Source organism: Zea mays, chromosome 8, assembly GCF_902167145.1.
Source record: "Zea mays cultivar B73 chromosome 8, Zm-B73-REFERENCE-NAM-5.0, whole genome shotgun sequence".
NCBI lineage: Eukaryota > Viridiplantae > Streptophyta > Magnoliopsida > Poales > Poaceae > Zea > Zea mays.
The window spans coordinates 175872870-175943887 of NC_050103.1; the positions used below are offsets into that span (position 1 = coordinate 175872870).

General features: G+C 48.3%; 3 protein-coding genes, 1 long non-coding RNA gene and 1 pseudogene across 5 annotated transcripts in view; 4 read left to right on the plus strand and 1 right to left on the minus strand.

The window, feature by feature from the left end:
* The first annotated feature begins 396 nt into the window (after nt 1-396).
* LOC100277577 (uncharacterized) lies at nt 397-930 on the plus strand. Its single transcript, XR_002264528.1, has one exon. It is a non-coding gene; the product is annotated as an uncharacterized lncRNA (long non-coding RNA).
* Nucleotides 931-8044: 7114 nt separating this feature from the next.
* LOC109942015 (nuclear transcription factor Y subunit B pseudogene) lies at nt 8045-9006 on the plus strand (annotated as a pseudogene). Its single transcript, NR_174174.1, has 3 exons — nt 8045-8499; nt 8643-8769; nt 8907-9006. The product of NR_174174.1 is annotated as a nuclear transcription factor Y subunit B pseudogene (transcript).
* Nucleotides 9007-9165: 159 nt separating this feature from the next.
* LOC100278921 (uncharacterized) lies at nt 9166-14853 on the plus strand. Its single transcript, NM_001399251.1, has 24 exons — nt 9166-9452; nt 9828-9863; nt 9993-10034; nt 10157-10207; nt 10319-10369; nt 10491-10541; nt 10663-10713; nt 10844-10885; nt 11007-11057; nt 11178-11228; nt 11350-11400; nt 11522-11572; nt 11694-11744; nt 11865-11915; nt 12037-12087; nt 12390-12440; nt 12562-12612; nt 12734-12784; nt 12906-12956; nt 13087-13128; nt 13250-13300; nt 13422-13472; nt 13594-13644; nt 14742-14853. Exons 2-24 carry the CDS (start codon nt 9849-9851, stop codon nt 14829-14831), a joined length of 1149 nt encoding a protein of 382 aa, NP_001386180.1. The 5' UTR covers nt 9166-9452; nt 9828-9848; the 3' UTR covers nt 14832-14853.
* Nucleotides 14854-14965: 112 nt separating this feature from the next.
* Nucleotides 14966-17606, plus strand: LOC118473184 (uncharacterized). Its single transcript, XM_035961940.1, has 3 exons — nt 14966-15442; nt 15566-15739; nt 15929-17606. Exons 1-3 carry the CDS (start codon nt 15017-15019, stop codon nt 16247-16249), a joined length of 921 nt encoding a protein of 306 aa, XP_035817833.1. The 5' UTR covers nt 14966-15016; the 3' UTR covers nt 16250-17606.
* A 52182-nt stretch (nt 17607-69788) lies between these two features.
* Nucleotides 69789-71018, minus strand: part of LOC103636525 (V-type proton ATPase subunit a1) — an 11749-nt gene continuing 10519 nt past the window's right edge. Inside the window, exons 16-18 of the mRNA XM_008658871.3 lie at nt 70751-70944; nt 70593-70652; nt 69789-70459 (exon numbers count right to left, since the gene is read on the minus strand). Coding sequence (XP_008657093.1) covers nt 70255-70459; nt 70593-70652; nt 70751-70944 — 459 coding nt within the window. The 3' untranslated portion in view covers nt 69789-70254. The remainder of the gene's footprint in view (nt 70460-70592; nt 70653-70750; nt 70945-71018) is intronic.

The window sequence follows — 71018 nt, forward strand, 5'->3', positions numbered from 1 at the left end:
CATGGATTTTTATGGAGGTGTAGCATATGTGCACATATAATTCTCAAAAATATTTGGACTAAAGGAGGGGCTAAATGATTACAACTATGATATGTGTGGAATGGTGTCTTACACGATATCCGACAAAAATATTCGTTACCGACGCTATCCGTGTTCGATTAGCTCCGTATTCGATCCACGACTATTCGTATTTGTATTCGAGAACATCCGTATTTGTATTCGTATTCGAAGCTATCCGTATTCGAATTCGACTAAAAATATGAAAACAAATATGATTTCATTGATATCCGTCCGTATTCGATCCGATTACACCCCTACTGCTCTCCCTTGCCTCGCCTTTTTGCGTCCCCTATTTATACCTGGTTGCGGGTGGGGTTTGGTGCCAGGTTGGTTTCCAGTAGCTTTTCTCACTAGTCTAGTCACGATCACGAGTCGGTCGTCAGTCAATGGCAACTGGTGGCTGGGAGGCTGCTCCGGTCGACAGACCTCGCCTCGTCAAGACGCCGTCGGGGAACCCGCTGCCCCGGCGGAGGGGCCAGGTCAAGGAGAGGATCGTCAGGGACATTGCGGAGGCCCTGGCCACGGCGGCGGCCCTCGCCTGCGGCGACAGGACGGGCGTGGGCAAGAGAGGCGAAGGAGGGAGGGCGGCCGCCGCGACCGCGTCGCCGTCACCCGGTGCCAAGAAGAAATGATTGGTCGACACGACTGACTGCAGAAAAGGCAAACATGTGCTAACTGTGCGCATGTATCGTGAGATGGATGGTACGTGTCCCGTGCGTGAATCCGTGAGTTTCAGGTTACTAGTAGTACTACTGAACTGATCAGGGGGTGTCGGAAGGATCATTTCTCCTATTCTCGTTACATAGAAACCAAACAAGATAACGAGATGTAAGTTGCTTCCAATATGTATATTGAGCTAGTGTTTTACTATCTTCTGATCCATCAAGTCTTGGCTCGAAGAACACTACTAGCCTTGTACAATTGAGGCTCACTGGCTCACTGCTGCTTATTGTGGACTCTTTCCTTTTTTTTTCTTAAGCTCTTGCCATTGCCATACAATGATCAATAGGATGTGGTCAGGGACGCAGCACTCGGTATGGCCAGATATGGCACTCGCCATACCTTACTCTGTCATGTCGGTGCAGTCCCTAATAACATTGCTTCTTTCTCCCTTCCGGCATCTCGGACTCCGAGTCGAGGACCGTGGCGATCGACGGCAACATATAGTGCAACTGGTAGGAAAATTGTGAGGGGCACAAGGGAAGACCAAAGGCCCAATGGGCAATAGCCGAAGGACTAAGTGGACAAGCAATACACATAAGTATAGCCGGACTTTAGGCTCTCTCTTACAATCTCCAATTTTTTACTGTTGAGAGAATCACCATCGTCCGCTTGCCCGCCATGGCGCCACGCGCCCATGCCATCCCTAGCACGTTGCTAGCGCCCCTAGCTGCCGCTACTGTCCTACTGTCGCACCCCTATACGCCAAAGCGGATTAGCAAAGGGCAGGTGAGTGGTGGCGGCATTGATGGTTGCCGCAGGCATGTTCATGAACTAGTTCTTGGGCTAGGAACGAGCTAGAAGACGAGGAAGAGATGACAGGAGCGGCTCCACCACCATACCTTGTTTTTTGTTTGTGCTCCACCACTAGGTGTGTTTATGTGATTGTCGAGCTATGATCGTCCTTCAAAGTATGATAATATCTTTTGCTCTCATCACTCCAGTCATTGTCATCGTGCTTCGCGCATCACTTAGGACAACGAAGAGCATGCCACATATAATATAGCTTGAACTTAGTTTCTTTGGGCTAAGCGGAAACTCTCTTAGGTCGCTTCAAGCAACATATCATCGTCTTCTCCACTAGGCGGAAAAATCTATTCCATTTCGAATACCATTTTTTCTTGATCGTTTTCGAATTGTTCAGGAGGCGATTAAAAACTGTATGAAAACGATTTAGCTAGTTTTCCGATCGTTTTCGTATTTTTCATTTTCGAGTCGTGATGATACCGCTTTTTACTGTTTATATAATATGATATACATTTAGCGTATAATTTATTCAAATTATAGACTTTTGTGCGTTCAAGTGGATGAATAAGAGAAAAAAAACAAAAGTTGCAATTACTCTAAATAATATGAATGATGAATAAAAGTTGTCTGTATATTTTAATATCTTAAAATTAGACAATACTAACTTTATTATGTATTTGTGGAAACTACAAAATATCTATTTTTTGACTAGAGTTTATCGTTTTTGAATAATCGACAATTCCGATCCCGTATTTTGACCGTTGGTTTTCGTTTTCGTTCCGGTCAAAAAAATTAAAAAAAACAATTTAACTATTTTTACAATCTTTTACGACCGTTTTCATCCCTAAATGAGATAGATAACCAGTCTCTGGCTCCAGATAAGAACGTGTATCGACTGCTTCAATCCCTGGAACATTGCAAACGTCGCAGAAAGCCATGAAGACACGAGAAGGCGATGCAATCAATTCGACGAAACCGACGGGGGATTTGGTCCGTCTCCCCCACCTATGCTTGCTCAGATCAGTTTTTCTGCGTTAGGTTTACTTTCTTGTTAATCTATTCGTTTTAATTGTTCGAACCTGTAATTTATAGAAATAAAAAATGTAAAAGCAGTAAAAGGTAGTATAGATTAAAGTGAAGCGAACGAACCAAAATGATAGTAGAAAGTAAAATTTAAAAGCGAAGCGAAGCAGTACGGATTAAAACATTGTAGAAGCTATAATTCTTTGTTCACACACGCGCGCGGGCGACCGGCGCACCGGTACCGCGCGGCACGCCGGTGGGACGCGGACGCTGGACGACGAACCGCGCACGGCGCATGGTAGAAAGTTTCTATATTATTAAAGCCGGTTCAAACCGGCGAAGACGGATCTATCCACGTCAGCTTAATTTCTTTACGTCGCTCGATCGTCAATCAACGGCTTCCATTCTCCCCGAGGCAGAGACAAGCAGGTTCCAGAACCCTCCTCGCGGCTCACGCCACACCTCAGTCCGTCGAGACCGCCCCTTGCGCTCCCGGCCGTTCCCAGACTTCGCCCTCCTCCGCCTCCAATGTCGGCACTGCGTCCCCTCCTCCCTTGCGCTTCTTCAACGCCACCCACCACTTCGTGGACCTTCCACCGCACCCTACTCCTCCATGACCAGTCCCGCCGCCTACTCCTGCCTCGCGCTTCTTCGACGCCAAGCACCAATAGAAGAAGTAACAGGTGCCCTTCCCTCCGTCACCCACGACGTCGACGCCGACGATGTCGGCGACCCCCCCAACGTCCTCATCGAGATACAGAGATCTATCGGCTGCTTGAGCATTCTAGACGCCACATGACGACACCGATTGGCGGTGGGAAAAAGAAGACGGAGGCCACTTCACCGTCGTCGCGAGGAGGAGACGTTGTTAAACTCGATGAACGCGACGACAGGTATGGCTCCCCTCCACCGCCTCCCTTCCCGCGTGCTGCCTTTGTCTTCGTCTCGCCTGCTCCCATTCCCACATGTATGAACGCCTCCCATCGTGCTTCCTCAGATTAGAATTTTTTGTGCGTTTGGGTTAATTCCTTGCCTTCTTCTTCGTGCGCGCACGCCGCCGAGCGGCATGCCGGTGGCGCGCAGCGCGCATGTGTGTTATGGACAGTGAACGGGGCGTGGGCGTGATGGAGCCATGCGACATGTGTTGCAACAGGAAGCACTGCGGGAGGCCGGGACAGGGGACGTGCGCCGGTGCGCGGGAGACAAACTTCACCTCTACAGGAGTGAGGAGTCAGGACCTCATAGTTGTGTGCGGGACTCTTTTCGAGCCGCTGTCGTACACCAGCTTGGGCGCCTCCATCGGATTCAGATCGTTGCTGGACTCACTTCCCTGACTTACAAGCTGCCATGGTAAGCAACGCCCGCGCATATGTGATCTGTCCTGGCCACGCTTACTTTGTTCCCCTCTCTAAGATGACATCTTTGGCACTTCAGAACGCGCAGAGCTTCAGAGGTTAGATCCCCTCTGTTGTCCAGCCTTTCCTGTCCTAGAATTACATCAACGACGAATTCAAGCCACCCAGATCAGGGAACTCTGAAGCAGGTCTGCAGGTGCGTCCTCACTCCCCTCTACGTTCCTGATTCTTGATGTCACTGTTACATCCTAACAGATTTTTATTGAGCTTGTTGTGGGATTGATTTGATTAGCTCCTTGAAGATGGTCATGGTGCCAATGTTGCGAGCCTCCAGACCATAGCCGGAGAAGTATTGTGCTAGGCAGGGCAGTGGGACGTGAGCAGGACTACAGGTCTGTGCTGGTGCTTCATTCTTCATTTCTTTAATCTTCTATGGTTCAGTGACTTAAATTATTTATTCGCATTAAAGATAAAGAATAAAAACCCTAGAACATTAAGGTAATTCTTTTTCCAACCATAACTCTTTTAGACTATGCGACATTAACTTGAATGCTCGTGCCTTTTGTGAATCCTGAATTACCACAACGCCCTATCATCTGTTATTTCATTAGTTCCCCACAAAGTTAGTTCTTATCCTATTTAATTTTTTTACTATTTATAATTTATACTCATGTATTCTTCTGAAGTATTGATGTGGTATGCGAATAATAAAATTCCAACTCCACAAAATATGTTTGGTAGTATGTGCTTACTATTATGACACTTTTCTTTTAAAAAATAAATTAAAGATGCATGTAAGATATTGAGTATGGATGTCCATTGTCATAGCACACTATATAACTTGAATGTGTATTGATCATAATCAGGTCATGCGCTGCTCAGTGCTACTAAACAGAGATATTGTACACCTCTTTTAGATCTTACAGAAACAGACTTACCAACTATCTTCTGTTCGACTGTAGATGGTCAAGTAAATCAAGTGAAATAGCTTCTTTATGAAAATGTAATAATTTAGTTTCCTCTTTGTCATCATCTTAATTTGTACTATTGCATTGCTTGAAGCTATAAATTCATCGATTGTCCCCGAAATTAAGTCACATTTCCAGATACAATGTTCCTATTAAACTGTGCATGTTTCTATAGCCAGCTTAATAGTCAAAAAATCATGATGCATTGTATTTATAGAATTAACTTTTTTTACATATTTCTATATATTAAAGATGGGAGCAATTCTGCTCTCAGATACATCCACGTCAACGCTTTTCACTTCAGACAAGTGATCCTAATCCAACGGTCAGAAACACGTATCACACAACCCACTGATATACGGATAACAGATGCCCTTCCGCTCCTACCGGCCACCAGAGCATTCTAGATAGTGCACGAAGGGGCTGTTGGAGAAAAAGAAAAAGCCACACCGTCGTCGCCGCTACGGGGAGACGGCGATGCCATCACTCTCCCTGTGCGGTCCCCCATCCATTGCATCCCTCCTGAGTGTTGCCTTTGCCTTCGTCCTTTTCAGCCTCCTACTATTCAGTTTGGGTTCTAGACGGATTAGCTAGCCAATATACAGTGCAAAGGAAAGGTGTGTTTGGATGGAAGGCCGCACATGCACGCATAGAAGAAGGGCATCCGTGCACCTTTGAGTCCCACTGCCTACCAACGAATTGACCGCAATCTCGATCAAGAGCTGAGCATAACGAGGAAGACAATGTAGATGCTTGCTTTCGTAGGGAATTCAGGCTTGATGGTTCAAGTTATAGAATATATATACGTAACTGGCAGCTACTACTAATTTGAATTCCTAGCTACATACATTATGTTTTTCATTTTATTCAATTCTCTCCCCTGCTTCTTTATTACTCCTATTTTCTAGATGACATACATCAAAAATGGGATGCTCTTTGTTGGCTTCCTGCTCCTGCATAACATACTAATTTCGCTATAGAATATATGTATGTACCTTAACTGCAGCAACTACTAATTTAGATTTCCTAGCTACATCATTTTTTATTTTTCTCTCCTTTTCCTCTTCTCTCCCCTGCTTCTTTAGTACTCTCATTTTTTCAAAGGATAAACATCCAAACTGGATGCTATTTGGTGGCTTCATGCTGCTGCAGAGTATACCAATTTTGGAAATCAAGAGTTTGACCAAGCAAGCGGAACTAGGTAAATAGCAATGCCTTTATCTGACAAGACAAAGTGCGATGGGTATAGATTTTTCTTGGTACCACTAGAAACAAGGCTCCTTACACTAAGCAACATGCTGCAAATATAAAGAATCCTACTGACAAACAAGAAACAATGGTTTCTTGCATGATAAACCACAACATTTTGCTGATCTGGGATACCCGGTGCAAAAAGGACAAGGACACCCAGAGAGGCAGAGAGGGTACTTATTATGCTGCCTCCTTATGTTGAACCAAAGTGTAACATGCAACCTGTGAATGATGATCCTGAAAAGCAAACTTGAAGTGGTTACAAAAAGCCTAACATCCTTGGACAAACTGATCACTTGGAGAACAAAAAATTTGCTTCGACATGTTTCTGGTGGGAGAACTGCAAAGCTGCTAGCACGTGTTGATGCTTATGTTGAGGTGCCTAGCAAGGCGAAGGTCACAAGGCAAACACCCAAAAGTCACAGAATATTGCATGTTCTTAAGTTATCAGTGTAAATTATATGAATCAGCCAGGAAACTAGCTCATGTATGTTCTATATTCTTCTACAGGTAATCATCCTTTAAAATGTCAGGAGGCTCCTTTTAGTTAGCGTACCTAAGATGTGCTCATATACTAATTACAAGGTACAAGTATATTAACTGAATCTACTGTTATGTCACTTCATAATTTCTCCAAGTGTATTCTTTAGTCAGAGATTGTATTCTACGATGTGTTCCTGAGTGTTCTATATTCAGATTTGTTGTGGGTATAGGATAGCAGAGTTTAATACAGGAGATCGTATTAGAAAACTGAAGGGTAACATGTACGTTCTAACTTGAACATAATAAAATTTGAGTACTATAAATATATGTACGTTTACTATATATGTAGCTAAGGAAACAATGTTCTTACAAGTTATAACACATTGATTAATTGTACATTATTTAAATATAACATATATTCCATTAATTCTTCATTCTTAAATTGTGCTTTATAAGCATTATAAATTGTGGACGAATGATATTTGTGTTTGTGCAAATACAAATGTTGAATATGTGACTTTGTGATTTAGATTTTTCTGTATTTATACTTAATTTCTTATGAAGTTATAAACAAGCGTGCATGGCGCGCTCAATATACTAGTAAAATTTAAAAAGACCTTGGAACTCGCTACGGCTATACATCGAGATTATTTTTTCTTTTCTTATGATCTTAAAGAATTTCTCCCTATTCCCTGGAGGGAGAATTCATAAAATAGCACTGGTCTGTGAGGTGATTCAGTAAACAACACTGCAAATCCGAGTATTCACGAAATAGCACTGCAGGCAGCGGGAGCAGTCAGGAAAACACATGCCTCATCCTTTATCATCTCTTCAAAAAAAATCATTCGTTTGCCAGGCCAAATACACTACCCGCTGATAATATTTTTCTAGGAAGTATTCTCGGAAGAAGGATTTTTTTTGTTAAAGGAAGACCAAGAGTATGTTGCAGGACCATCTACTGCCACTACCCAATCAAACGCCTCTTTGTTCTATCTGAGGAAGAAAGGGTTGCATCATCAGTTGGGAAAAATGATGCTGTAGAAACATCATCAGCAATTTGGTATAATTGTGTGTGAAGAAGGAACTAGTGTTAAACATAGTGTCATTTTATAAATTCCCTTGGCAAAACCCGTGCTATTTTGTGAATACCTATTTTTCAGTGCTGTTTTCTGAATCGTGCGTGAGATGAATGCTGTTTTCTGAATTTCCCCATTCCCTGGACCTTCTACTCTTCTAGTCTGGGTCCCCAGGATGAAAAAAATACAATAATCCATTCTTATCCACAGTTTGTAAACCCTGTTAAACCCTCCGGGTCCACTTTCAGAGAATAGAAGTCCACTGACTGGAGCTGGACGACGGGCCCAGGTCTCAGAGCCGGGGCCCACTCCCTCGTCCCTATTTACCGCGGACGAACCCAGCCGCCCGAACCGCCTCCTCTTCTCCAGCGTCCGATCCCCGTTTCCCACGAATCCCACTCTACTCCTCCATCTGCGGCCTCCTCCATGCACCTGCCCCCTTCTCTCTCCTCCTTGCTTCCCCGCGCGCACGTTTTTACAAGGTGCCTACGGCGCGTCAACACGCTGCGCGCCCGCCACCTTCCGATTCCCGGCCGCGCCTCCCTAAGCTCTGACGTGATCGATGCCGTGTGCTTCGTCTTGGTGGAATTAGGGTTTCGGCGGAGGCGACCGGTCGCCGACGATGGCGGACGACAGCGGCAGCCACGAGGGCGGCGGCGGCGACGACGACGTCCGGGAGCAGGACATGTTCTTGCCTATTACCAGCATCACCCGGATCATGAAGAAGGCCGTCCCGGCCAATGCCAAGATCACTAAGGACGCTAAGGAGATAATGCAGTACTGCGTCTCCGAGTTCATATTCTTTGTGACGAGCGAGTGAGTTGAAACCGGCCGGATGGTAGTGTACCCCTAGGTCGAGTTGGGTTCTTCGTCTTTAATTGTAAGGCTGTTCTTTGGGGTTTTTTTTACTGTATGACGGTTCTGATGTATGCCGCGACGGCGTGGAGCGGACCTTGCAGGGCGAGGGAGAAAAGCAAAAAGGAGGAGCGTAAGAGAATCAACGTGGACGATTTGCTCTGGTCAGTGGATACGGCAGGATTCGAGTACGTGGAGCTTCTCAGGATTTGCCTACAAAAGTACAGAGAGGTCATTTATGGCTCGCCCTGACTGTAGTTTAGAAGTGGATCTTCTGTCTTTATTTCAAATGTTTTGTACATCTCTCTCATGGCGTTTCTTTTTTGCACTTTGCATATCCTCTTCTGGTGACGGGCTGGTGATTGCAGACGGGGGTATGCGATTTTTATGCTTTTATTTATTTATCTGTTTATTATTTTGTCCGAACAACATGTATTTGACCTTGCTTTGTCTGAACTGTAGAAGTGCACGGTGTACACGACGTGATCAGGTTATTAACCTGTAACACCTTAGTGAGAAAACATTGAGCACTTGGCAGGTAGTACGCAATCAGTTTAGGAAACTGCAAACTGGTAGGCATTAACACCTGAGCAAGACTTCTAGTTCTAAGAAATGCATACATGATCTCGTTTGTTTTCTATAACAATTATTACCTATTATTTGTTTTTGTTGGACTGCGCTACCTACCAAGCAAGCTCCTGGGCAACTAATGTTGTTGCTGTGAACAAGTTAATAGTCTCATGTACTGTTTTTGTACATCCAAGATGCATGCGACTGAATACTGATCACATTTTTTTTTGGAAAATTCCTGTACGTAGGGTGATAGTAATAAGGTGTCTACAAAGGCTGGCGAGGGCTCTTTAAATAAGGATGCAGTTAGTACCCATGGTGGCACCAGTAACTCAAGCAACCAGGTTAGCACTTTTTTACATGTATTTGACCACTTATACTTGAAACTGACTGCTAGTGTAGCAGTGGCCCCAGGCTGCCTACTCGTGTTCAAATCCTAGTCTGGGTGAACGGTCGGGTGCCGAGCAGGTTCACCATTTTATTTTCACCTATTTTCCGTATCTCGCGAAAACAAAAACCGGAGAGGTTTTCACCAAAACCCGAGCAATTTGAATTTTCAAAATTTTCAAATTTGAAACACCGATTTTCGCCGTCACAGGTAATCACACTGTCATTTGTGAGTAAAAAAAATGTTAAGACAATTATTTCATCTCACCAAACATCGCACTAAATTTCACTTATTGCATTATTCACTGACGTGTTGCTTACAATTGGTTCAGCATGGAGTTTACAACCAAGAGATGGTACCACCACAGGTAATCTATCATGTTGTCATTTGTTAGTAAAACAATGCTACAATGAATATTTCATCTCACTTAACTGGCACGGATTTTCACTTATTGCATTATTTACTGACATATTGTTATTACTTACATATGGTTTAGCATGGAGTTAACAACAAAGAGATGGACGATATGTCGCCACAGGTAATCTATCATGTTGTCATTTGGCAATAAAACAATGTTACAACGAATATTTCATCTCACTTTAACATGGCACGGAATTTCACTTATTGCATTATTCACTGATATACTCTTGTTACTTACAGTTGGTTCACCATGGAGTTTACAACCTTGAGATGGACAATATGCTGTCACAGGTAATTAATCATGTTGTCGTTTGTCAGTAAACAATGCTATAACAAATATTTCATCCCACTAAACAGGGCACAGAATTTCACTTATCACTAACATACTCTTGTTACTTACAGTTGGATCAACATGAAGTTTACAATCAAGGGATGGATGATATGCCAGCACATGTAATCTAACATGTTGTCATTTGTTTGTAAAACAATGCTACAACGAATATTTCATCTCAGTTAACATGGCACGGAATTTCACTTATTGTGTTATTCACTCACATACTCTTATTACTTACAGTTGGTTCAACATGGAGTTTATAACCAAGGGATATGCGATATGACGCCACAGGTAGTCTATCACATTGTCATTTGTTAGTGAAATAGTGTTACAATTAATATTTCAGCTCACTAAACATGGCACAAAATTCCAATCATTGCATTATTCAATGACATACTCTTGTTTCTTACAGTTGGTTCAACATGGAGTTTACAACCAAGGGATGAGCGATATGCCACCAAAGGTAATCTATCATGATGTCATTTGTGTGTGAAACAATGCTACAATGAATATTTCATCTCACTAAACAAGGCAAGAAAGTTTACTTATTGCATTATTCACTGACATACTCTTGTTACATATATTTGGTTCAGCATGGAGTTTACAACCAAGCGATGAATGATATGCCGACACAGGTAATCTATCATACTATCATTTGTCAGTAAAACAATGCTACAATGAATATTTCATGTCACTAAACATGTCATGAAATTTTACTTATTGCATTATTCAGTAACATTCTCTTGTTACTTATAGTTAGTTCAACATGGAGTTTACAACCAAGAGATGGATGATATGCTGCCACAGGTAGTCTATCATGTTGTCATTTGTCAGTGAAATAATGCTACATCGAAATTACATCACACTAAACATGGTACAAAATCACACTTATTGAATTATTCACTAACATACTTTTGTTTCTTACAGTTGGTTCAACATGGAGTTTACAACCAAGGGATGAGTGATATGTCGCCACAGGTAATCTATCATGTTGTCATTCGTCTATGAAACAATGTTACAACAAATATTTCATCTCACTTAACATGGCGCAAAATTTCACTTCTTGCATTATTCACTCACATACTCTTGTTACTTACAGTTGGTTCAACATGGAGGTTACAACCAAGAGATGGATGATATGACGCCACAGGTGGTCTATCATGTTGTCGTTTGTTAGTGAAAGAATTCTACATCTAATACTACATCTCATTAAACATGGCACAAAATTCCACTTATTGCATTATTCACTGACACACTATTGTTTCCTATAGTTGGTTCCGCACGGAGTTTACAACCAAGGGATGAGCGATATGCTGCCACAGGTAATCTATCATATTTTCATTTGTCTATGAAACAATGGTACAACGAATATTTCATCTCACTTAACATGGCACGAAATTTCACTTATTGCATTATTGACTCACATACTCTTGTTACTTATAGTTGGTTCAACATGGAGTTCACAACCAAGAGATGGACGATATGCCGCCACAGGTAATATATCATGTTGTCATTTGTCAATAAAACAATGCTACAACGAATATTTCATCTCACTTAGCATGGAATTTTTTTCACTTGTTGCATTATTCGTTGACATACTCTTGTTACTTACAGTTGGTTCAACATGGAGTTTACAACCAAGAGATCAATGATATGCAGCCACAGGTAATCTATCATGTTGTCATTTGTCAATAAAACAATGCTACAACAAATATTTCATCTCACTAAACATGGCATGAAATTTCATTTATTGTATTATTCACTAACATACTTTTGTTACTTACAGTTGGTTCAACATGGACTTTACAATGGAGAAATGGATGATATGCCGCCACAGGTAGTCTATCATGTTGTCAATTGTCAGTGAAACAATGCTACATCAAACATTACATCTCACTAAACATGGCACAAAATTCCACTTATTGCGTTATTCAATGACATACCCCAGATACCCTTGTTTCTTATAGTTGGTTCAGCATGTAGTTTACAACCAAAGGATGAACGATATGGTGCCACATGTAATCTATCACGTTGTCATTTGTCTATGAAACAATGCTACAATGAATATTTCATATCACTTAACGTGGCATGAAATTTCACTTATTGCATTATTCATTGACATACTCTTGTTACTTACAGTTGGTTCAACATGGAGTTGACAACCAAGAGATGGACGATATGCCACCACATGTAATCTATCATGTTGTCATTTATCAGTAAAACAATGCTACAACGGATATTTCATCTCACTTAACATGACACAAAATTTAACTTGTTGCATTATTCACTAACATACTCTTGTTGCTTACAGTTGGTCCAACATGGAGTTTACAACCAAGAGGTGGACAATATGGTGCCACATGTAATCTATCATGTTGTCATTTGTTAATAAAACAATGCTACAATGAATATTTCATCTCACTAAACATGGCATGAAATTTCACTTGTTGCATTATTCACTAACATACTCTTGTTTCCTATAGTTGGTTCAGCATGGAGTTTACAACCAAGGGATGAGCGATATGCTGCCACAGGTAGTTTATCGTGTTGTCATTTGTAAGGGAAACAATGCTACAACAAATATTCCATGTCACTTAACATGGCACTGAATTTCACTTATTGCATTATTCACCGGCATACTCTTGTTACTTACAGTTGGTTCCACATGGAGTTTACAACCAAGAGATGGATAATATAACGCCACAGGTAGTCTATCATATTGTCTTTTGTCAGTAAAATAGTGCTACAATGAATATTTCATCTCACTTAACATGGCACAAAATTTTGCTTATTGTATTATTCGCTGACATACTCTTGTTGCTTACATTTGGTTCAGCATGGAGTTTACAACCAAGGGATGGACGATATGCCGCCACAGGTAATCTATCATGCTGTCATTTGTCAGTAAAACGAAGCTACAATGAATATTTCATCTTACTAAACATGGCTAGAAATTTTACTTATTGCATTATTCACTGACATACTCTTGTTACTTATAGTTGGTTCAACATGGAGTTTACAACCAAGGGATGGACGATATTTCGCCACAGGTAATCTATCATTCTATCATTTATCAGTAAAACAATTATATAATGAATATTTCATCTCACTAAACATGGCACAAAATTTCACTTATTGTGTTATTCACTCACATACTCTTGTTACTTACAGTTGGTTCAACATGGAGTTTGCAACCAAGGGATGGTCGATATGCAACTGCAGGTAATCTATCATGTTATCATTTGTCAGTAAAATAATGCTACAATAAATATTTCATCTCAATAAACACTGCTCAAAATTTCATTTATTGGATTATTCGCTGGCATACTCTTATTGTTTACAGTTTGTTCAACATGGAGTTTGCAACCAAGGGATGGACGATATACCTCCACAGGTAATCTATCATGTTGTAATTTGTCAATAAAACAACGCTACAACGAATATTTCATCTCACTAAACATGACATGGAATTTCACTTATTGCATTATTCACCAGCAATTTTCTCTATATGCACTCAATACCTCATTGGGGATACTTAATAAAGGGTTGTGTGCCCAACCGGATAGAGTGTGCCTTTTTCTCTTATTATCTACTATATAAAGTACTAGTTTATACCGTTATGTGTCATCACTTTTTCAAAAAACCCTACATTTAATTGTAATCATCTTGTGGTCCAAACATCCCATCTCGGCTCCCTGTCGCTATGCCACCATTGCGATGCTCCTAATCCGTCCCCAAGTCAGTTCGATGTGGATAGTAGCGTCAATTTACTGAACCACACGTTAGCTAGAGTTACGGTTTTGAGGGTTCGCGCTAGGATTTGACCGCACGATGGGGTGGTTGCGAGGGGGCTGAGTTCTAGCAACGACGACACCAGACACGTGTCTGTGCATGTTCTCTTTCTATGCTTTGTCATTTTATTTTGCAACACGCGCTCTGAAAGCGTTGAGCTAACGGGTGGGGATACGACAGACTTGTATTCATATTACATTCTCATTCTTTACTTGTTTTAATAAGTGTCCACGTACTCAATTGGCGTGTTTGGTTGCCGCTCCAGCAGCGTCCAAGCTCACCATATGTGTTGACCGTGTATGTGCTTGTGATTGGTTACCTGCATGCAACGATGCGAGCTCGCACACGCACATGTAGCCCAATTACATTTCTCACCTTCAGTCTGCATACGTGGAGATCCGAGGAGAGCTTCTCTGCTCGACCAGGCTGGCTCGCGCCAGGCGCTCCTTAGTGCACCAACCAATCATGTGGAATGTAACCCTAAAAATGTCTTAATTATGATAGTAGCAAAGTAGTTATAAAATTACAGCAAAATATACATCTCATGTGTGTTGTGTATTCTGGACTTTACCAGTTGGACTTGATTATTATAGTAGCATATGTTATCTTTTCATATGAACTTTTCATTCTAAGAGATTATTCTTGAGATCATATCTATACCAAACCTTTTTAAAAATTTTGTGTGTGTTTCATTTTCAGCTAAGAGATGTTAACCTACTAGAAGATACTGGGGTAAATAACCTTGGACCCGCTTTTTTAAGAGAATGTGAGTTGTGCCATTCTATTTAATTATATAATTCTTTGGTTTAAGAATTTTATATGTTTCTTTGCTTGCTTTCAATAATATTTCTACCAGGAACAACTTGTCTTACCGAAAAGAATATTTAGATATCTTACCAAACACTAAATATTTAGATAAATCAGAGTTGGCTACTTGGCTCATAGTCCCAAGGCTTTTCCCACGTCCAAAGGCCATGTTCCGTCGATCCTCCCCCTCCCCCTCCTACAGCGACGCTCTCATGCACAACCACGCCGCGAGCTTCTCCGCGCCGCTGCCCGTCACCGTCACCGTCCCCGTCCCAGCCCAGAACCCCCGGGGCGCCGCGGCCGGCGGGTACCTCGACGGCAATGTCGGCGCCTTCTCGTCGCCTCCGTCGTCGTACTACAACTACAACAACATCCAGAGGAGCGTCAGCTCGCACTCGCTCCCGATGCGCCTCCAGCCGGGCGACGTGTCCCTCGGCGGCCGTGGCTTCTACTCGCCGTCTTCACCGTCCGCGCACCAGCTGACGACGACGCTTCCGCCGCTCTCGTCCTCCCCGTCCTCCTCCTCCGGCGAACTCTTCGAGTTCACCTCGCCGTGCCCCGTCCGCCGCGTATTCAGCACCGGCGATCTCCAGGTACTGCGTCGCGTCCATCGTGCATCTCAACCGTTCAGAGCTGCGTCCGATACTCCGATCCACGGCAACAAATAAAAAAAAAACTGAAACTCCGCTGGTGTGCTGTGCTGGCAATGAGAACAGGGGATGAACGGGTCGTCGCCGCCGCGCCCGGTGCCGTCGGCCGACGGCTGCGGCCACGAGGGTGGCGGGACGTTCTCTCAGAAGGTCGCCCGGTACAGCGCCGTGGAGAGGAAAGAGCGGATCGAGCGCTACCGTGTGAAACGGCACCAGAGAAACTTCAACAAGAAGATCACTGTAATAATCCATCGCAGCATCTCCCTCCCTTCCCCTGCGAATGACCGATTTGCTTTGCTCTGTCGCGCGCCGCTCTCTCTCTCTCTCTCTCTCTCTCTCTCTCTCTCTCTGTCTGTGTGTGTGTGTGTGTGTGTCCAAGCATCCATTCGTGCCAACTAACGTTCGACCTCAACGCGCTGGTCCTCGCAGTATGCCTGCAGAAAGACGCTGGCGGACAGCCGCCCGCGGGTGAAGGGCCGCTTCGCAAGGAACGGCGAGGTCGACGCCGATGCCGACGAGCGCGAGGCGTCCGACAACAGCTACGAGTACGGCAGCAGCCGCGACGAGCTGGGCAACGGCAGCGTCTACAGCACCACGGGGAGCTGCTACGATGGCGACAACGGCGAGTGGTGGTGGCGGCCACCCGGGGCCGCCGCCGCCGCGGCCGGCGACGATGCTCAGCGGCAGCGGCAGGTCGGCTTCGACGATGACGACGAGCTCTGGGCGACCCTCGACGACCTGGTCTCGTAGGCTGCGATCGCCTGCACGCTGCAGGCTACAGGCCAGTCACCGGTCACCAGGCGAGTAGCGCGCCAGGGGCGATGGGACGAACGCGACGCGACGTGGCGTTGGTGTCCGGTGCACGCGCGAGCACTCCACTCAGGCTCCGCTGGATCGGCGGGGGCGCCGGTGCGCGCGCGGCGCAGTGCGGTGTGGTCGGCGTCGTTGACCTTCCCCTTGTGTACGATGCGATCGATTGCCTTGTAAACTTTTAGCCCAGAAACATCATGACGCAACAGAGAGAGAGAAAAAAAACTTCAGAAACATGCGTCCTGTCCGTCGTCTCTAATTAATTAATGTCGTTTGGCACTGAGAACAGCTTGTGCTCCGTGAGATCCTTGTGACTTCCACAAATCAGCTGATTGAACTAGCCTGAGGATGTTTTGCGCCCTAGCTACAAGTCGTCGTAGTTTCCGTCGTTGTGCGTGTCTGCTGGCGCTGCACTTATTTTAAGACTTGGAAAATGGCGCGTATCACATGATCCGTCAGTGACAGGACATGTCATGTCACGGCAGTTTGCTCACCCGTGGGGGCTGCGACTTCTCCCGGTGTCGCGGGAGATGGATGGCATTGGCAGGCAGGTGGCACTGCGATTGGGATTATAGATGTTCAAACGGGGGCACGGCCCGATCCAACTCGAGCCTGACTTGGTCTAGCTCGTTTGAGCCCGGCCCGTTTGAGCCCGGCCACTTAACCGTACCATGCCGCCGACGAGCTCATACCTCTTCCCAAGCACGGCACGGTGGAGGCCCGATCGTGCCGGACCGGCCCGAATAGCACGACCCATTTAGTAGCCCGTGCTGGTCCGAGCCCGCAAACGCAAAACTTGAATTGGAAGCGACGACGAAACAGGCAAGAATTCCGCATGCAAATTAAAACTGGCCTCACCTTGGGAATGAAAGGATCGGGGAGCGAGCAATCGAGATCACCGCGCGCGCAAGCAATTGTGCAGCGGATTAATTTAATCAGCCAAGACGTCGAGATCCAATTCAGTTTCAGGCTAATAACCAGCTAGCTAGCTGATCAAGCAGAGAATCGTAGCTTGCGGATAGATGTTGCGGATAGATGCAGTCGTTGTCGTGCGCGTCCACGGCCGCCTCGCCGACTGCTGCACCCACCGCCACGACTGATGATGAAATGATGCATGACACATACCAGAACCGCTCTAGCACGTCGCGCAGGAGGGAGGAGGTGCCGCGCCGCCGCAGGGAGGAGGGAGCCAGGAGGAAGAGTGGGAGAGTGTGTTAGGGTTTGCGTTGGGCCGTCGGGTTGGGGCATACGCGGACGCGGCAGCCGTCGGGTTGTGGGGCGTTGGGCCGTCAGGGACTTGTGGGCTGGCGACGGGGTGGGTGGGGAAATGGGGATTTAGGTTTTAGGGTATTAGATTAAACGGGCCGGTTAAAAGGCCCGGTAGATACCGGGCGTGCTCGGGCCAGCCCAATGGGCTTAAATGTTTGTCGGGCTCGGCATGCTATCCGGGCTGGGCTGAGCCCGAGCCCGCTTCAATCCGTGTCGTGCTAAAATAACGTGCTTCGTGCCAGGCTAACGGGCCACGTGCTTTCTGGACATCTATAATTGCGATGCAATCCAGTCAAAGGGGGGCGGGTGTGGACATCACTGTCGCGGCGTCGTGAACACGGGCGAGGCGTCCGTGATGTTCCAGCCCACTCCCCCACACGTGATCGACAGCTAACTCCAGTTCAGTCGCCGCGGCCCGGGATTGCGAATTGTCAGTAGCTGTTCGGTTTTGCGTCGTGTCACCTGTCAGCATCGGCATATCTTTTGGGTTGGTTCAGTAAGTTGCGCATTAACGTTGTGTTCTTTCTGTTTTTATTTATTTATCACGATTTAGTTTAAAAATAAATTAGTAGACGATAAATATTTGGAAACCGATGTAGGACTTATGTGTACGAAAAATACGAGTTGCATGCTTGGCACGCCTGCGTCCATATATACGACGAGTCGATGACAGCATACTAATAGTAGCAGGAATAAAGGAGGAAAAGAAATTCACCTCAGATTTTTCAGTCAAGATAAGCTGAAATGGTGAGATCGAGTTACCACAATCCGGTCGCTCCGCAAGGAAAAAAAAATCGATTCCTTGCGAGAGCTGAAAAAGATGCAATTAATCTCTACTACTACTAGTGGAGACCGAATTTTTTTGTATTTTAGCCATTTTTCGGAAAAATAATCACGTTCAGACTTTAAAAAATTTTAATGTCATTTTTGACCCTTTGCTCGACGCCATAGTTTATGGCGCCGAGGTAACACAGCTCGGCGCCATAAGCTATGGCGCCGAGGTACGTGCTGCGTTGGCATAATTCGGATGCGTGGCGTCGACGTGGCACCGAGCTCGACGCCACAGATCTTGGCGCCGAGCTCGGTTGTGTTATAAACATTTTGGTTGGATACTTAAGCACAAGGCCCATCTAGCTCAGTTGGTAGATCTGTGGCGCCAACAAAAATGTTGATAACACAACCGAGCTCGGCGCCAAGATCTGTGGCGCCGAGTTCGGTGCCACGTCGACGCCACGCGTACGGGTTGTGCCAACGCGGCACGTACCTCGGCGCCATAGCCTATGGCGCCGAGCTGTGTTACCTCGGCGCCATAGCCTATGTCGCCGAGTAAAGGGTCCAAAAATGACATTAAAATTTTTTAAGGTCTAAACGTGATTTTTTTTTCCGAAAAATGGCTAAAATACAAAAAATTCGGTAGTAGAGATAGCAACGGGTACAAACCCGCCGGGTTTCGCTATACTAAACCCGTACCCGTGAAAAATATTTACACCCATTAAAAAACCCGTACCCATGACAGGTTTGAAATTTTGCCTAAACTCGTACCCATCGGGTTTGCGGGTACCCACGGGTTTTTATCTCTAATATGCTTATTCTTTTTATAATCAATAAGTATCGTAATGATTAATGAGATCATGGTCCAAAATTTATGTAATGAACAACGAGTTCTTGATTTGGTATAAAAATATTAGTAGAGAGAATTAAATACAAATAATAAGTTGTATAATCAAGTTACCTTGCACTAAGTTATACATCCACCACATATATAACGCTAGTAATAACTATAATAGCAAGCAAGCAACACTATCATCAACTACTTATACATTCACTATTTGATAAAAATTAGGAAGTAAATAGGTAGATAACAAGTTTGTTGTTCGTTTATAAAATAAGATTACAATATATACTAGGTTTGGTCGGGTTTAAAAAACTCACGGTTTCACGGGTTTGGGTACTATAGGAACAAACCCGTACCCATGAACCCATCGTGTATACATTTATGCCCATTAACAAACCCATGGGTATGAAAATTGACCCAAGCCCGTACCCTAATGGGGTAAAAACCCATCGGGTTTCGGGTACCCATTGCCATCTCTAACTAGTAGTAGCAGCAGTACCGCTAGCTTTTGACGACCTCGAAGGCATCGCAAAAAAATCGTCAGGGAATAACTTAGGGGTTTTTGGTTTGAAGAGTCAATTCATATCCATTTAAGATGAGGTGCTGCATCATGTTAGACTACCCGTCTAGGGTTTGGGGCATTCCCCATGTAATTACCGTCTCACCCCCGTTGTAATGTGTCAGGCCCAATTACTCTAGCCTATTAATACCACACCCAACCCTGTTTAGGGTTATGGGTTCTTATTCCAACATGGTATCACAAAGCTAGGTTCAGGGTTTTCTTTTTCTTTCAGCCGCCGGCCCCAACTGACCGGGCTCCATCCCCGCCGCTGGCCCCTCTCCCTCCCACCACCGGTCGCCTGCCGCCGGCGTCCCTCCCTGGCGCGCCGCCTGGTGTGCCTGCCCCCGCCTCTGCTTCCTGTCGAGCCGCCAGCCGCCGGCCTCTCTCCTCGGCGCGCCGCCTGGTGTGCCCGCCCCCGCCCCTACTTCCCGTCGAGCCGCCAGCCGCCGGCCTCCCTCCTCGGCACACCACCTGGTGTGCCCGCCCCCGCCCCTACTTCCCGTCGCGCCCAGGGCCGCCGCCAGGTGCTCCCCGGAGCAGCCGCCAGGAGCTCCCACTCCCGCCCCTGCGCGACCGTCGCTCCCCGGAGCCGCGACCCCGGTGCCCCGTCCACGCCGTGCCTGGTGCCGCCGCTAGGACCGAGCCTGCGCCCCTCCCCGACCCGACTCCGGCCGTCGACGCCCCGTGACGGCCCGTAGAGCTGTGCCCCAACCCGGCTGCGCCCCCTGCTGCGGCTCCCTCCAGCCGTCGCCGCCATGGACGACACAACCCCTGCCGCCACCAGCCCCATCGTCCCCGCTGCGATCAGCAGCGAGCTCGCTCATGGAGGGGGCCCCTACATCGCCGGCCTCGGGCCGCTCCCCGCCGTTTCCCCGCTGACCCTGCGCCGCGGCTCCCCGCCGGGCTTTCCCGCCCTCGCTTCACCCACCTGGAGCCATGCCGTCGCGCCCTCCGCACTCCCCACCACCGACTCCCCGCTCGTCGACACCCTCGCTACGATCCAGGCCGCAGTGACGGCCTCGCGGGAGCGCGAGCGCACCGCCTCCCTCGCCCTAGAGAGAGAGCGTGCCCTGGGCGCCGCTCTGACCACCCAGATGGCCACCACGCAGCGCCTTCTCGGTCGCCCGCTGGCCACCCCTGCGGAACCCCCGGAGGACCCCCTCGCCTCTGACCTCGACGCCTACCTCATCGCTGCTCTCCACGCGCCGCTGGACTGCACAACATCTGGGCCCTCATGTCCGTGGTGTTGGATCCGGCGTCTTCCCACTACCCCCGTTGGCGAGGACAGGTTCTTCTCACGCTGCGACGGTTCGTCCTCGACGATCACGTCCTCCTCGACCACGACGCTCCGCCGCCTCGCTCCTGGTGCCTCATGGACATCGTTGTCCTCTCGTGGCTACACGGCACCATCACCGTTGAGCTTCAGGACATCATCTACGACCAGGCGGACACTACGCGCCAGGCGTGGCTCGCTCTCGAGGATCAGTTCCTCGGGAATCGAGATGCGCGGGCGCTCCACCTCGACGCCTAGTTCCACCTATTCTCTCAGGGGGACCTCTCCGTGGGAGAGTACTGCCGCCAGATGAAGGGCCTGGCTGACTCTCTCCGCGACCTCGGCGAGCCAGTCGCTGATCGTACCTTGGTGCTGAACCTCTTGCGTGGCCTCAGCCCCCTCTACGGCCACTTGAAGGCTCTCATCAAGAGGAGCGTGCCTTTCCCCACCTTTCACGCCGTGCGGAACGAGCTTCTCCTCGAGGAGCTCACCATGGCGAATGAGGCGCCCACTCCTGCCTCGGCTCTCTACAGCGCTCCTACCAGCGGTCAACCGCCTTCGGGGGGCCAGGCCACTCGTTCCCCGTCGGCCGGGGCTCCTACCCGCCCTCCACCCATCATCTCGGCGGCTCCTCGTCCGGCTTCCACGACCGACGGTGGTCGTCGCTCCCGCAAGGGCGGCCGTGGGGGTGGCGGCCCCTCTCGTGGTGGTCCCTCCGGCTGGGGTGGCGGCCACGCATGGCCGTCCTTCTACAACCCCTGGACTGGGACTATCGCCATGTGGCCGGGCCAGGCCCCGAGTGCCTCCTGTCCCCCGGCGCCGGCCCTCCTGACTGCACCTCACTACGGCATGCCCCGATGCCTCCCTACGGTGTGCCTGTCGTGCCCCAGGCTCTGCCCGCGCTCCTGCCCCAGGGGACCCCCACCGCGACAACCTGGTCCCCACCGGCTGGTGGGTGGGACAACGCCTCCCTCGCTGCTGCATTCAGCACCATGGCGATGACCCCTCCCTCCTCCGACTGGGTGATCGACTCTAGTCCCTCATACCACACCACTCCCACTGCAGGCACGCTCTCTCGCTCTCATCCCCCCCTTCCCTCTCACCCATCCTCGATCGTCGTTGGAAACGGCTCCACTCTGCCATTCGCCTCAGTAGGTGCCTCGGTTCTCCCTGGGCCATTTTACCTCAACGATGTTCTCGTAGCTCCCCACATCACTCACAATCTTCTTTTTGTTCGTCGATTCACCACTGACAACTCCTGTTCCATTGAGTTTGACCCCTCTGGTTTTTCTGTGAAGGATCTGGCCACCAGGACCCCTCTCGCCCGCTGTGACAGCTCGGGACCGCTCTACACGCTCCAGCCCTCCACCGCCGGCATGTCTCCACCTCCTGTCCTGGTCTCCACCACCTTCTCCACCACTTGGCATCGTCGTCTTGGCCATCCTGGACCCGACGTCATGACTAAGATTACCAGTAGTCTAGATCCTTCATGTAGTAGGGGACATTTTGAGGGTATCTATCATGCTTATCAGTTAGGCCGACATACTCGTCTTCGATTTACCACTTCTTCTTCTCGGGCTGAGCAAGCTTTTGACCTAGTTCACTGTGATCTTTGGACCTCCCCTGTACTCAGTCTTTCTGGTTATAAATACTATTTAGTGTTTTTGGATGATTTTCCCCATTTTTTCTGTACTTTCCTGCTTCGGTTGAAGTCTGACACATTCCCCACCCTCACACACTCCTTCGCCTGGGTATCCACTCAGTTTCGTCGTCCGATCCGTGCTTTGTAGTGTGACAATGACCGCGAGTTCGACAACAATGCCTCCCGTTCTTTCTTCCTCACTCATGGTGTCCAGTTGCGTCTCTCGTGCCCTACACCTCTGCACAGAACGGCCGAGCCGAACGCATGATCCGTACCACCACCAATATGCTCCGCTGCCTTCTCATCTAGGCGTCTCTCCCTACTAGCTACTGGGAAGAGGCCCTGCACACTGTCACCCACCTCCTCAACTGTCTTCCCTCGAAGGTGGTGCGCCACCCTACCCCTCACTTCGCCCTATACGGCACAACCCCTTCCTATGACCACCTTCGCGTGTTCGGCTGCGCCTGCTACCCTAACACTTCCGCTACCGCTCCTCATAAGCTTTCTCCTCGCTCCACCCGTTGTCTATTCCTTGGCTACTCTCCTGACCACAAGGGGTACCGGTGTCTGGACCTCACCTCCCACCGCATCATCATCTCTCGTCACGTCGTCTTCGACGAATATGTGTTTTCGCTTGCTGGCTCCACCCCACCCACCGATCTTAACTCCCTCCTCGAGTTCGATCCGATTCCTCCCCCACCCCCGGCGCCCCGTCTTGCGACGTTACCTACTCCTCGTGCGGCCATGACGCCACCGCTCACGATCTCTTCCGCGCCACGCGCGACCACGTCGATCATGCCTGTGCCACACGCGGCCCCGTCGATCATGCCTGTGCCCTGCGCGACACCTTCGACCACGCCTGCGCCACGCGCGGCCCCGTCGACCCCGGCTCGCTTCGCCAACCCCGCACTCGTCTACCGCCACCGCGGCCACTGTCACACCCGACTTTAAGGAACAAAGCCAGGTGCATCTCATACATGCGCTAAGAAGACAACATATATAATAACAGTGTGTATAGAGATAAATGTCACAATAATCAGAGTATTTATTACATAGCGGAAGACTTATTACAAAATAAAAGAATAAACATGAAACGAACTAAGGATCGTTGGCGTCAATGTCAACTGAGAAACGCCACCTAGATCAGATCATACTCCTCGCCTTGTGGCTCCTCCTGAACCACCTGCTCTTCTCCTGTGGGGGGTGTGAGACAGCAAGGGTGAGCTCACATACGTTCATCGCTCAACAAGTCGTGGGGAATAATGTGACATGAACTCACCAAAGGTGGGAGCTCATGGAGTGTAAGGCTTATCAAAGAGAATGGTTAAAGCTGAGCATTGCTTTTAATGTTGGTCAAACTTTTATTAGCAATTACTAGATGTAAGTAAATACCAAACCTTAATAAATAATAGAACAAAATTAATAATAAACCCATGCATATGCAAATGACAAAATTGAATTTAAGTTCCATAATTTAATCACCAGAGAGTCCTGAGCTGCTCATGACCGTGAGCTCGGCTAGTATACCAGTTTTTACACTCTGCAGAGGTTGTACCCTTTACCCACAAGTCATGCTACCCATCTGCCAAGGGGTCGCGAATCCCATACACCTCTACCTAGGAAGCGCGGCAGGGCAACACTACGAGGCCTTTACAAAGTTCCACTAGCTTCCGAAAACCCGCTACAGTTTATAGGAAGTTCCAATGCAGGGTTCTTGGCTGACCGCCATCGCAGCAAAATCAACCAAGGACCTCCCTACACTGACCACTCCCCTACTGCCCTTGCCCCTTTCGGGTAAGGTAGTCTTCCACTAGCTTTCCTAATTAGTCAGCCAAGGGCGTCCCATTAAACCCATGTGGTGGCACGTGTTACTCAAGTTAAGCTCTATGTTCCAATTAACATTAATGATCTCAACATGAACATAAATAGAATAACAGAAGAATTGGAACATAGATATAATAAATGATTATCCCAAAACCATGTAAAGCAATAGCAAACTACCCAAGTGATTCAGGGGTGAACAAGGTAATGAGATAAACAATCTAGGGTGACCTATTGGGTCCCGTCAACATTAACCTATGCATGGATAAGTGATATTAAAGAACATTATTGAGTAAAAAGTGGTCAAGGGCACAACTTGCCTTCAATTAGCTCCTGCTCAGCTACTTCTATCTGCTGCTCACTAGGATCCTCAGCAACAGGCTCTTCTACTCGCCACAATACAAACAAGCACAATGCATATAGAGAAATTAACATTACACCAAACATATATACAAAATACACAGTACTAATCTACACATTAAAATAAAATTCTAGGAACAGGAATCATAATTTTTGGAGTTATAGATTTTAAGTTATGGATTTTCAAAGATTTTATGTGTTTAAAATGGGATTAAGTGTGGGATTAATTTTATTACTGTTGTCATGATAAAACAGAGACACTAAGTGCTAAAGAATAAAATTACAAAATTTTAGGAACTGGAATGAAGTAATTTGGAGTTAGTATGAATTTTCTATGAATTTATAAAGTTTTAGTAATTATTTTCCTATTAAAAATCCATTTATAAATTATTTTCTCTGGTTTTACACTGCTCTGGACTGGGCCTCCATTTCTGTGAACTACAGGGGCTTCGGAGTAAAACTCCGCAGACACAGTGAACAGCCACGATGGACGGCAGGTTGAATTCTAATTTACTTAGGGGTTCTTTTGCAAAACAGACAGGCCGAAGAGGTATCTTGCAATCTCAGCCACACAATCCAAAACAGACGGTGGGGATTAGATCCCGACCGCGGTAAACGGTTATACGAGCGTGTCCATTCGATCCCCGACCGACGGTCACGATTTAATGAAGCAGGACGCGATCAGAGCCGACGGATCAAAGATCTACGGTGTCGGTTTGATCGCGCGAACGGGTAAGTTGTGATCTAATCACAACCGTCGGTCCCTAGATCAACGATCGGCGTGCAGCCGTCTTCCCCCCGACGGCCCATGGTGGCGCCGCCCTCCAGACCGCGGTGGAGGACCGCCGGAGTAAAGCCAACCATCGCCCTAGCGCACTAAACTTAGAAGGGAAAGGTGCTATACGTCGGTGGGGGCAAAGTGAACGAGATGAGGGATATCTCACCAGCGATTTCGGTGCAGAGGCCCCTGGAGACGATAAGGTGCGGCTCCGCGGCGGAGTAGCTACGCCGGCGAGCAATTCACGTCGTGCGGGCGCCCGTCTCCACGGTCCGAGCGCGCGTATGGTTTCCCCGGACACAGGCGCGCGTCGTCGACCACACGCCTAGGCAGAACTTCAGCGCGAACAAGTGCTCACCGGCGGCGGCTCGGCACTGGTAGCGGCGGTGGCTTTGGCGAGCGAACTTCGCGCGAGGAGGCAGAAGGAGGAGCCGGGGAAAAGGGGGACGAGTGGGTTGGGTCGACGGCCGAGGCTTTTATGCGTCGCCTGCGTGGTCAGCGCGGTCCGATTCTGGTGGCCGAGATCCGCCGAGCTCGGCCGGGTTGTTGCGCCAACCCCGCGAAGAAGACGGAGCCCGTGGGAGAAGGCACTGACTTGTTGGGGCCATACGTCAGCGACCGAGGCGAAGAAAGCAGCGCGGACAGGTCGAGCGGGCGACGGCTGGCAGCTGGGCCCCACATGTAATAGAGTCCAGGCGCGCGCGGGTAGGTCAGTTGGGCCACGCGGGGGTGAGAGTGAGGTGGGCCAAAATGGGTATAGTCGGCCCAGGTAAGGTTTCTTCTCTTTTTTTCTTTTTATTTTCTGTTTCATTTCTTTTTCAAATTCAAATTTCAATTCAAATTCAAACTTTGTGGCACTTTGTATACTGGCTAAGTATTTATTTTGATCATATCAACTGTGGTGCAGATATTTTAATGATAATTTTATTTGTATTGAATAATATTCCTTTCTCTTCCCTATTTTCATGGTTTTATTTTCAAGTTAGACTTTAAATTCTATGGATCCATTGAGATGCTATTAATGGTATATTTATTTTATTAAGCACAATGCACATCCAACTAAAAACTCAGCATGATGCATAAACTTTAATGGTATATCCTTTTATTACTTATTTGTTTTTGAATTTAGTGTTCACATGTGATGATGCATAAAGGTAAAACTCACATAAAGAGAAATTGTTTTCTCTATTGGTATTTTTTTTTCTAGCTATTTACAAGTGGGTGCTACAAATCCTACCCCCTTTAAAAATAATCTCGTCCTCGAGATTTAAGAAGAACGAGGGAAAAGATGGGGAAAATCTATACGAAGCTCTTCTTCTCTTTCCCAAGTTGCTTCATCTTCTCCGTGGTGACTCCATTGTACTTTGCACATCTTTATCACCTTATTTCTTGTAACTCGAGTCAATGTATCCAAAATCTTGATCGGGTACTCCGTGTAAGTCAAATCACCCTGGACACTGAGCTCTTCCATTGGTAACTGTTCCTCAGGGACACGGAGACACTTCTTCAGTTGAGATACGTGGAACACATTATGCACATCTGATAGACTAGCAGGTAACTCAAGTTGGTATGCCATCTCTCCAACTCGCCTAAAGATCAAGAATGGTCCAATATAACGAGGGGACAATTTGCCCTTGACTTTAAATCTCCTCATTCCACGAAGTGGTGACACCTTGAGGTACACATAATCTCCCTCTTCAAATTCCAGTGGTCTTCTTCTATTATCAGCGTAGCTCTTTTACCTGGTTTGAGCCACCCTCAAATTCTCTTGAATTATACGGACTTGTTCTTCTGCTTCTTGAATCAATTCAGGCCCAAAGAACTGTCTTTCTCCAGTCTGATCCCAGTATAGAGGAGTCCTGCACTTTCTCCCATATAAAGCTTCAAAAGGTGACATCTTCAGACTGGCCTGGTAACTATTATTATATGAGGACTCAGCATAAGGTAGACTCTTGTCCCAACTACTACCATGCTGAAGGGCACAAGCTCTCAACATGTCCTCCAATACTTGATTAGTCCTTTTAGTCTGTCCATCAGTCTGAGGATGGTAAGCCGAACTAGAATTCAACTTTGTATCCACATTCTCTTGAAAACTTTTCCAAAATCTGGAGGTAAATCGTGATCCTCTATCCAAAATGATCTTCTTTGGTACACCGTGTAGAGACACAATCTGAGCCATACATAACTCAGCCAATTGAGATCACTTATAAGTAGTCTTGACCGGAATGAAATGAGCCACTTTAGTCAATCTGTCCACAATCACCCATATCGAATCATATCATTCCGAGGTGCGAGGCAATCCAGTAATAAAATCCCTACCAATCTCTTCCCACTTTCACTCGGGTATCTTAAGCGGGTGCAATAATCCAGCTGGCCTCTGGTGTTCAGCCTTAACTCTTTGACACACATCACACATAGCCACATGTGTAGCTACATCTCTTTTCAATCCATACCACCAATACTTCCATTTCAAATCCTGATACATCTTGGTACTACCAGGACGAATAGAATAATCCGAGTCATGGGCCTCTTTCAATATAGTCTCTCGAAGGCTTTCAATATCAGGAACACACATCCTGTTCTTGAACCATACAGTGCCCTGCTCATCTTCCGTAAATTCCGGAACTCGACCTTCAGTAATCAGATCCTTAATCTCTTTTATTTTAGCATCACCAATTTGTCCTTTGCGGATCTCTTGCTCCAAAGTAGGCTCCACATCAATAGTAACTCCTTCTGTATGAGCAACTATCCCCAGGTTAAGTCTCCTGAAATCCTCAACAATCTCATCGGGTAGATGGGCAACAATAGCTGAATGAACATGCTCCTTGCGACTCAAGGCATCTGCAACCAAATTTGCCTTGCCCGGGTGATAGTGAATCTCCAAATCATAATCCTTAACAAGCTCCAACCAACGGCGTTGCCTAAGGTTGAGATCCTTCTGAGTGAATATATACTTCAGACTCTTATGATCCGTATATACTTGGCACTTGGTCCCCATAATATAATGTCTCCAAATCTTAAGCGCATGCACAACGGCTGCCAATTCCAAGTCATGAGTGGGGTAGTTCAATTCATGTTTCCGTAACTGACGAGAAGCATAGGCAATCACATGTCCTTCCTGCATGAGCGTCCATCCTAAGCCTTGGCCACATGCATCACAATAAATATTGAATCCCTTCTGTAGATCTGGCATAACCAACACTGGTGGTGACATTAACCTCTTCTTTAACTGTTCAAAGCTATCTTGGCATTTCTCGTTCCACTTAAATTCTCTTCCTTTCTCCAGAAGCGAAGTCATAGGCTTAGCAATCTTAGAAAATCCTTCAATAAATCTCCGATAATATCCTGCTAATCCCAAGAAACTCCGAATCTCAGTCACTGTAGTGGGTACTCTCCACTCCATTATCTCCTTAACATTAGCAGGATCCACTGATATTCCTCCATTAGAAATAATATGACCAAGAAATGGCACCTCGCCAATCCAAAACTCGCATTTGCTAAACTTGGCGTAGAGTTCATTATCTCATAGCTTCTGTAGCACCAATCTCAGATGTTCCTCATGATCACTATCACTCTGGGAATAGATAAGAATATCGTCGATGAATACCACGACGAATCTGTCCAAATACTCCATAAACACCTTATTCATCAAGTTCATAAAATAAGCTGGTGCATTGGTTAATCCGAATGACATAACAGTGAACTCATATAATCCATATCGAGTCGAGAATGCCGTCTTAGGAATATCCGATGGTCTAATCCTCATCTGATGGTAACCGGATCGGAGATCAATCTTCGAGAATACTCTAGCACCTCTCATCTGATCAAATAAATCCTCAATACGGGGTAACAAATACTTGTTCTTCACCGTAACGTCATTAAGAGATCTATAATCCACACACATCCGCTGTGATCCATCCTTCTTCTGTACAAACAAGACCGGCGCTCCCCAAGGTGAGGGACTCGGACGAATGTACCCAGCCTCTTGTAACTCAGTTAACTGCTTCTTAAGTTCCTTCAACTCCTCTAGGACATCCTATATGGCCGTTTAGAAATAGGGGCGGTTCCAGGTAGGAGATCAATAACAAACTCAACTTCCCTATCTCGTAGCATCCCTGATAACTCCTCTGGAAAGACATCCGGAAAATCTCTAACCACCCGGATGTTATTACCAACAAACTCCTCAAGTATAAAGAACATTGCACGCATGGATGAGGAGGTTACTGCAATATTAACTTGAAATATTTCTCCTTTGGAACTGGGGAGTTCTATAGTTCCCTTAGCACGGTGAATAAACTGCCTTAGCCTTTCTTAACCATGACATACCAAGGGTCAAGTCTATACTGTGCTCTTCTAACAGTATAGGGGTAGCCCATCTAGGTTAGAAACACAGGGTAAGAAAGGAAGAATTGTAGGCAAGGCGAGTAATTACAGGGAATGTTGCTGCGGGGGATTTATTAGCTAAGTAGATTAGTGTTTTATCCACTAAAGCTAATACATTACCTTATGGTGGTACATGCTAAGATGCCCAACTATAGTGTTTCAATCAATCAAAGAAGCGAATCAAGCATTTATCATCAGAACAATCATCCAACATTTTTAATAGAGAAAAGAATTTTAATTTCATCTTAGGTCTCCTATCTCTTAAAAAGTTCATAAATGTAGGATTCCAAGGTGTGAAATCCATCTTGTCTTAGAGTAGAAAAGATAAGAGTAATCAGAGTATGACAGCAAAAGGTGAGATAGGATCAAGATAAGATAAGTATAGAATGACTCAGAGTAAGGTAAGTAGGTAAGGGTTTGTCCATTTCTATCTAGGTCTCGTCCTACAGTCAACATTTCCTCTGATACCACTTCTGTCACACCCGACTTTAAGGAACAAAGCCAGGTGCATCTCATACATGCGCCAAGAAGACAACATATATAATAACAGTGTGTATAGAGATAAATGTCACAATAATCAGAGTATTTATTACATAGCGGAAGACTTATTACAAAATAAAAGAATAAACATGAAACGAACTAAGGATCGTTGGCGCCAATGTCAACTGAGAAACGCCACCTAGATCAGATCATACTCCTCGCCTTGTGGCTCCTCCTGAACCACCTGCTCTTCTCCTGTGGGGGGGTGTGAGACAGCAAGGGTGAGCTCACATACGTTCATCGCTCAACAAGTCGTGGGGAATAATGTGACATGAACTCACCAAAGGTGGGAGCTCATGGAGTGTAAGGCTTATCAAAGAGAATGGTTAAAGCTGAGCATTGCTTTTAATGTTGGTCAAACTTTTATTAGCAATTACTAGATGTAAGTAAATACCAAACCTTAATAAATAATAGAACAAAATTAATAATAAACCCATGCATATGCAAATGACAAAATTGAATTTAAGTTCCATAATTTAATCACCAGAGAGTCCTGAGCTGCTCATGACCGTGAGCTCGGCTAGTATACCAGTTTTTACACTCTGCAGAGGTTGTACCCTTTACCCACAAGTCATGCTACCCATCTGCCAAGGGGTCGCGAATCCCATACACCTCTACCTAGGAAGTGCGGCAGGGCAACACTACGAGGCCTTTACAAAGTTCCACTAGCTTCCGAAAACCCGCTACAGTTTATAGGAAGTTCCAATGCAGGGTTCTTGGCTGACCGCCATCGCAGCAAAATCAACCAAGGACCTCCCTACACTGACCACTCCCCTACTGCCCTTGCCCCTTTCGGGTAAGGTAGTCTTCCACTAGCTTTCCTAATTAGTCAGCCAAGGGAGGCCCATTAAACCCATGTGGTGGCACGTGTTACTCAAGTTAAGCTCTATGTTCCAATTAACATTAATGATCTCAACATGAACATAAATAGAATAACAGAAGAATTGGAACATAGATATAATAAATGATTATCCCAAAACCATGTAAAGCAATAGCAAACTACCCAAGTGATTCAGGGGTGAACAAGGTAATGAGATAAACAATCTAGGGTGACCTATTGGGTCCCGTCAACATTAACCTATGCATGGATAAGTGATATTAAAGAACATTATTGGGTAAAAAGTGGTCAAGGGCACAACTTGCCTTCAATTAGCTCCTGCTCAGCTACTTCTATCTGCTGCTCACCAGGATCCTCAGCAACGGGCTCTTCTACTCGCCACAATACAAACAAGCACAATGCATATAGAGAAATTAACATTACACCAAACATATATACAAAATACACAGTACTAATCTACACATTAAAATAAAATTCTAGGAACAGGAATCATAATTTTTGGAGTTATAGATTTTAAGTTATGGATTTTCAAAGATTTTATGTGTTTAAAATGGGATTAAGTGTGGGATTAATTTTATTACTGTTGTCATGATAAAACAGAGACACTAAGTGCTAAAGAATAAAATTACAAAATTTTAGGAACTGGAATGAAGTAATTTGGAGTTAGTATGAATTTTCTATGAATTTATAAAGTTTTAGTAATTATTTTCCTATTAAAAATCCATTTATAAATTATTTTCTCTGGTTTTACACTGCTCTGGACTGGGCCTCCATTTCTGTGAACTACAGGGGCTTCGGAGTAAAACTCCGTAGACACAGTGAACAGCCACGATGGACGGCGGGTTGAATTCTAATTTACTTAGGGGTTCTTTTGCAAAACAGACAGGCCGAAGAGGTATCTTGCAATCTCAGCCACACAATCCAAAACAGACGGTGGGGATTAGATCCCGACCGCGGTAAACGGTTATACGAGCGTGTCCATTCGATCCCCGACCGACGGTCACGATTTAATGAAGCAGGACGCGATCAGAGCCGACGGATCAAAGATCTACGGTGTCGGTTTGATCGCGCGAACGGGTAAGTTGTGATCTAATCACAACCGTCGGTCCCCAGATCAACGATCGGCGTGCAGCCGTCTTCCCCCCGACGGCCCATGGTGGCGCCGCCCTCCAGACCGCGGTGGAGGACCGCCGGAGTAAAGCCAACCATCGCCCTAGCGCACTAAACTTAGAAGGGAAAGGTGCTATACGTCGGTGGGGGCAAAGTGAACGAGATGAGGGATATCTCACCAGCGATTTCGGTGCAGAGGCCCCTGGAGACGATAAGGTGCGGCTCCGCGGCGGAGTAGCTACGCCGGCGAGCAATTCACGTCGTGCGGGCGCCCGTCTCCACGGTCCGAGCGCGCGTATGGTTTCCCCGGACACAGGCGCGCGTCGTCGACCACACGCCTAGGCAGAACTTCAGCGCGAACAAGTGCTCACCGGCGGTGGCTCGGCACTGGTAGCGGCGGTGGCTTTGGCGAGCGAACTTCGCGCGAGGAGGCAGAAGGAGGAGCCGGGGAAAAGGGGGACGAGTGGGTTGGGTCGACGACCGAGGCTTTTATGCGTCGCCTGCGTGGTCAGCGCGGTCCGATTCTGGTGGCCGAGATCCGCCGAGCTCGGCCGGGTTGTTGCGCCAACCCCGCGAAGAAGACGGAGCCCGTGGGAGAAGGCACTGACTTGTTGGGGCCACACGTCAGCGACCGAGGCGAAGAAAGCAGCGCGGACAGGTCGAGCGGGCGACGGCTGGCAGCCGGGCCCCACATGTAATAGAGTCCAGGCGCGCGCGGGTAGGTCAGTTGGGCCGCGCGGGGGTGAGAGTGAGGTGGGCCAAAATGGGTATAGTCGGCCCAGGTAAGGTTTCTTCTCTTTTTTTCTTTTTATTTTCTGTTTCATTTCTTTTTCAAATTCAAACTTCAATTCAAATTCAAACTTTGTGGCACTTTGTATACTGGCTAAGTATTTATTTTGATCATATCAACTGTGGTGCAGATATTTTAATGATAATTTTATTTGTATTGAATAATATTCCTTTCTCTTCCCTATTTTCATGGTTTTATTTTCAAGTTAGACTTTAAATTCTATGGATCCATTGAGATGCTATTAATGGTATATTTATTTTATTAAGCACAATGCACATCCAACTAAAAACTCAGCATGATGCATAAACTTTAATGGTATATCCTTTTATTACTTATTTGTTTTTGAATTTAGTGTTCACATGTGATGATGCATAAAGGTAAAACTCACATAAAGAGAAATTGTTTTCTCTATTGGTATTTTTTTTCTAGCTATTTACAAGTGGGTGCTACAGCCACGCCACTACCTCGGCGCCCCCCGACTCGGTCCCGTCGACGAGCGTGGCCCGCTTCGCCGACCCCGCTGTCGTCTATCACCACCGCGAGCCGGCCATACCCGCCGCTCTCAACATTCCGGCGGTTCGCTCCGAGTCGTCCGTATACCACCCGGTCGCCATCCACCGCGACCCTGGGCACGTCCACCCGATGGTGACTCGGCGCGCCGCTGGCGTTCTCCGCCCCGTCGACCGGCTGATCCTGGCAGCTGCTACGTCCAACACTCCACCCGACGCTTCCCCGGTGCCCTCCTCCGTTTGCACTGCCCTCACCGACCCACATTGGCGTTGTGCTATGGAGGAGGAGTACGCGACCCTCTTGGCCAACCACACCTAGGACCTGGTGCCGCGTCCACAAGGCACCAACGTGGTCACCGGCATGTGGCTATTTCGCCACAAGCTAACCTCGGACGGCTCCCTCGACCGTTACAAGGCCCATTGGGTCCTTTGGGGCTTCACCCAGCGCCCCGGAGTGGACTACGATGAGACCTTCAGCCCTGAAGCGTCCCGATCCTTTGGGACTCAAATGTGATACAATTACTAGTCCCAGGAGGCTAGTAACCACATTCCTTACTTCAAATAGTACAGAGTCTGAGTAAATGTTATTACAATACCGGGGGTACAAGCTCGAGAGTGAGCCGGAATTATAAAACGCAGTAGAAGATAAATTAGCCCAAGCCACAGGCAGAACTGGGTGAAGACACAGCCCCTTCAATCAAGGATAGCAGAAAAGAAGTCTTCAGCTGCTGAAAAACATAAATAAATCTGGGTGAATACACTAGGTATTCCGCAAGCCCACCCGGTTCCCGTAAAGAGAAAGAGACCTATATCATACATGCTTCATATGGTGGAGTTGAAGTCACTCTTCTTTTTCTCAAAGAAAGGCAGTACTTGTTGTTAGGGTTTTCCCAAAACAATAGAAATGACACTTGCTTAACCACCACTGAGCTTCCTGCTCCCGTGGCACCATTTTCCTTTCCAGAGACACACTTACACACACACATATTTCCATGTTCCCGGTTGTTGTAGAAACACTAATTGTCATACCACACCAGACTCATCCATACCAGTGGACACGGACTATTCGAATAGGTTTAAACTCTGCGCAGAGGGGTACACTTTACCCACTAGTCCGGCTCTGCGATCTCACGGCCAATAAGATCCGAATTCGAATCTCTTTCCTTCCTCTCACGTCCTAACCTTAATGGTTATACCGGAAGGAGTCAGGCCACCTCCATGTCCAAACCGGACAAAACATTCCCCCTCCTTATCCTCCCGGTGCTCCCCAGCCTTCATAACCATGGGGTTGGACCGTACGAGTTCAGATCGAGTGACTGCCCACACAGCCTCGAGTGGTTGTACTTTTCATGAGTACAGGTAGTGAAGGATGACAAACCGATCCTTATACGAGAGGACAATCCTTCTGCTCACGCCTAAACCAGCTGAGCCATCACCTTAGGCCCTCCCCTAAACCAGGGAGTCCCTGATCATCCCACTCACCAGGTGATGAGGGCGAATACCCTTCATCGCACATTTTTTGGAAAACATCGTTGTTCATACCCCTTTTCTTATCCCATATCTTGTGATCAAAAGGTATTAGTTAATGCGGGCTCTCTCATGCTCACCGTGCAAATAGATTCCATCCCTTAATCCCGGCTTAGGTAGTGGTAGAGAGAAATAGGTAAATTATGCATCAAGGGAAGGATGGACTTGCCTTCGTCGAAGCTTTCCTGGCACAAAAGATTTATCTCAGAGGGGTCGGGTTCCTGCCCTTCTTCTGGAGCTACAAATTCCGGAGGATCGGATCCCTCTTCCGCTAACAAACACAGATAAGAACAATACATCAATCGGAGGGGTCGGATCCCTCTGCCCTATAATTTATTTAAACTATTTTTGGTGCATAAAATATCAGCATATAATTCTATATATGAAAATGGGAAAGAGAAATGAGAAAAAGAAAAAGAAAAGGGTTTTCCTGCTTGCTGGGCCGAGGGAGGAGAGGGGGAAAGAGCGGGAGCGGTGCGGCTTGGGCCAAAATCGGCCCAGCCGAGGGGGGAGGGTTTTTCTTTTTTTCCTTTTTCTGTTTTCTATTTCTTTTTTTCCATTTTCTATTTTTGTTTCTTTTTATTTCCTTTTCTTTTGAATCGACAATTTGCTAAATAATCTTGAGTGTCAAAAATAGTCTATGTGAGGTGCTCCTAACAACTCAAGTGTATGCACATGATGAGATGACCTAAGGGTGGAGTTTTAGGGAGAAAATAAAATAAGAGGGGGTTTAGGAGATTAGGGTTCCAAACCTTGGATTGAGATTTTTGGGATGTTACAAACCTACCCCACTTAAAGGAATCTCGCCCTCAAGATTTAGACTGGATTTGAGAAAAGATAAGGGTATTCCCTCCTCAAGGAGTCCTCACTCTCCCAGGTAGCTTCCTCTTCTCCTTCTCTGCTCCACTGAACTTTATAGAGTTTCACTTCTGAGGTGCGGGTCTTCTGGACTGCTGAATCAAGGATCTTTACTGGCTTCTCACGGTACTAAAGATCTTTCTGAATCTGCACTGCCTCTTCTTCGATATGACCTTATGGTGCTTGCAGGCATTTGCGGAGCTGGGACACGTGAAACACATTGTGGATGTCAGACATGGATTCTGGTAGTTCAAGACGGTATGTTGCGGGTCCCACTTTGCCAATGATGGGATAGGGACCAACGAATCGCGATGCTAGCTTTCCTTTTACTTGGAACCTTCTGACACCATGCATCGGGGAGACCTTGAGGTAGACGAAGTCTCCTTCCTCAAATCTGAGTTCTCTCCGCCTGTTGTCCGCATAACTCTTCTGTCGACTCTGAGCTTCAAGTAATCTCCTGCGAATCAGGGCAACTTTCTCTTCCGCCTCTTTGACAAAGGCAGGTCCTTCCAGTGCTTTTTCCCTTACGTTGGACCACATGAGAGGGGTCTGGCATTTTCGTCCATACAATGCTTCGAACGGTGACATCTTGATGCTGGCCTGATAGATGTTATTATACGAGAACTCTGCATAGGGCAGACTGGATTCCCAAGTTCTATCGAATGCTAGCACACATGCTCTTAATAGATCTTCGAGGACTTTGTTAACTCTTTCTGTCTGCCCGTCTGTCTGAGGGTGATAGGCAGTGCTAAAATCTAGCTTGGTGCCCATAGCTTTCTGAAGGCTTGTCCAGAATTTGGAGGTGAACTGGGTTCCTTTGTCTGACACTATCTTTCTTGGAATACCATGAAGTATGACTATCTCCTTGAGATAAATTCGGGCAAGGGTGGCTCCTCCAAAGGTAGTTTTCACTGGGATGAAATGGGCTACCTTGGTGAGGCAATCTATTATTACCCAGATAGAGTCATTCCCTTTTTGCGTCTGGGGTAGTCCGGTTACAAAATCCATGCCTATTTCTTCCCATTTCCATTCTGGCACTAGGAGGGGTTGCAATAGGCCTGCAGGTTTTTGGTGCTCGGCCTTCGTTCATTGGCAGGTGTCACACCGGGCCACATACTGTGCTATCTCTTTCTTCATCCCTCTCCACCAGTATCTGATTTTGAGGTCTAGGTACATCTTGGTAGTTCCTGGGTGGATGGAGTAGGCTGAGTTGTGAGCTTCCTCGAGCAGGACTTCTCGTGCCTCTCCTTTTGGTACACATAGACGATTCTTGAACCAAAGGGCTCCTTGTTCATCTGTCCTGAGGTCCGGGAGTTGTTCCTTGCGAGCTTTTTCCACAAGTCTTGATGTCTCTGAGTCTAGGCGTTGAGCTTTGCATATGAGGTCTTCTAGCATTGGTTTGACTTCGAGACTGTCGTTGTTTCCCAAACATGTATTCAGTTGAGCAGATTCCTTCTTCCAATCTTCTAAAAAGTTGGTTCCCTTTATTCCAAAAGGTTTTCGGCTGAGGGCGTCTGCTACCACGTTGGCCTTTCCAGGGTGATAATGAATCTCAAGGTCATAGTCTTTGATCAATTCCAACCATCTTCGTTGACGGAGATTGAGATCTGGCTGAGTGAAGATATACCTCAGACTCTTGTGATCGGTGAAGATGTGACATTTGTTCCAAATTAGGTAATGCCTCCATATCTTCAAAGCATGCACTATGGCTGCCAATTCCAAATCATGGGTGGGGTAATTCTGCTCATGCGGCTTAAGTAGGCGCGATGCATAAGCAATGACTTTCTCGTTTTGCATCAGCACACACCCTAAGCCCTGCCTCGAGGCATCACAGAAGACGACAAAATCCTGATGTATATCTGGTAGTGTCAAAACGAGTGCGGTCGTGAGCTTCTCCTTTATGATCTGGAAACTTCCTTCACATTTTGGGGTCCACACAAATTTATGATCTTTCTTGAGAAGCTCCGTCATAGGTCTTGCTATGTTGGAGAATCCCTTGATAAAGCGGCGGTAATATCCTGCCATTCCTAGAAAACTTCGAACTTCACTGACGTTGGATGGCTGCCTCCATTTTGATACTGCTTCCACCTTGGAAGGGTCTACTTCTATTCCTTCCACGGTCAAGATATGCCCAAGGAAGGCTATCTTTTCCAACCAGAATTCACATTTACTGAGTTTAGCATAAAGTTGGTGTACCCTGAGTTTTCCGAGGACGGTCCGAAGGTGACGCTTATGGTCTTCACGGTTCTTGGAGTAGATAAGGATGTCATCAATGAAGACCACGATAAACTTATCCAACTCTTCCATAAACACTTTGTTCATGAGGTTCATGAAAAAGGCGGGTGTGTTTGTCAGTCCGAAAAGCATCACTGTGAATTCATATTGTCCGTACCGGGTGACAAATGCAGTCTTCTGGATATCTGCTTCCTTGATTCTCAATTGGTGATAACCAGACCTTAGGTCTATCTTGGAGAAGTATTTGGCCCCTTGCAGCTGATCGAAGAGGTCGTCGATCCGAGGAAGTGGATACTTGTTCTTGATGGTGACTTCATTTAACGATTGGTAATCAATACACATCCCCATACTTCCATCTTTCTTAGAGAAGAAAAGGACTGGTGCTCCCCAAGGGGATGAGCTGGGACGAATATACCCTTTTTGTTGAAGATCTGCGATTTGGAGCTTCAATTCTGCTAACTCGGTAGGAGCCATACATTATGGTCACTTTGCGATGGGTGCCGTTCTAGGAATCAGATCTATGTAGAATTCCACCTCTCTTTCCGGTGGCATTCCTGGTAACTCTTCTGGGAACACATCCATGAATTCTTCTACCACTAATATGTTCTCTGTTGCTAGATTAAACATTATCGGATCATTGGCGGGTGGCTGAGCCTGACAAGAGACTGACTTTCCTTGGTGGTCTGTGAGAAGGACTGTCTTGCTTGCGCAACTGATGATACATTTGTGTTTGGTCAACCAATCCATCCCTAAGATCACATCAATCCCTTGGGATGGAAAGACGGTTAAGTCTGCCAAGAACACTACCCCACTTAAAAGGATTCTGACTTGGTAGCATTTGAGCTGACATAGAAGGTCTGGCCCTGGGGTTCGGGTGACCAAGGGAATCTCTAGAGGGGTAGAGGGAATGCCATGCTTTTCCACAAAACTAGTGGCTATAAAAGAATGGGATGCTCCTGAATCGAAAAGTACGATATCGGGAGTAAATTCAACAAGGAACTCACCGAGCACTACTCCCGGAGCTTGCTGAGCTTCTTGAGCATCGACGTGATTAACTCGTGCCCTTCCTTGATACTGGGTCTTGTTCTGCTGGCTGATGGAGGAGGGTGCCTTGGGGGCGGATGCGGTGGTATTCTTGGGGCCATTCACTGAGTTGGAGTAAGCAGGTCCTGATGTCTTCAGCTGGGGACAGTTGTTCTTGTAGTGACTGGGATCTCGGCAGTGCCAACATGCATTCGCCGGGGGTTGGTTGCTTGCAACTGAGGGACATGAAAGGAGCTCTGACTCTGCTGACTGAACCGTGACGGGGTGGGTCCAGCTGGTCTACTGAAGCTTGGTCCCTTGTGCGAAAATCCAAAGGATCGAGTTTTCGGGTGCCGATCTTGCTGCTGATCCCGGAGGACTTGGAATTTCCTCTTGAGATGGCCTTTTTCTTCCTCTTTTGCTCTTTCCACTTGCATGGCTTTGTTGGAGAGGTGAGAGAAACTGAGGAAGTCTTGGCTGGCCAGGATGGTCTTGAGTTCTGGCCTGAGTCCCTTCAGGAAGCGGGCCATCTTCTTGACTTCGGTACTGACGTCATCTGGCGCATACCGGGCTAATTCCATGAACATGTGCACATATTCGCTGACGGATCTTCCGTCTTGAGTCAGTTCCCGGAATTCGTCTTCCTTGAGCTGAACGGTCCCTTAGGGCACATGGTGCTCCCGGAAAGCTATTTCAAACTCCACCCAGGTAGCATCTCTGATGGTGACATTGAAGGTATCCCACCAGGCTAAGGCCATCCTGGAGAGTTGATGAGCAGCCAGTTGAACACGCTGATTTTCTGGGCATCCGATGGCTTCTAGCTTTCTTTTAATCGTGCGCAGCCAATCGTCAGCATCGAGGGGATTGCTAGATCCAGCAAACATGGGAGGCTTGAGCCTCAGGAAATCCCCCATCATGTCTTGCGGTCTTCCACCATTCGGACGTTGATTTTCCAGACTTCGAGTGAGGACCTCGATGAGTCGGGTTTGGTTGGCTAGAACTTGGGCTAGATCTAAGGGTAGTTCTGGAGGTGCGGGGAGGTGGGTCTCACTTTCCTCTCTACCGGCTTCCCTTTCAACTCTCAGGGGAAACCCTGCTCCAATCCCGAAGGTGGTAGGCGTGGTTTTATCTGAAGCCATCTGCCAGGGAGAGAGAGTCACTATTATGCACATGCCAATTGTTTTCAATCGAGTCATTTTATTCATTACACCAATACATTACAAGCATATGGCTACTACAAGTCGTACTACATGCGAGCGTTCTCTGAGGTACTACCGAACTCTTTTTCCCAAATTCCTTAAGATGGTCATCAAGGCTAGCTAGGGACATATCCTCGATGCTGAACTTGGCCGTTGTCAGCCTCACCCTGGTGGGTGGCACAACAGTCGGAGCAGGGCGAGCGGCGCTATTTTCCTGTCAGGTCGGTCAGTGAAAGGGCGAAGTGACTGCGGTCACTTCGACCTTGCCGACTGAGGCACGCGTGTCAGGATAAGGTGTCAGGCGATCCCCGCATTGAATGCGCCTGCGATATGGTCGGTTGGTGAGGCGATTTGGCCAAGGTTGCTTCGCAACGAAGCCTGCCCGAGCTGGGCTTCAGGCGAGTCGAGGGTGCGCCCAGCGCCTGAGGAGGCCCTCGGGCGAGGCGTGAATTCGTCCGGGACTACTGTTCCTACCCGAGGCTGGGCTCAGGCGAGGCGAAATCGCGTCCCTTGGTAGACGAGGCCTTGACCTGAACCGCGCCCATCAGTCTTCGCGGTTTGTGCTGATGGTGGTTACCAGCCGTGTTTAGGAGTGTTGGGGGGTACCCCTAGTTACGGTACTCTATAGTAGCCCCCGAGCCTCAAAGGGAGTGTTGGTACTCGCTTGGAGGCTTTGCCGCACTTTTTTGCGAGGGGACCGGCCTTTCTCGGTTATACTTTGTTCCGGGGGGTGCGCGCGAGCGCACCCGCCGGGTGTAGCCCCCGAGGCCTCGGAGGAGTGGTTTGACTCCTCTGAGGTCTTAATGCTTTTCGTGATGCCTCGGCCGGCCTGGTTGTTCCATCATGCGGCCTGGCCATAGCCCGGGTGCATGGTTGGCATGGTTATTAAAGCGGTAAAATGTTAAAACGCTATGAACCAACTTTTTAACTTTTAAACGTTTAAATGAATGTTGAAACGTCTTTTCAGACTTGACATAGAAATTCAAATATAGAATAAGTTCACACATAAGTTGAGTTCACACATAAGCCTTCGTGACTGATCTTTGAGCCGGTCTTGCGGAGTGGCCGCAGAGGTGAGGCACAGCGCAGAGGCCGACGGTCTACGGCGCAGTGGGAAGTGGCTGGGACCCCTCACTCCCAGTCCCAGCCGCAGAGGTGATTCACTGTGAGGGGCAGCGAGGGCAGCGGATGGATCTGGGCCGTCGAGGGCAGCGGCAGCAAGTGGATGCGGCGGCGCACTGGAGCTTGGCCGGGCAAGTGGATGCAGCGGCAGCAAGTGGGCACTGGAGCAGTGGAGCTTGGCCGGGCAAGTGGATGCAGCGGCAGCAAGTGGGCACTGGGCAGTGGCACGAGGGCGCACTAGCCTTTGGGAGGACTGGCGGAGGGAAGAGGGAGGAGGGAGGAGGGTGGAGGGGGTCCGGCGACGTACCTGGGGGGCAGGAGGGCGGTCGCACTGTCGCAGGCGCGGCTGCGCGGCCGGTCGGGAGATCTCCAGCGCTGGTTGAGGAGTGAGGAGGCGCGGCTGGGTGGCCTCCAGCGCTGGTTCGAAGCGAAAGCGAGTAGCCGAGTACCTAAAGCCCAAGAAGGCCCACTAGTAACTAGAACGTCCTCAGAACGTCTAAAACGACATAAAACGTGTTTCAGACGTTTAAACGACGATTAAACGTCCAAAACAGACGTTCTACGTTGATTTGTTAGAACGTTCGGACGTTTTAGTTTCTAATCACGTTTTACCGCTTAAACGATGCTTAAACATCGTTTAAGTGACGTTTTAATAACCATGATGGTCGGGTTCCGAGTTTCTGAGCTAGTTTGTTAACGCTGTCAATAGTTTGGCCGTAGCCGGGTTGCGAGAGCAGCCCCCGAGCCCCTGCACGGAGCGTAAAGACGATCAAGGACTGTCTCGACTTTTATCATACGCCCCTTCATCGCCTTTCCGCAAGGAGGAAGGGGGGAAAGCGCCATGTTGCCCTCGGAGGGCGCCGAACATGGTGTTTCCAGTGAGTTGCTAACGGGTGATCCGAGTGGACGCCCGTGCCCCGTTCGATAAGGGTCGGCTAGTGGCCCAGAGGCGCGCTCCAAAAGTACCTGCAGGTGATTTCCCGGACCCGGACCCGTTCGATAGGGTCCGAGGGCTCGATGCCTCCCTATGGTGGGATTCTGTTACAAAATCGCTCCTGTTGGTCTCGGAAATGTCCTAGGGTACCTCGGGAGCATAGCCCGAGCCTTGGCCATGTAACGGATGTACCCAGAGTCATCCCTCACTCTGCGTGCTCTGGGGCGGCTGTCGAACCCTTCCGAGGGGCCAGCCTTCAAACCCCTGATCAGTAGTGGGCGCGGAGCCCGAGCGCTCTGGGGCGGCTGTCGAACCCTTCCGAGGGGCAAGCCTTCGAACCCCTGATCAGGAGTCGGCTTGGAGTCCGAGTGCTCTGGGCGGCTGTCGAACCCTTCCGAGGGGCCAGCCTTCGAACCCCTGATCAGTAGGAGGGCTCAGGGCCCGCTTCCTTCGCTGAGAAGGATCCCTTTTGAAATATCCCCTTTCCCGGTCCCTGTAGCAAGAGAGAGAAAGGGGAAGAGGAAAAGGATATGAATTTAAACGGTGTGGCGCACCTTTTTTGACGCGGTCATCATGGCGGAGGTGAAACGATGCCCGCTTTGCCTGCCAAAGGTGTCGCTTGCCCTGTCGAGGAGTTAATGCAACGGGATGGGCGGTTCGTGGGGCGGCCGCGTGCGCGAGTCGTTCGAGGAACGGGACACGGGCGCGTCGTCTTCATGCCGTGGGAGAGGGCTCTCCTGCTGCTTCAGGAGGGGACGTGAGCCTGCGGGCGATTCGACCGCTGCTTCCGCCCGTCTGCTGCAATTACTGTCGGTCCACTTTTGGCCATATTGACCGTCGCGCCTCCTCCCGCGGCTGATTGACCCGTGATCGTTGCACTCAATTGGCACTATTGGCTCACGCGCAGGGCTGCCTCGAGTTGTGGTACTGGTTCCGCAGTCGAGAAGACACGACATTGGCGTAAGTGGCGGTGTGGTTTCTTGCACGTAGTAACCGACGCGCCGGTTACATGACGTGTGGGCCTGGGCCTCCATGCCGGATGCGACGAAGCCGAAGGGGTGTGCCACTGCGGTGCGGTTGCACACCACCTGCATGGCAGTCCACCCTCCCGACCGCTGGTTTCGGCGAGGATGGAGGAGTGCTTGTAACTGCGGGGCGGTTACATGCTCCGCGTGCGGCGGTTTGGGTTCTTCCGTTTCGGGTCAGCTTGCATGACGTGTGGGACCCAGCCCCCGTGTCGTAGGGGGAGGACCTCGGAGCACGTCGGTGAAGACTTTGCTCGTGATGCTTGAGGATGCGAGTGGGGAGAGCCGCCTTTAAAAAGGGATCGATCCCCGGGCGGTAGCCATGCCTTCGCACTCCCCTCATGCATCGCGCCCTTCCACCTTCTGAGCCCCTGGATGGGGAGCACCCGCGTTGCCTTCATCTTGCTGCTGTTGGAGGAGCGCGACCTCGCGGGGGTTGGCGTCCTTCAGCCATCGCTCGGCTTCAAGGATTTTCATCATGCGGCCCGACTGCATTCCCTCACCAATGGTCATTCGTAGGTATGATCATCAGCCTTGTGGTGGGGAGAAGCAAGCCGGGCTGCGGCCTCTGCCCCGCCCTCAGCTTCAAGGATCTTCATCACCCGGGCTGGGAAGGAGGGCGGGGCGAGTTGGGGCCTACCTCCGTGTGGGTCGGCGACCCGCCTCTTCCTCCAGCATTCGGGGGAGAAGGGCATCCTCCAGCCATGCGGGGGAAGGCGAACTGCTGCTGCCGGGATAGGGTGCAGCTGTCCGTCCTCCACCCGGGTGACGGTCGTGCCGTGCGCAGGTGGCCGCTGTCGTCGGTGCTGAGGTGGTGGTAGCCAGAGGAGGTTTCTCCGTCGACGAGACCGTCGGCGCCACCTGCGATCAGACCTCTGGCTCTTTGGCTTCGATGGCTTGTCCTCGCCCCTCGTGTGGGGACGTGGGCGAGGGCCTTTTCACAGCAGCGCTTGCCCTGAGGTCATCGCTGCTGGTGCAGTGGTCGCCGGCGAGCCACCTGGAGTTTGTTGTCCTACAGGCCCTCTGGTGTGGAGGTTGTTCATGCCCATGGGAGTGGAACCGGAGTCCCGTTTGTAATGGTACCCTGAGTATGGGTGTTTGTTCATTGTGGCTGTCGAGGCCTGAACATCTGGGTATTTGAGTGTAATGTCGTGTTTCTCCCTCATTTTGATCACTAGGACTCGCCTGTCAGCTAGCTGAATCGCTTAACCGAGCATGAGTTGCCTTGCGCGGAAGGTGACGAGTGAGGTATCCGTATCCCGGAGGCGTAGGAGTCCCTCGGCTCGGTCGGCCTTGCCGTTTAAGGCCTCTCTTGCTCAGTTTTAGAACCTTCGACCGCTCGGCGATGAGATGGAGTCGGAGGCAGCGGTGCTAGCGTGGACAGAGGCGGAGTCGGCTCGAAAAGAGGCTTTGTCGGCCCAGGAGCAGGTGGCTTCCCAGGCCGAGGAGGTGCAGCAGCGGCGGCTGGAGCTTGGCTAGGTCATCCGTGAGTGGGACCAACCTCGGAGTCACGCTGCCGAGGCCGTGAGCCGGGCTGAGGTCCTCAGGGGACAGCTGGCTGTGGCTACGGAGGGGCCAGCCGAGGTGTCTGCTCGGGTCGGGACCCTGCCGGGGACCCTGGCTGTGAGGGCCCAAGCACGGTGCTGGCGTCCTCCTTCGAGGTGGAGATCCTTCCGCCCGTGTCGCCGTCCGAGGCTGGGCCAGATTCCGTCGAAGGTGGAAATGACGTTGAGGGTGCTGTTGCTCCCCCTGCCGAAGTCCGAACCTGCAGGAACAATTTGTCTATAGTATGCGTATGTTTTTTGCGGCCGCTGAGGCCTAAACACTTTTATCGTTGTGTTATAAAGTTGTGTTTCCTTTCCTGTTGTTTCGAGTATCAGGACTTGTTCGTCGGTAGCAGAATCGCTTATCCGAGCGAGAGTTACTTTTCGCGGAAGGTAATGAGTGAGGTACCCGTATCCCGGAGGCGTAGGAGTCCCTCGGCTCGGTCGACCTTACCGCTTATGTGCACTCTTACTCGTTTGCAGGATTCTGTTATCGATATAGTCGAGAAGGCACGAAAGTCGTTTTGGCAGAAAAGTTTTCGAGCGTTAGGACTTGTTCGGTAGCAGAATCGCTTATCTGAGCGTGAGTTACTTATTGCGGAAGGTGATGAGTGAGGTATCCGTATCCCGGAGGCGTAGGAGTCCCTCGGCTCGGTCGGCCTTGCCTCTTACGTGTACTCTCGTTGTTTTCAGGACCCCGCTATCGAAGCAGTCGAAAGGCACGAAAGACGTTCTGACAAAAGACTTTTCCGAGGAAAATTTTGACGCAGAGGGGGTTCTCCCCTTCTAGCCCCCGAGGGAGGGTCGGGCTTTGCCGAGGCAAGGCTGATCCTTCCTTGACGCTTAGACTTTATTTATGCATGTAAAGAAAATGAGGTATATGAACGACTTGAAACATCTTAAGGGTAGAAGCGACGTAGCTGTTGGATGTTCCAGGCGTTGCTGTAGACCTCGCCTTGATCGCTGGCCAGCTTGTTTGTCCCGGGCTTCAAAATCTTGGCGATGATGAACGACCCTTCCCAGGGAGGAGTAAGCTTGTGGCGCCCTGGGGCGTCTTGCCGCAGCCGAAGTACCAAGTCTCCCACCTAGAAGCCTCGGGACCGGACCCTTCGGGCGTGGTAGCGTCACAGAGACTGCTGATACCGCGCCGAGTGTAGTAAGGCCACGTCCCGAGCCTCCTCCAGCTGGTCCAATGAATCTTCTTGGCTGGTCTGGTTGCTTCGGTCGTCGTACGCCTTTGTCCTCGGGGAACCGTATTCTAAGTCTGTGGGTAAGATAGCCTTGGCCCCAGAGCCTAGAAAGAACGGCGAGAACCCCGTGGCTCGGCTTGGCGTCGTCCTCAGACTCTAGACCACCGAGGGTAGCTCTTTCATCCACCGCTTGCCAAACTTGTTGAGGTTGTTGTAGATCCTCGGTTTAAGTCCCTGCAAAATCATACCGTTGGCACGCTCCACCTGCCCATTCGTCATGGGGTGAGCTACGGCGGCCCAGTCCACACGGATGTGGTGGTCCTCGCAGAAGTTCAGGAACTTCTTCCCAGTGAACTGTGTGCCATTGTCAGTGATGATGGAATTCGGGACCCCAAAGCGATGGATGATGTTTGTGAAGAACGCCACCGCCTGCTCGGACCTGATGCTGGTTAGGGGTCGGACCTCGATCCACTTGGAGAATTTGTCGATGGCGACCAGCAGGTGCGAGAAGCCCCCGGGTGCCTTCTGCAAGGGACCGACGAGGTCCAGACCCCACACGGCAAACGACCAGGTGATGGGTATTGTCTACAGGGCCTGAGCGGGCAGGTGTGTCTATCTTGCGTAGAATTGACACCCTTGGCAGGAGCGTACAATCCTAGTGGCATCAGCCACCGCGGTCGACCAGTAGAAACCTTGTCGGAAGGTGTTCCCCACGAGGGCTCGAGGTGCTGCATTGTGACCGCAAGCCCCCGAGTGTATTTCTTGCAATAGCTCCTGTCCTTCGGCGACAGATATGCATCGTTGGAGAATGCCTGAGGGGCTGCGGTGGTAGAGCTCCTTTTCATCACCCAGTAAAACGAACGACTTGGCGTGCCATGCTAGTCGCCGAGCTTCGGCCTTGTCGTGGGGTAGCTCTCCTCGGAGGAGATATTCCAGGTACGGGGCCTGCCAGTTTGGGTTAGGCATGACCCCATTTCGCTCTCCCTCGATGCGCAGGGCCTCACCCTCGGCGGCCGAGGATACCTCGGGCTGGGCTCAGGCCTCTTCGGGCTCGAGTGTGTCGTCGATCTTGACGGAGGGTTGATGTATGTCTCTGGAGAAGACGTCCGGAGGAACCGTTGTTCGCCCCGAGGCTATTTTAGCCAGCTCATCCGCAGTCTCGTTGTACCGTCGAGCGATATGGTTGAGTTCAAGCCCATAGAACTTGTCTTCCAGGCGCCGAACTTTGTCGCAGTAGGCCTCCATCTTCCGGTCGCGGCAGTGGGAGTTCTTCATGACTTGGTCGATGACAAGCTGCGAGTCGCCACGAGCGTCGAGGCGCCGAACCCCTAGCTCGATGGTGACGCGCAACCCATTAACCAGAGCCTCGTACTTGGCCATGTTGTTTGACGCCGGGAAATGGAGGCGCAACACGTAGCGGAGATGTTTCCCGAGGGGTGAGATGAAGAGCAGGCCAGCACCTGCTCCTGTTTTCATCAGCCACCCATCGAAGTACATGGTCCAAAGTTCCAGTTGGATCGAAGCTGTTGGCAATTGGGTGTCGACCCATTCCGCCAGGAAATTCGCCAAGACTTGGGATTTTATGGCCTTCCGAGGGACGAATGAGAGTGTTTCGCCCATGAGCTCCACTGCCCACTTTGCTATTCTTCCCGAGGCCTCTCGGCACTGGATGATCTCCCCCAGGGGGAAGGATGACACCACAGTCACCGGATGAGACTCGAAGTAGTGCCGCAACTTTTGCCACGTCAGAATTACTGCGTACAATAGCTTCTAGATTTGCGGGTAGCGGATCTTGGTCTCGGATAGTACCTCACTGATGAAGTAGACCGGCCTCTGGACGAGCAGCGCATGCCCTTCTTCTTGTCTCTCGACTACGATCGCGGCGCTGACCACCTGAGTGGTTGCGGCTACGTAGATCAAGAGGGCTTCTCCCGCAGCGAGGGGCACCAAGATGGGCGCATTTGTAAGGAGTGCCTTTAAGTTTCCGAGGGCTTCCTCGGCCTCGGGGGTCCAAGTGAAGCGCTCAGCCTTCCTTAAGAGGCGGTACAGGGGTAATCCTTTCTCGCCGAGGCGCGAGATGAAGCGGCTCAGAGCCGCAAGGCATCCCATGACCCTCTGTACTCCTTTCAAATCTTTGATAGGCCCCTGTTGGTGATGACCACGATTTTCTCCGGGTTGGCCTCGATGCCTCGCTCGGAGACGATGAACCCAGGAGCATGCCTCGGGGGACTTCGAAGACACACTTCTCGGGATTGAGCTTCACGCCTTTCGCTCTCAGACACTTGAATGTCGTTTCAAGGTCAGAGAGGAGGTCGAAGGCTTTCCTCGTCTTGACAACGATGTCATCGATGTAAGCCTCGACCGTTCGGCCGATGTGCTCTCCGAACACGTGGTTCATGCACCTTTGGTATGTTGCACCTGAATTCCTCAAACCAAATGGCATAATAGTATAACAGTACATGCCAAAGGGTGTGATGAAAGAAGTCGCAAGCTGGTCGGACTCTTTCATCTTGATTTGGTGATAACCTGAATAGGCGTCGAGGAATGACAGGGTTTCGCACCCAGCAGTGGAGTCCACAATTTGATCGATGCGAGGCAGAGGGTAGGGAACCTTCGGACATGCCTTATTCAACCCGGTGTAGTCGACGCACATCCTCCATTTCCCACCTTTCTTTTTCACAAGCACAGGGTTAGCTAACCATTCAGGATGGAATACATCTTTGATGAACCCTGCAGCCATCAGCTTGTGGATCTCCTCACCTATGGCCCTGCGCTTCTCTTCGTCAAAGCGGCGCAGGTGCTGCTTCACGGGTCGGGCTCCAGCTCGGATATCCAGTGAGTGCTCGACGACATCCCTCGGTATGCCCAGCATGTCCGAGGGACTCCACGCAAAAATTTCGGCATTTGCTCGGAGAAAGTCGACGAGCACTGCTTCCTATTTGGGGTCGAGCTCGGAGCCGATCCAGACCTTCTTGTCGGCGTCGTTGCTGGGGTCGAGAGGGACAGACTTAACCGCCTCAGCTGGTTCGAAGTTGCCGGCGTGGCGCTTCGCATCAGGCACCTCCTTGGAGAGGCACTCTAGATCGGCGATGAGGGCCTCGGACTCGGCGAGGCCTCAGCGTACTCCACGCACTCGACGTCGCATTCGTACACGTGTCGGTACGTGGATCCAACGGTGATGACCCCGTTGGGGCCTGGCATCTTGAGCTTGAGGTACGTGTATTTGGGGACGACCATGAACTTGGCGTAGCACGGTCTCCCCAGCACTGCATGGTAGGTTCCTCGGAACCCGACCACCTCGAACATGAGGGTTTCCTTTCGGAAGTTGGAGGGAGTTCCGAAGCAGATGGGCAGATCGAGTTGTCCAAGGGGCAGTACGCGTTTCCCGGGGATGATCCCGTGAAAGGACGCCGCACCAGCCCGGATCGTGGACAAATCAATCCCCAAGAGCTCGAGGGTCTCGGCGTAGATGATGTTGCGGCTGCTGCCTCCATCCATGAGGACCTTGGTGAGCCTGGCGTTGCCGATGACGGGGTCGACAACGAGCGGGTACCTTTCTGGGCTCGGCACGCAGTCGGGGTGGTCGGCTTGGTCGAAGGTGATGGGCTTGTCGGACCAGTCTAGGTAGACTGGCGCCGCCACCTTTACCGAACAGACCTCCCGGCGCTCCTGCTTGCGGTGTCGAGCCGAGGCGTTCGCCACTTGCCCGTCGTAGATCATGAAGCAGCCGTGGACCTCGAGGAACTCCTCTTCCTTGTCGCCCTCCTTCTTGTTGTTGTCTTGGCCTTTGCCATCTCCCGCCGGGGACCCGGCTTTATGGAAGTAGCGCCGAAGCATGACGCATTCCTCAAGGGTGTGCTTGACGGGATCCTGGTGATAGGAGCACGACTCCTTGAGCATCTTGTCGAACAGGTTGGCCCCCTGGGAGGCTTCCGAGGGTTCCTGTGCTCGGCAGCAGCGACAAGATCTGCATCGGCGACGTCGCGCTTCGCTTGCGCCTTCTTCCTAGCCTCCTTTGTGCCCCGCTGGGCGGACACCTCGGGGACGTCTTCCGGCTGCCGTCTTGAAGCGTCCCGATCCTTTGGGACTCTAATGTGAAACAATTACTAGTCCCAGGAGGCTAGTAAACACATTCCTTACTTCAAATGGTGCAGAGTTTAAATAGAGGTTATTACAATACCGGGGTACAAGCTCGAGAGAGCCAGAATAAAAAGCGTAGTAGAAAAATATACTAGCCCAAGACACAGGCAGAACTGGGTGCAGACACAGCCCTCTCAATCAAGCATAGCAGAAAAGAAGTCTTCGGCTGCTGAAAAACATAAATAAATCTGGGTGAATACACTAGGTATTCCGCAAGCCCACCCCGCTCCCGTAAAGAGAAAGAGACCTATATCATACATGCTTTATTTGGTGGAGTTGAAGTCACTCTTCATTTTCTTAGATAAAGGCAGTTGCGGTAGGGTTTTTCCCAAGGACCTAAAAGTAACGAAATACTCAACCACCACTGAGCTTCCTGCTCCCGTGGCCTTGTTTTCTCTTTCACTAAGCACTTACACACATTTCCATATTCTCGGAGGTTATAAAAACTAATTGTCATACCACACCAGACTCGTCCATACTAGTGGACATGGACTATTCGAATAGGTTTCAACTCTGCGCAGAGGGGTACACTTTACCCACTAGTCTGGTTTCTGCGATCTCACCGTCGTGAGACCCGAATGCCGGATCTCTTTCCTTCCTCGCACATCCTAACCTTAACGGTTATCCCGAAAGGAGTCAGGCCACCACCATGTCCAAACCGGACAAAATATTCCCCCTCCTTATCCTCCCGGTGCTCCCCAGCCTTCATAACCATGGGGCTGGACCGTACGAGTTCAGATTGAGTGACTGCCCACACAGTCCCGAGTGGTTGTACTATTAAAGAGTACAGGTAGTGAAGATGACAAACCGATCCTTATATGAGGGGACAATCCTTCTGCTCACGCCTAAACCAGCTGAGCCAACACCTTAGGCCCTCCCCTAAACTAGGGAGTCCTTGATCATCCCACTCCCAAGGTGATGAGGGTGAGTACCCTTCATCGCACATCCCTTTTTAAAAGAAACCTTATTTGAACTATCATATTCCCCTTTCTCCCAACCCACATTTCGTATTGAAAGATATATGTGAATGCGGGCTATCTCTTTGCTCACAATGCAAGTATCCCACCCTGAAATCCCGGCTTAGGTAGTGGTAGAAAGAATAGGTAATTTATGCATCAAGGGAAGGATGGACTTGCCTTCGTCGAAGCTTTCCTGGCACAAAAGATCTACTTCCGAGAGATCGGGCTCCGGCCCTTCTTCCGGGGCTACGGGTTCTGGATCAACGGTCCCCGCTTCTTCTAGTAAAAACAGTCAATAAAACAAATACATCAACAGTGGTTTACCAATTGTAGTGTGTCATTTTCTAACATTATTATTACATGTGACTTTAGGAATCATTTTGATAATTTTTGGTGCATAAAATATTGAGAAATACTAATTAAATGAGAAAAGGTTGGAAAAAGGAAAAAGGAAAAAGAAAAGGGATTCCCTCGCTGGTGAGCCGGGGGGGATTTTGGCCCAGCCAGGCGCAGCGCGCGCGCGAGGGCGCTGGCCCAGCTGCGGCCCAAGGCGAGGTGACGGCGCGGGCACGTGAGGAGAGGACGTCGTCACCGCGGGCCCACATGCCAGCGAGAGCGGCGGGGGGGGGGGGGGGGGGGAACGGCGCCACGTGTCGATAGCGCGGGTGAACCGACCGTCCGCGAGGGAAGAAACCCGGCCGCCGGTGGGCTCGGCGGCGATTCGCCGCCGGTGGCCCGGTTCTTGGGCAATGGGTGGTCGCTTTAGCACGGGGAGGATCTGGCGAACCTAGGGGCGGGCTTAATTTAGCTAGAGGGGTCCGGGAGGGGGCTGTCTGCGGGGAGGTGGCGGGGCTCCGCGGCGGGAGTCGCCGTCGGTGAGCTTCGGGCGAGGGATTGGGGTGGGGGAGTGGTGTTCTGAGTTCACGGCGATGTGATGAAGCTGGTAGGCCAACCTAATTGCTTGCTGGACCAACAGAGAGGAAGGGAGAAGAGGGGGACGTCTTACCGGAGAGGAAGACGACGGCGGTGCTTCCGCAAAATTGGGCTCGGACGAGGGAGGAGAGTGGTGGCTGAGGCTGGTGCGGGGAAGGAGGTGCTCGGGGCGACCTTTTTATAGGCGTCCGAGGTAAGGGGAGTGGCGGAGATCGGCGGGCACCGGTGAGGTGCACAGCGCCGACATTAATGCCGCACAGCGGCGACGACGAGACCTCACGGCGGGGGCGGTACCAAGCAAGGACGCGGTCAAGCGGCAAGGACGGGGCGGTGCCAAACTCTCCTGTGCGGCGAGGGGATGGGCGAGGGGATGATGATGGAGGGGACGGCGATGGAGGGGACAGCGGTGAGTCGTACGCGAGGAGGACGACGAAGCGACTGACCGGTGGGGCCGGTCGGCCAGCGAGAGGGAGCACACGAGAGGGAGCGGCTGGCAGGTGGGGCCGGCTTGTCAGCGAGAGAGAGGGAGGGGAGCAGGGCGGCTGCGCGCGCGCGGAAGCAGGTCGGCAATGGGCCGTAAGGAGGGAGTGCGGGCGCGAGGGGGGGGAAGAGGCGGCCGCGGCATGGGCTGAATCCAACCCAGCAAGGGGGGAGAGGGTTTTCTCTTTTTATTTTCTAATTCCTATTTCCCATTTTTGTATCTTTTTCTTTTGAACAATTTATTTAGTAGGTAATCTAGGTGCTGGAAAATAAAATCTAAGTGAGGTGTTCATATTCAAACAAAGTGTATGCATATGATGGGAAAAATCTAAGGGAGTTTTGGAAGGGGAGGGGGTTAGATTAGGGTTTCAAACCTGGGTTAGAAATTGGGATGTTACACGTCCCTGAGGCTGCTTGTCCTTCCGGAAGATGGCTTCAACCGCCTCCTGACCAGAGGCGAACTTGGTGGCGATGTCCATCAACTCGCTCGCCTTGGTGGGAGTCTTGCGGCCTAGTTTGCTCACCAGGTCGCGGCAAGTGGTGCCGGCGAGGAACGCCCCGATGACATCCGAGTCGGTGATGTTGGGCAGCTCGGTGTGCTGCTTCGAAAACCGTCGGATGTACTCTCGCAGGGATTCCCCTGGCTGCTGGCGGCAGCTTCGGAGGTCCCAGGAGTTCCTAGGGCGCACGTACGTGCCCTGGAAGTTTCCAGCGAAGGCCTTGACCAGGTCGTCCCAGTTGGAGATCTGCACAGGAGGCAGATGCTCCAGCCAGGCCCGGGCGGCGTCGGAGAGGAACAGGGGGAGGTTGCGGATGATGAGGTTGTCGTCGTCCGTTCCTCCCAGCTGGCATGCCAGCCGGTAGTCCGCAAGCCACAACTCCGGCCTTGTTTCCCCCGAGTACTTGGTGATGGTAGTCGGGGCCCTGAACCGAGCTGGGAACGGCGCCCGTCGTATGGCCCGGCTGAAGGCTTGCGGACCCGGTGGTTCGGGCGAGGGGCTCCGATCCTCCTCACTGTCGTAGCGTCCCCCACGCCTGGGGTGGTAGCCTCGGCGCACCTTCTCGTCGAGGCGGGCTCGACGGTCGCGGCGGTGGTGCTCGTTGCCGAGGCGATCCGGGGCTGCAGGCGTCGCGTCCCGCGTGCGCCCGGTGTGGACCGAGGCCTCCCGCATGAGTCGGGAAGTCATTGCGCGATGCTCCAGGGGGGCACCCTTGCCTTCAGGAGGCAGAGCTTTCGGCCCGTCGGACCGCGACATCCTCCAGGAGATTCTTGAGTTCTCCCTGGATACACCGCCCCTCGGTGGTGGATGGCTCCGGCATTGCTCGGAGTAGTATTGCCGCTGCAGCCAGATTCTGGCCGACCCCGCTGGAGGCCGGGGGCAGCCTTGCCCTGGCATCGTCAACGATACGACGCTGGACGTCCCGGGCCCGATGACACGCTTCTCCGGCGAGCGCTCGGCCTACCCACTCCTGCCCGATGTTTTGCCGGAGCTGCACAAGTTGCCCTGCTTCCTCGTCGAGCTTGGCCTGCATCTCGCGGATTTGCTCGAGCTGTGTGTCCTGATCCCCCACAGGGACTGGGACCACAGCTAGCTCCCATGGGATGTCAACGCGAGAAGCAGGCCCAGGGGGATCGTCATCCTCCGGCATACCAAGGTGGTTGCCTTCGTCGCGATCCCCCAGATCGACGTGGAAACATTCGCGACTCGGGCCACAACCCTCGTCGTCAAGGCTGTGGCCATCATCAGAGCGACCGGAGAGGCAGTAGTCACATGCGGTCATGAAGTCTCGCACGACACTGGGATCACGGAGCTCGGAGAAATCCCAACCGGAGTCGGGGTCGTCTTCTTCCTCGGAACCCGGGGGCCCATAGGTTGAGACGGCCGTCAGTCGGTCCCAGGATGACCACATATGGTACCCCGGAAGGTTAGGATATGCCTTTACGAAAGCGCTCACCGAAGCGGGGTCGCTTGGTGGATCGAAGCTGAATCTAAAAGGCACAGGGTGGAAAACGGACGGTACCTCTTGATCGATGGACGGTGATGAAGTCTCGTCGGGGACGGACTGCACCGTTATCTCAGGTACGAGGCTAACGCCCAGCAAGTCCTTCGCGAGTGTGCTGGCGTCATCTGTCCGCTTGGGTTGGCACGTTGCGGGGAAACAACATTCGTCGTTGTCTTAGGTGCGAGGACAACGCCCGACATGTCCCCCGCTGGGGTGCCGGCGTCGTCGACTCGCTCCGGACCGACAGCCGACGAGGCGCTGCCTCTTGCCTGGCCACGGTTGCCCCGTCTCCTCCTCCTGCGGCGAGGAGGGTGGCGGGACAAACCCGGATGCTGCTCTTCCGCCACAGGGGGAAGACGTCGTTGAGTTCGCCGCCGCCGGGCGAGCTGACGACCGTCGTAGTTGCTGTCGCGCTGCGGGGGGAGGAGTACCATGTCGTAGCTGCCGTCGAGGGACATGAACTCGAGACTCCCGAAGCGGAGCACCGTCCCGGGCTGAAGAGGTTGCTGAAGACTACCCATCTGGAACTCAACGGGAAGGTGTTCGTTAACACGCAGCAGGCCCCTACCTGGCGCGCCAACTGTCGGCGTTTCGGACCCGGGGGGTCCCTGGACCGACGAGTAAATTTGTCGCTGCGTGCCCCTGCCCAGATGGGGTTGGCGCGAGATGGAACACAAGGGGAAAGCGCAACTCGTATTATCTCGCACCAGGGGTGTGCTTGTAGTAGGGGTTACAAGCGTTCGCGCGCGAGAGAGAGAGAGAGTGAGCCTGTTCGTTAGCTCGTTCCCCCGCGCGACCCTCCCGCATGAAGGCCCTAGACCTCCCTTTTATAGATGCAAGGAGAGGGTCCAGGTGTACAATGGGGGGTGTAGCTATGCGCTAACGTGTCTGGCAGAGAGGTGCCTGAGCCCTGTGTACATGCCAACGTGTCTGTCGGAGAGGTGCTAGAGCCCTGTGTATGCGATAACGTGGCCGTCGGAGAAGTGCCTGAGCCCTGTAGAAGCATGTCTGGCGATGCTGCTGGGATCCTGCTGACGTCTCCTTGCTTCCGTAGGGGGCTGAGAACCACCGTAGTCACGGACGCACGCGGGGAGCCATCATTACCTATTACCGGGACGAGCCAGATGGGACGCCGGTCTTGTTCCCTTGTAGCCTGAGCTTGCTAGGGATAGGGTAATGATGTATCCCCCATGGCGCGGTCGGTCCGAGCCCAAGGTCGGGCGAGGCGGAGACTTCTCCTAAGGCCGAGGCCGGGGTCGGGTGAGGACGCGATTCCTCCTGAGGCCGAGGTTGAGGCTGAGCCCTGGGGTCGGGCGAGGCGGAGACCTCCTTCTGAGGCCGAGGTTGAGGCCGAGCCCTGGGGTCGGGCGAGGCGGAGACCTCCTTCCGAGGCCGAGGCCTAAGGTCGGGCGAGGCGGAGCTTCCTGTTGCGCCCGAGGCTGAACTTGGCTGTTGTCAGCCTCACCTTGGTGGGTGGCACGGCAGTCGGAGCGGGGCGAGCGGCGCTGTTTTCCTGTCAGGTCGGTCAGTGAAAGGGCGAAGTGACTGCGGTCACTTCGACCTTGCCGACTGAGGCACGCGTGTCAGGATAAGGTGTCAGACGATCCCCGCATTGAATGCGCCTGCGATATGGTCGGTTGGTGAGGCGATTTGGCCAAGGTTGCTTCGCAACGAAGCCTGCCCGAGCTGGGCTTCGGGCGAGTCGAGGGTGCGCCCGTCACCTGAGGAGGCCCTCGGGCGAGGCGTGAATTCGTCCGGGACTACTGTTCCTGCCCGAGGCCGGGTTCGGGCGAGGCGAGATCGCGTCCCTTGGTAGACGAGGCCTTGACCTGAACCGCGCCCATCAGTCTTTGCGGTTTGTGCTGATGGTGGTTACCAGCCGTGTTTAGGAGTGTTGGGGGTACCCCTAATTACTGTACTCGACAAAAAGATAGAACCTTTATTTTTTATTAATGTTAATAATATTAGTTGCCTCATTGTAATGAGTTCCTTATTTATGTGTAGATAAACATTGTGTTGTTGTTGTTGTTGTGGGATATCCAAACCATATTTGGTACCTAACACCATATAAAGGACAGAGGTACCATACACCGGAGTGGCATAGAGGTATGGAACCAAGAAACACTAAGGAAAGGTTCAATCGGATTCACTCATTGGTATACAATGTGATAGGTCATTTGGACTGTGGAAAAAAGTGGTAAGTTCTCTGCAAAATGTCGAATTATCCAATGTAGAAGCAATAAATGATACTTGTGGCGATGATGGTACTACATCACTTCATTCGTGAACATAAAAGTGGTGATTTGGACTTTGATTGTGTGGAACAAGATGAGGATTATTGTACCCGAAAGGTACAATAAGTATGCAGTGCTATCTGATGGATCAACTTTGGTGCCCGTGCGTTACAATAAGTATTGCACACATTATGGATATATTTTGTGATGTGTTATCTACAACGTTTCTTATTGGAGCTAGGCATGAGATGTTTTTTTTATTTTGTAAAGTTTTTATATATATATATAATTTCTATGTACTAGAGCTAGGCATGAGATTTTTTTTATTTTGTAAAGCTTATATATATAGCTTAAATATTATAAGCCATGGGCTTCCAATAGCTAGAGAAAGCCTAGGCCAAACGTGCCATCCGGTTGAGCCGGACCAGGTCCGGGCGTCTATAAAAACACCTCAAACCCCTAGGGATTAGGGTTTCGGGGCCTGGCGGTGGCTGCAACCGTGTGAGGTGTGAGCGGTGGCGACCGGCAACCGGACATCGACGACGACTTCCTACGGCGTGAGACGTGAGCGGTGGTCCTAGGCACATCGGTGAGCGGCAGCCCTAGGCGATGTCAGTGAGTGGCGGTTCGAGACGCGAGCGCCATGGTGGTCATGACTGTCCTAGGCGCGAGCGGCGGTGGCTGCTTCTGCCTGAGGCGCGAGCGGTGGTGGCTATTGCGACCTCCCGAGGCACGATCTGTGGCGATGGCGACAACCTTCCGAGGCGAGAGCGGTGATGGCTATGGTGACCGTCTGTGGTGGCATCTGAAGACAACGATCTCCACCTTCAATCTGATGGCCTCTGAGGCGTCCTTTGATCTGGCGGCCTCAGGATCGTCCTCCAGTGATAAATTGTTCGATCCATGTTTATGTCATCGATGATTATGTTTTATGCCTGCTACTTACACTATTTATGCATTCTAGTGATGATTTTTATGATGATGAATACAATTTTTACGCCTGCTATAAAACTGCCCCTAATTCCCGTGGGGGCTGTTAGTTGAACCAATATTGGATTTTTTATCAACTATGCTACATTGAGTATGTATTAATGCGACTTTGTATAAGAATGTATGCTCTACGTGTAGTGGAAACAAAAATACCATCCAAAATTTGCGAACATGCAATGGAAACTTTCACGATCTGCCATAATTTTTGGATCTACGTAAAAATAGAAAATGTATGATTCGATTCCCATACTTTTTGGATCTACCATAAAAATAGAAAAATGTATGATTCGATTCCCATACTTTTTGGATCTACCATAAAAATAGGATCATGAATACAACACACCAGAGTTATCAACCTCTCTTACATGGCTTGGTATTTACGCACATAATTGAGGGGTTTTATGGTCAAAAGTTAAGGTTTTTACTCTTGAATCTGGAGATGCGTCTACCAGTGTACCACATGGTAGTTTTTTATGCAGCGTTCCGTATTGCATAAATACCAAGACCGTGTAGCATAATTAGTATCGGTATATATCATAAACTCGTTGTAACGAGCCTAACTGCATGGCTGTTAGAGTGATCATATATTTATGAAGAAAATACAATACTTAAAATAATATTTTATTATTTCCATGTATGACAATTAATTTCCTTTCATCGTACATTCCTATCATTCTAAATTTATGTGCATGCAGTAGGAAACAGAATTGCATAAATATCTACACCATGTAGCATAATTAGTATTAGCAAATATCATAAACTGGTTCAAACGAGCCTATTTGTATGGTTGTTGGAGCGATCCTATATTTATAGTGTCATTCAATTTTTGTGTGCATGCAATGGAAAATGAAATGTTATCCAAAATTTGCGTACATGCAATGAAAACTTCCACGATCTGCCATAATTATCGGATCTACCATAAAAATAGGTTCTGCATGCATGCACCTGCGGATGTGCACGTGGTGCAGTGGATGGGCGAGGTTTTTATGCTATCTCTGTGAACTATTTACGCTATTTTTGTGGACTATTTATGCTATTTGCGCAAAAAACAGAACCACAATTTACGTCTTGGCTCCCACGCGAGAGAGGTTGGCCTGATGCATGGGCGGGGGGACGCACCTGACAGCTTGGCGTGGGGTGTAGGTGGGCGCACTGGTGCGGGCAACTTTTTGTTTTTTACATTCCTTGTGGACCTTTTCTCTTGTTTTGTTTTTACTGGCTTGTCCTTTTACGGATTTCCTATCAAAACGCGAGTTACCTTCTTAGGCGAAGGGTGGTGAGTGGGGAAATCATATCCTGGAGGCGTAGGTGTTCCCGTGGCTCGACCATCCTTTCCCATCGAGATGTCTCTTGTTCTTTTAGGATTCTATTTTTTGATTAGGCCGAAAACACAAAAGTCGTTTTTTAGAAGAAAAAAAAACTTTTCTGAGAAAAAGTGATCCAGAGGAGTTCCCCCCTTCTAGCCCCCGAGGGAGGTTCGGTTTGGTGGGACAGTGCCGAGCCTCAGTTGAAGGTTAGATTTTTTATTTATAGTCAAAGGTCGAAATACATAATGACTTGGAATTATAAGGATAAAAAAGTGACATAGTTGTTCGTTGTTCCAAGAATCGTTGTAGATTTTGCTTCAGTCGTTGGATAGCTTATAAGTCCCTGGGTTGCCAGGCTGGTCCTCTCCATGCTCCATATGTTCCGCGTTGAGGCGTTCCCGAGTAGGGCCATAACCCTAGTCGACGAAGCTATAGTCATTGGAGCCGTCGGAGAGGAAGAAGTCACATACGGACAAGAAATGTCGCATGGCCCTAGGATCATGGAGCTCGGAGAAGTCTAGGCCAGGACCCAGATCATCCTCTATTTTGGAGCCTACGTACTCCGAGGTTGGAGAGGTTGCAACAGATCTAGTGTCGACGGCAAATGATGGCCTGGGAGTTCCTCGTACATGCTTGTGTAGGTGCTCATTGAATATGGGTAGCCCGGAGGATCGAAGCTAAACCGGAAGGTGGTGGGGTTGAACACCGACGACACCTCCTGGTCCGCTAGTGGAGCCGGCACCTCTCGATCCGCAGGAGGGGAAACCAGTGAGGTCGGCACCTCCTGACCCGCAGGAGGGGAAGCTGGTGAAGCCAACGCCTCCCGATCCACAAGGGGCCGGGGGAGCCGGTGGAGTCGACATTGGAGCAACGTGTGTTCATGTCGATGCTCCGGGTGCGAGGTTAACACACGACATTTCCCTAGCAAGGGAGTCCACATCGTCAACCTGCCTGGAAGCACCGGTTGGGCGTGGAGCACTGCCCGTAGCGCGTTTGCGGTTGTTCCGTGTTCGTCTTCTCCAACGAGAAGGATGGTGGTAGAGGTCTGGATGTCCCTCCTCTGTCCAGTTGGTGGCGTGCGATATTGCAAGGGCAACTGGTTGGGACTAAGCTCGGGCGAGGCAGTGTTTCCTCCCATGGCCGAAGCTGACTTCGAGCGAGGCTGAAAGTGCATTCATCCCTTTTGTTAGTTTTGGTGATTTGGATAACAACACATTTAAAGGTCTAACGAGTTTGTTAAGTGTTGAACAGGAAATTCAGTATGATGAACATACTTGAATAGTGTATAATGATCAGTGAACAAAGGTTCAACACGAGGTTAAATAACCAATGAGACAATGCAAATGGATATAATATGATCTCTATATTGGTTTGAATATATGGACAAGACCTAAGAAATCACTACATACATATGATCAGAATAGAAGATGAAGTGATTAAGAGGATTGGTCAAGCCAAAGTGAATAAGATATGAGGAATCGTGAATTGGCTTGACCATATTACTATCAGTCCATATATGCTTCTATGAGAATCAAACTAGAGCTTGATTGATCTTAACGGTTATATCTAGAAGACATTCAAGCAAGGTTCACAATATTGAAGAAATGATTCTCTCAATGGATGCTCAATATGATGTGACTCAAGAATGGCTTGATAGGGTGAATATAGCAAGGAAAGGGCTTCGAGGAACTAAGCGAAGGTGAAGGCCAAGCAACGGCTTGTGGACCAAGGTACCATGGCTAAGGTAAAGAAGAGAGTACTTGCACTAAGTCGATGAACTAATCAGCTATGAAGAGTTATAACATGTTGATGCATCAGTACGGTGACTTGAAGCCATGATTTGAACTCATATATGGTGATATCGTACAAGTCACAGGGTTTGAGTTGTGTTTGCTTCAAAAGGTGAGACAAAGATGTTTGTGATCCTTATGAAGCAACGCCATGGAGAAATCACACGAGACGCCAATTACTCAAGGAGTTTACTTAATTATATTTTATTTAACTTGAGTATAGGAATCGTCGTACTATAAAGGGGGGATCCAAAAAGAAGGTTGGTGTTTGCCAAAGCTCAAGCCTCTATTTCAAAAGCTATTTTGAAAACCAAAAATCTCTTGAACGTTCTATGGTTGAACGTTGTTAGGTTTGAGAAACTGAGAGTGTTCTTGTTGAAAAGCAGCTGGACTTCTTCAGCTGCAGTTAAGCTTTTCAGCTGAACTAAACTTTAGCTCAGTTGAGCTTCTTCAGCTGAGTTGAGCTTCTTCAGCTACAGCTTTTCAGCTGAACTAAACTTTAGCTCAGTTGAGATTCTTCAGCTGCAGTTGAGCTTTTTCAACTGAGCTGAACTTCAGCTGACTTGAACTTCTTCAACTGCAGTTGAGCTTTTTCAACTAGAGTTGAGCTTTCTCAACTCCAGCTGAACTTCAACTTCGACTGTGAACCTCTCTGACCATACACCAGTTGAACTTGCCTCCGGGCAGTTCAACTGGTCTCTGACCCCTCTGACCTCTTACCAACAGTCTGCCAGTCAGACTGGCGAACAGGTCGACAGAGTCGTAAGGGGCGGTTCAACCGCCCTCCAAGACGGTTCAACCGGTTTGGTCAACTTGGCCAGACTGCGCAGCAGTCTACTAGTTAGACTGACAGACAAGCTGACAGGTCTGCCAAAGAGGTTCAACTGCCCCCGAAAGAGGTTCAACCAGTTTTGGTCAACTGACCAGTCTGCGCAGCAGTCTGCCAGTAAGACTGGCAGACAGTCTACCAGGCTTGCCAAGGGCGGTTCAACCACCCTAGGGGGCGGTTCAACCGGTTTTAGACCGGGTTTTGGCTCAAACAGCTAGTTTTGAAGCCCCACCTATATATACTCACTCCTACCTCTCTCCCCACACAAGAGCACGACCAAAACTCCATTTCTAACTTGAAGAACACCTCCCACTCTCTCTCACACATCTCTTGCCTCTCCCATTTCAAATCTTTGGAGAGAAATCTTTGAGTGAGTTTGAGAGTTGTGGTTTTCGTGCTTCATCTCCAAATCTCTCTTGCTCTTATTCATTCAATCTTTGGTACTACATCAAGTTCTTTGTGGATTCGTTACTCTTGGAGCCTCTAGCTCCTAGACGACTAGGTGTCTCTTGTGAGTCTCCAAATCTTGTGGAAGACCACAAGAAAGTTTGTATTACCCGCTCGTTTGAGCAAAGATTAGTGTGTGGGCTTGACCTTTGTGGTCGGTGAAGGGAGGATTAGGGTTGAAAGAGACTCGGCTTTTTGTGGGCGCCTCAATGAGGAAGTAGGGCACGTTTTGTGGTGTGACCGAACCTCGGGATAAATCTTGTGTCTCTTGTGTTCTTGCTGAAAGTCGCCTAGAGGGGATGAATAGGCGAAACCTGAAATTTATAACTTTAAACACACACTACAAGTCGGGGGTTAGCGTTAGAATTAACTTCAAGTCCAAAAGAGAGAGGAAAACAAATCAACAAGAATCAAGGCGAGTGAACTAGATGATTTGTTTTACCGAGGTTCGGTTCCAAAGAACCAAGTCCCCGTTGAGGAGGTCACAAAGACCGAGTCTATTTCAACCCTTTCCCTCTCTCAAACGGTCACTTAGACCGAGTGAGCCTTCTCCTTAATCAATCGGGCCACTAAGATCCCGCAAGGACCACCACACACTTAGGTGTCTCTTGCTTTGATTACAAGTCACTTGAGAACTAGAATGAGAAAGAAGAAAGGCAATCCAAGAAACAAGAGCGCAAAAGAACATGAACACACTCTCTCTCAAGTCATTAAATGGTTGAGATGTATTCTAGACTTGGAGAGGGTTTGATCTTTGGAAATGTGTCTTGGAGTGAATGCACTAGCTCTTGTATTGAATGTGATCTCTGAAAAACTTGGATGCCAAAGGTTGTGGTGGTTGGGGGTAGTTGGGGGGTATTTATAGCCCCCAACCACTTTGGTAGCCGTTGGGGAGGCTGATGTCGATGGGCGCACCAGACAGTCCGGTGCGCCACCGGACATGCACTATTCCTTGTTCGGTGTGCTGCCACGTCACCCAACCGTTAGGGTTCAGAGCTGGTCGACCGTTGGAGGCTTTGTCCTCTTGCGGCACCGGACAGTTCGGTGCCCCTTTGACTCCGCTACTCTGACTTCTGACGCGGTACTGTGCTGCACTGTTCATCCGTCAGAGTCGACTATTGGTCCCAGGGAGTCGTTGCTCCGCTGGCTCACCGGACAGTCCGGTGAATTATAGCGGAGCGCTCCCTAGAATTCCCGATAGTGGCTAGTTTGAAGTTGTACGGCCTGGTGCATCGGACACTGTTCGGTGGCACATCGAACAGTTCGGTGCGCCAATCTTCAGCACACTCAAGTCCTTTTGCTCCTTTAAAATTGTGTCCCTAACTTGAATCTTTTATTGGTTTGTATTGAACCTTATGCACCTATAATTCATGAATTCTAGACAAACTAGTTAGTCCATGTGTTTGTGTTGATTATCAACCACCAAAATTAGTTATAGGAAATGGTTAACCCAATTTCCCTTTCACTTGCTCATTGTGTTTGTTTGTGTTATTCATTCTCTCACCCTTCCATGTAAGATTTGTTCATATCTTTTTGGTGTGTGGATTTTGAGAAGTGACCTTCTCAGATCTACTACTTTGAACCCTGTGGATCATTTAGAACATCTCATTTCCAAAGTTAACTGGGTGAATTTCGAGATCAATTCAGTTTTATATCTCATTGTTTAGTTGAGCTCGTGCAAACCAGTTGAACTGGTTTTACCCAGTTTGTTTCTAGTTTTTGTTGAAAAGTTTTAACTTGCCTATTCACCCCCCCCCCTCTAGGCAACTTTCAGAGGCGAAGTTCTCTCCCGAGGGTGAGGTTGTGCCTTGACGTTGCATGTCCCATTCGGAGTTGTTTGAGAACAGTGACCAGAGTGGGGGAGTAATGTCTGGTATTCACGGGTGTGTGTCATCATAGTCGGTGAAAAGTAAATGGGACTGTGGTCCCATTGTACTTTGTTGACTGCGGTATCACATGGAGCAGGTATTTGTATCGGTCGCATTTAATGTGCATGTCTTCATGGTTTTCGATAGCTTTGGCCGAGGCTGGGCTCGAGGTCGTCCTTCGTCCGAGATTCCCTCGGGCGAGATGGACGTTGCTTTTCATAAATGGGGTCCCTTTGGTGAGTTGAGGATTAGGCACAACCTTGGTCCGAGGATGGGCTCGGACGAGGCGTAGTTTTGAGCAGATGTTGAGCGGGGTCTCGGGCGAATCGCGATTCGACCTTGCTTGACCTCGGGGAGCATGTTTTTTAGTTTATGATTTCTTGGTACTTAGGTGTTAGGTGTGCTTAGGCGCATAATCCAGGTACCCCTAATTATGATATCCGACAATATTGTCATAGCCTCAACCTCAAGTAAGAACCCCACCAAACGACTTGCGTTAATTCCCTCATGTAGCGTGGCCGAATTGAAGTATACTGCATGAGGGCTTGAGTCGGCCGCATGTCGGAGACTTTCCACCATAAGGAAAGTGTGTGTGCCGCTGCCTTGTTCGACCTGGTGGAGAAGGAGGTCGAGTGTCGTTGGATCCACGTGCAATGGTCGGGATTAGATCCTAGATGTCGTTTCGGCTAAGGGTGGTCGGATTCGTAGATTTTAGATTCGAGGGCCATGATATGAGAGTGGCGTGGAGGGGCATGAGGCGTCGATCCGAGATTGATTGGCTCCTGGCACATACCGATTCGTAAACGTGTCGATTTAATCCTGGGCATAGAACTCAGATCGGACGACCAATCTGCGCCTCTAACCCTTCGGTCGGCTCTATTTTGCAAATGTGTCCTTGGACTTTCCTAAAACTAACTCGTTGTCCTTAGTATGTATAAAGTAATTACATTAGGTCCCCTGGTATTTGCAATATAGCCCCTGGAGTCTATGTTAAGTGCACAAATAAATATTAAAATGTGTCAGCTCTGATTTGATCCATTCAAATTGTGTTAGCTTCATAATAAAATTGCCTACGCATTAAACAACATTGTTTTATCATTTCACATGCTCTCAAAAGTAGTTAAATACATGTTTAACTTATGATTAAACTTGCTAATCAAAATCAATATATTATTTAATTTGTCTATAAGTATACTTTGACTGAAATAAGATTTCTAATCAAGATATAACTTGGATTAAGAATAAATTAGTTATTTCTTTGAATATCTTTCTCACATGATTTATATTAATCAAAATAATATAGCTTTAACTGTTTAGTCAAGTAGATTTTCCTAAAACAATATATTTTCAACCGTAACTCTGATTTTGTGGTTCTCGAACCTACGATCTTGTAGCGACGTGTAGAATATTATTATGTGGTATGTTTCCATCCTTGGTGTAATGTTACCATATCCGTTATTTGCTTGTTTGTATGTATTGCTACGCATAGAAGCGAGGTGACGTGGAACTTGAAGCCCAACTTTTGGGTCGTCATCTGGACTATAAGGTTATTGCAAGTATAAGGTAAGTTATGTCCTTGATCACTCTCTTTGACCTAATAATGTTCTGTTAATCATCGTGGCACTGTTAGGTTAAGCTGATGGGACCTAATAGGTTACCTAGTTTGTTTATCCTACACCATGCAAACAAATAAACTATTGGGTAGTATTGCTATTGCTCTACCTGGTTTTGGGATTAATGATACTTATGATTCATGACCATGTTCTATTATAATTTATTATTGTTGTTTATTTATTATTGTTCATGGTAAGATCATTGTGTTAACTAGAACATGGAGAACCACCCGAGAAAACAGTGCTATCACAAGGGTGGTATGGGACGACCTTGGCTGACTAATTAGGAAAGCTATTAGAAGACTATCTTACCCGAAAGGGGCAACTGCAGTGTGAGGAGTTGCCGATATAGGGAGGTTCTCGGGTCGATCACGTTGTGATGGCTTTTTGGACGAGAGATTCCTATATCGCCTCCTTCTCGCAGAAATCATAGCGGGTTTTCTGAAACTATTGGAACTTTGTAGAGGACTCGTTGTGGGACCCTGTCTCGTCCCCTCGGTAGAGATGAATGGTAACAGAACTTGTGGGTAAAGATGTGCAACCTCTGCATAGTGTGAAACTGATATATCATTCGCGCTTACGGTCATGAGCGACTTAGACCCTCACATGAGTAATTTATGGAATTAAACTTAACATGTCATTTGCATTGCATTGTGGGATTTATTCAGTATTGTGATCGATTATTTAATTGGATTGGTATACACTTATACCTATTAATTGCTAATAAAATTTTGGCCAACTTATTAAAAGCAATACTCAACCTTAACCATTTTCCTTATTAAACCTTACACTATATTTTTTCCCACACCTGCTGAGCGATGAACGTATGTGAGCTCACTCTTGGTAAACTCAAACTAGGTCAAGAACAGGTACCACAAGATGAGGAGCCTTAACCATTCTACATCGTCTCCCAGTCAACTATGGTTGTGAAGGATCGTTGTCGTCATATGATGTATTTATTTAGCTATTTTGTACAAAATCTCTATTATATAATAAAGATGTGACATTGATTTCTGTATCATGAGTCATCATATGTGTGAGACTTGATCCTATCACACATTTGAGACGTACCTGGATTTGTCCTTAAATCCGGGTGTGACAAACGTCCAACAAAGATCTGACGTCCAATGTTAAAAAGGCGACGTGGCCCTCTCCTGAGGCGTCTTTGTGCAAAGCTTTAATATATAGAAATCAGAGCTAGAGGTCATGAGTTCAAATTCTAGTTAGCGCAATTAAAATAAAATAATTATTGTTCACTGCTATTTTACGTCGGAGACTGAAGAGAGACTTAACGTGAAGGGATGTTAGAATATAATAAAAATAAATTGTCTGCTATTAGTTTAAGTTTTTGAACTGGTTGGTACATATAACTTAATATATATTTTTATAATTTAAAACAGAGGAGTATATTCTTCCTTGAAGAAAAGAGAAACATCCAAACATGATGGTCCCATACAATTTAAAGCAACTAACTTAAATTGGTGAACAAAAGAGAAAGATAGTGTTTACATCCAAACATCACTAATATTTGCAAAAGATACCGGGCAAAAGAGATCTGCCGGTCATCTATACTATACTTAAAGCACCAGTTTCAACGGTCGTCCCACACCATCTTTTTACAAATAACCCCTTATAGCTATTTCAAATTAACACGCTGCACGGCTATAGATGGCCAAACGGCGGCCCGACATGGACCAGACGCCCACGGGCCACATCTTTGGCCCAGACACGTCATGTCAACCTACTGACTGTGCTGGGCCGGCTCATTAGCCTGTCGGCCCATTTGATTAAATCAGCGTAAAATGTTAAAAAACGATGTATGAGGTGGGGTTCGAACTTATGCCTCGATGGAAGAAGGGCGAGAGACACTGGATGAAGCTGTCTAACCAGTTGAACATCATCCTCAGATGTTTTTAATATTGAATATAAATTGTATATATGTATATACATTTTTGTAAAATAAAAAAATATATAATCGTGTCGGGCCAGCACTACGGACCGAGGCTACAGCCCAAGCACGGCACGATGTTCTTGGCTCTTGCAAACATTAGGTCGTTTCTGAGACCACATTGGCGCTATGGACTCTATGGTGTTTGAGGTTGCTGAATTGGATGGAACAACAATGATTTGTTACACTAACAGTAAAACGAAAGGTTATTTGTTGGTTTTAAACGTTAGTAATTGATACGAAGTAGCATATTTATATGGAGCGCATACAGTTTTTATTGATGTCTGACTTTAGCAACTGCATATTTTGATCTATCTTTTTTTATAAGTTTGAGTTCATGTGACTTATTTTAGAAACTTGAGATCACAAACTTTCTCTTATTTGGTCTCTGTATGGTGGAATTATGTCATTCTATAATCTCTGTTCGTTCAGTCAGTCGTTGTGAACTCTCTTCTAATCGCTCACTTTATTGGCCGTGTTGTACCAAGACATATTGTATGGAGTAAACAATAACATCGGTTAGTCAAATCAAAAAATATTATATGGAAAGCGGAGACCATTAATAAAAAATATTGAGATTTTTTTGTGGATAGTTTACGTGGGTATTGTTGTAAGCCGTCGCAACACACGGGTAACCGACTAGTCATCATTTAAATTCAACACACAGTTCAAGTTGTAAACATTCCAGACGACCTAGAACGGTTACAATGAGTTGGCCACCAATATTGTTACTGTAATGGGGATTTGCATGAAAAGTAGAAATTATACGATGTGTAGGATATCAATATTTCTAGATGATTTACATAATGCAATTTGTGACTCGATTAGGCCAATAGTAAACTAAGACCTCCTTAGAAATAGACGAAAAGCAAAGAAATTTTAGAGAATTCAATTCCTATGAAAAAAATTTCTATGAGAGCTTTTAGAACAAAGAATTAAATCGTATCAAATTTTTAAAATTCTTATGAAACGACATTCTCCATTGTAATTTTGGAGGAAAATAAGAATAGGGTCTAACATTATGTTTTCGTTCCTTTGTGTCTTGCATTCTTATGCTTTTCCCGCATATGATCCAAACAAATGTTTTGTGACTTTTCTATGTTATAATTTCATGTAAGATTCCAATGGCATAGGCATTTTAATCATAAATTTCTGTAAGATTTCAATTGCATAGGCATTTCAATCATGTGTTTTTCTTATTCCTGCATTTTAATAATCCTACGTTTCAAAGAAGTCCTTAAGCTAGAAAAGATTATTCACATTTATGAGTTGGTTCGTAAGGATGTTTGTCGAAACTATGAATTTATAATAATATACTTTGCAATGACTAGTTTTACAATAGTACAATTTACAAGTATCATGATAATGTCGTAGTTTTGAACAACTCTAAAAATACTAGCTATTGTACATATACAATATTATAAATTATAATATTTAGGCAAAAGGTAGCCATACATTAAAAACTTAATGTTGAAATGAGATTTTCAATACTCCAAAATAACAGTGCCTCGGTTTTCGAATATTTATTGTTTGTTAATTTATTTTTAACTAAAACACGATAAATAAAACAGAACGGAGGAAGTACCATAATTTAAAAAAACAGATTCTAAAAATATAACCAAACACTTCATTATACAAAATATTGTGGTATTTCTTATTTCCTTTAAACCATGGCATTTTCTAAAACTACAAAATACTTTAATTTCTAGCAGCTCCTTAACCTAACACGCGGACCGCACAAAAGGTCTGTGATAACAAGAATATTAGTCTCATCAGACAATAGAGCAGCATTTAAAAAGAATTAGCACGATTAGAGCTATTTATTTGATTTGTAAAACAAAACAGTACAATAGCGTGCATGTCTTTCTTCCAGCGACGGTTGTATGAATGGCCAAATACATATTTTTCATTCATAAGTGGTAAGCGGCAGTCATGCTGATAAATTTGAAGTCAAAAGTACGCGGACAAGTCTACATTTCTATCCTTTTTTTTGTTAGCAACTATAATCTGCATCTCCGTTGGAGGAACTGTACGATGAACTTGCCCTCTACAATATTGCTGTAAACTTACAAAATCTCCTTCCACAAGGCTGGCAATCTCAACGACAACTGCACTCATGCGCTAGGAAAAAGTCTAGCGGTCTGACAAAATGCTGTGTATCAGGAAAAGCCCATCTTGCCCATGAAATTTGACACCTGTGCTCCAAAACTTTGTAAGAAATGAACCAATCTGTTTACGTGCTGAACTACACATGCATCAATCTTCGTCATCTGCTAGCAGAGCAAATGAAAATGGCTTGAACTTGTAACCATCCCCATGATAGAACTTGTTCATGAACTCAACCCAGTGCAGACGCAGTGCATGCAGGAAGGCACTCAGTGTTTCCATCATGAGCAATATGAAGGCAGTAGCAAAAGAAAAAACTATAAGCCCCACAAACTTCACGATAAGACTGTCATACCTATGAACAGCAGAGTAAGCAATCTTAGTAGTGATCATTAAATTTTTCTCATCATGCAAGTACAAAGAAAAAGCAGCAGACAACATATTGAAAACTGGCTGCGGGGTTTGTCAGAGTAGCATCAAGTGCTTACCCCCAGGCAAGTAACAGCAACTTCTCATAGAAAACTGTTGACAGCTCTGAATGCGCCAAGCTGAAACCAACAATCAATACACAGAAGTGAGGGGTTGAAACGGGCAAAGTTAAAACTGGCAGCAACCAACAAAACATCACAAATCACAAGAGGCAAACCTCAGAGCCCAAAGTCGAAGATAAGATGCAGTATTTGAAACTGCACCAAGTACAAACTCAATGGAATGTATCATTTGATGCACAAAAACTTCGCTGAAATTGAAATCATCATGACGTGCTCGGGCGGAATCAGGTTCAGAATCTGGATCCATTTCAGATGTCCCTAGGAAACGATAAGTGTGACCTTGAAATCTCTGCATCCAGGTATGGAAAAATTAGTTATCTTCTCCGTGCCTACTTAAACAAAAAAAATGAATTTCAAATTTTT

Excerpts from the sequence above, each read along its gene's own strand:
- LOC118473184 (XM_035961940.1), top strand. The coding sequence starts at position 15,017 with ATGTTCCGTCGATCCTCCCCCTCCCCCTCCTACAGCGACGCTCTCATG. Across the intron at positions 15,443-15,565 it reads TCAGCACCGGCGATCTCCAG|GGGATGAACGGGTCGTCGCC; the intron begins GTACTGCGTCGC and ends CAATGAGAACAG. Across the intron at positions 15,740-15,928 it reads ACTTCAACAAGAAGATCACT|TATGCCTGCAGAAAGACGCT; the intron begins GTAATAATCCAT and ends TGGTCCTCGCAG.
- LOC100278921 (NM_001399251.1), top strand. Across the intron at positions 11,058-11,177 it reads TGGATGATATGCTGCCACAG|TTGGTTCAACATGGAGTTTA; the intron begins GTAGTCTATCAT and ends TGTTTCTTACAG. Across the intron at positions 13,129-13,249 it reads TGGACGATATGCCGCCACAG|TTGGTTCAACATGGAGTTTA; the intron begins GTAATCTATCAT and ends TGTTACTTATAG.